The following is a 51,019-nucleotide window of genomic DNA, read 5'->3' on the forward strand; positions in this document are numbered from 1 at the left end:
AGCCTCCTGCCACGGAAGGCTAGTGGCTGACACACTCCCCCACACTGAGGTGTCATGAACTGAGGGTGGCATGGGGCAGAGGATGAGGAAGCGGGGACAGAGTTAAGAGTGGCCCATGGAAAAGAAGACTTCTGCCGAAGGAATGAGTCTCTCCAATGAGGAAGTACCAGTCCAGTTGGAGAGACAGAGTCGGGGCTCCACTCAGAGTTGACCACCTTCTCTGCCACAATAGGGAGGGTCTGCCCAGGGCTGAGAGGTGGGGAGGGAAGCCTGGGGATGTTAGCTTAGTGCGGGCCACCACCAAGGAAGATGAGCCACCTCATCACAGCTTCAATGGAGAGAGCGCTGAGCTAGGACCCCAGACCCCTGTCAGTGCTAGCCCCAGCGCTGCCTCAGAGGGCTGGAGTTTGTGCAGGTCACCTACTATGCCTCAGTTTTCCTACTGGTAAAATGGGAACAACCCTACCCACAACTCAGGGCTATTGTGAGAGCCACTGAGATAAGACAGGAAAGACACAGGCAAGTCGGAAGAGAGGCAGCCAACGGGCATGGAGAGGTGGACTGGGCTGTGGCCTTGGGCAAGTGCCTGCCCTTCTCTGTACACTGGGAGGATCAGGCCGGCTGATCTCAGAGGAGCCGTGAGCCCCGGCCTCCCTCGTCACCATCTTTGTTTATGAAGAACGACACCGTTATCTTCCCCTGCTCCAGGGACGCTTCCTGAGGAGGTGCCACAGCAGCCCCAGTCACTCCCCACGACAGCTTAGGGCCAGTGCCAAGGGCCTCGCTCCGACACTTACCTGAGGACGCGCGGGGAAGCAGGCAGAGGGAGGACGCAGCCCTACCCGCCCCTGCAGGTGGACTTGCTTCTCTGTCCTCAACCTCTGGCTTCTGGTGGGTTTTCCTGCCCGATTTGCTGTGACCCCCTGGCAGCCCTTGGCTTTCATCTCATCTCCTTGCCAATAGCACGTAAGTGTGAGTGACTCCTCACTGCAGTCCAGGCAGCTGGGGGCTATGAGGGGCTTCAGAAGTCCTCATCCCCCGCCTGTAGGCCTGGCCATACTGGACCCATGAGATCAGCCACCTGTCAGCTGGAACCTTGAGGTCCTATAGCCCTCCTCCCTCAAGCCCTGGTCCCCTAACTCGGAGGTGAGGCGTTGGGCTGGAGGAGGCGGGCAGCCAGGTAAGAGTGTGGGGAGACCTGGATGCCCAATGGGCGGCTCTGCCCTGGATGCTCCTGTTTCTGCCTCTCTTGGGATGGGTTGAGTTGGGGAAGGGGCCTCTGAGAAGGATGAGGCCTCCGAGTCCTCTGTCTGCCTCCGCTCCCCCGATGCCCGTCCTCCCCCTCCTCCTTGTCCTCCGAGTCCTCTGTCTGCCTCCCCTCTCCCGATGCCCGTCCTCCCCCTCCTCCTTGTCCTCCGAGTCCTCTGTCTGCCTCCGCTCCCCTGATGCCCGTCCTCCCCCTCCTCCTTGTCCTCCGAGTCCTGCCTCACTTGCCTCAGGTGCTCTCTGCACTGCCTTGCAGACCTCATCTCTCCTTATGTCTGTGGATCTCTGCCACCTTGTCCCTCTGTTTTTTATCTCTGGCTTCTTCTTTCTCTGTGTCTATGCCTGTGTCCCTAACTCTCTCTGGGTCCTCATGCCACTCTCTGCCTCCCTCTCACTCTGTGCCTCTCTGTCCTGTCTCTCTCTGACCAGTTCTCGGACTCTCCTCCCCCTCCAGAGTTCTCCCCTTGACAACCCACTTCGCAGCAATCTCATGGAAGAGAGAAAAGAGAAGGCACTGTGTGGTTTCATCGTCGCAGTAAAACCTGGTGGGCTTGACATGCAGCTGCAAGGTCTGCCCACCCTCAAAGCTGCCACCCTCCTTCCTCCAGGGCAGTCTGTGTACATTCAGCAGAGGTGCCAGCCCTGGTGCAGCTCCCCTGCCTGACACTTCTAGAGCAAAAGCCCACCATCCTCAGGGCATGTCCTGAAGGGACAGGCAAGTACAGGGACACAGCAGGAGCCCCGGGGCCAAAGCAGGTGTCCAGATGGAATTAGATGTCTGCTATGGAATATATGTTGGGGATTAGGTGAAGCCCTAACCCCCGACATGATGGTATTTGAAGGTGGGGCCTCAAGGAGGTAATTAGGTTTAGATGAGGTCATCAGGGTGGGGCCCCCATAATGGGATTAGTGCCCTTATGAGAAGAGGAAGAAAAGCCAGAGTGCTCTCTCTGCCTTGCCATGTGAGGCTACAAAACTGTCATTGATGCCACGATAGACGCAGACATTGGTACGATTGCCCTGTAAATGGCTGTGGGAGGTCCAGTCTAAGATATTACAATTGCCTAACTGGAGGCTACAGGCCTGTTGCCCGTGGCAGAATATGCAGCACCAAAAGTGCACCTTAATGTAACAAGAAGGCAGCCACCTGCAAGCCAGAAGGAGAGCCCTCAGCAGAAACTGAACTGGCCAGTGCCACAATCATGAACTTCTCAGTCTCCAGAACTGTGAGTAATAAACTCCTATTGTTTAAGCCGCCCAGCCTACCAGATTTTGTTATGGCAGCCCAAGATGACTAAGATGGTATAGTATAGCAACCTTGGCCCCTCTGCAGGGAAGGCAGCAGCCTGGTGAGGCTCCAGGACCAAAGTCAGCTCTGCTCTGCACTCTGCAGCCCTTTACACCATCACCTTTCGTGGTCTTTGGCTTCTGCCACAGAGACTCCCACAGTGATGTGAAGGAGGTACATGCCCCAGAGGGCTGGACCTGCTCCAGAGCCTAGCAGCCTACTGACTTGACTACAGTAGGCTCAGAGGTCCAGGAGTAGGCCCTGGCTAGCACAGGACCCCGACACACGGTGCTTCCTGGTGTGGGTGGGAGCAAAACGAGCACTGGGACAATCCAGGTCTGCCCTCCCCCAATTCTTCCCATCACTGTCTCCCATCCTAGGAGTATCTGTGTGCCTTGTCTGTCCCCACCAAAGGTTCCTGTCTCTCTGCCCCCAAGTCCCTCAATCACTACCCACATCCCATGCCCACCCAAGGGGATCCGCAAGTGGTGAGCCACCTGGACCAGCATGAGGAGGTGCAAACTCCAAGCCCTCCCCTTCCAAGCTTTGGCCTCTGTCATGATAACAGTTGCTTGTTTTTTGAACATCTAAAGCGTGTAGGAACTTACAGTTTACAAAGGGCTTCTCTTGCTCATTTTGTTGAATCTTCACAGCAGGCGCATTACTGTGCACATTTCACAGTGGACAAAAGCAAAACTCAGAGGGCTAAGTGACTCCATGCTGCTTACATAGCACAGGATTGACCCCCACTTCCAGGGTTGACACCCAGCTAATTACCATCTGAGTGCCCCTTTCCTCCCAACACAAAGCCCCTACACGACCAAACAACCCTATTCACTCTCAGGCACACCTGTGCCTCCCTGCCCCGGGGCTTTTGTTTGGCCATTCCCCTGCCTGAAATGCCTTTACCTATCCCTTCCACGTTTTTACTCACCTTTCAAAGCCCAGCTCATGCCCATCTCCACTTGGAAGTCTTCCACTGCCTTTATGGAACAAGCCTTCTTAGAGCCTGTGTTGGGCTTGTAGTCAGCACCATGAAGTTGATAATTCTGGCAGAGCCGACTTGTCCCTGCACATCTACTCTCCCCTTCCTCTTTAGCAATGAAATTCCTGAATTTTAGCTAGGCGCAAAGCTGCTTATACAAAAGCCTGAATTTTCCAGATGCCATTTGTTAGATGTAGTCAAGTTCTGATCAATGGGATGTAAACAGAGTGTCAATGATGACTCCAAGAATGTATTGATAAATGGTGAGGTGCCATTCTTCTGCCGTCCTTTTCTACTTCCTTCCAGCTTCCTTCCAATGTAAACATGATGGCTGGAGCTCAAGCAGCCATTTTGGGCTATAAGGTGGATGCCATGTGTGAGAATGGCAGAGCAATACAACTAAGGAACTTGAGACCCTGATGGTCATGGAGCTTCCCATACCTGGGCTGTTTACTTCCACACTTTGCTTATCTGAAGGGATAAACAACTTCTCTCTTGTTTACACCATTATTATTTTGGGTCTTCTGTCACTTTAGCCAAACACTATCCTAACTGGTACAAAAACAGCAACCAACCAATGAGTCTTTATTGAGCACTTACTTTGTGCCAAGCACCACCATAGGCAAGGTCTTGAAAGCTGTTTTTCGTTTAATTCTCACAGCAACCTTAAAACCAGGTGTTAAGACTAATTAAATTGGTGAGCTTCATCTCCCAAATGAATTTTGTTTGTTCATTTGTTGGCTCCTGTTACATACCAGACATTTGGCAAGGCACTGAGGGTACAGCAGCAAATAAGAGAATTTCCTTTTCTTCAAAACTTTGACAATCCAGTAGGAGAAACAGACAAGTAAGTGGAAATAAAATGCAATGTGATGTTGATAATAAAACTATGTTATCATTTTAAGATGCTATCAATTGTAGTATGCAGTTTTTAATTTTATGTACCATCATGAAAAAATATACTGCCATTAAACTGAATCATCATACCTTAACAATAGTCTCACATGACACGTGAACCAGACACACCAACCTCCCCTTATTTTGAAATTGTTTATTAGCTATTCCAAGGGATTTCACAATTTCTCTGGCCCTTGGTTGCCTTGCTTGATATGTGACAGGCCGTCTATTCAGTCATATTTCAGTAACAAAACATGGCACAACTTCATCTAGTTACCTCTTCCTTTCCTGTCCCATAAAGCACCTGACTGTGACTCTGGAAGAAGCACAGACTATGGTGGTGTCTCTGTTGGTGAACTTTTGCCTCATTCATACTGAGTTTATGCCCTGCAGCTTTGTTTCATGTCCTTCTTCACATTCAACAAATTTTCATTTCTTTGTTGAGCCATAGCATTCTTGAAGGCACTTTAGAGGCAGTTAAACTCAACACATAAAATATCTAGGAATGCACAAAACTACGCATTCTTTTAGAACTCATAGCTGTAAAGAGCAAAAGACCAAATTTATGCTTATTCAGGCAATGACAACTATGTGGGAACGCCACAGGATAAACAATGATTATAAGATGTTTTGGAGCTGGATGCAGTGGCTCATGCCTGTAAGCCCATCACTTTGGGAGGCTAAGGTGGGCCAACTGCCTGAGACCAGCCTGGGCAACATGGAGAAACCTCGTCTCTACAAAAAATACAAAAATTAGCAAGGTCATGTACATCCATGACCATAGCTGGTACATGCCTATGGTTCCAGCTGCCAGGGAGGCTGAGGTGGGAGGATCGCTTAGGCCCAGGACGTCAAAGCTATAATGAGCCCTGAGTGTGCCACTGCACTCCAGCCCGGGCAACAGAGTGAGACCCTGTCCTGAAAAAAAAAAAATGATGTTTTTGATTGTAAGCACTGTGCAATCTCAAATGTTTGGAGAAGTGATTTTTTTTCTTTAAATATCTTCCAGAGGCCAGGAGAGGGAGGAATAGGGAATGACTACTTGAGAAGAACAGAGTTTCCGTCGGAGATAATGAAAATATTCTGGAGCTATACAGTGGTGATGGCTCCATAACACTGTGAATGTACTAACTGCTGCCAAATTGTGCCCTGCAAAGTGATTAAGATGGTAAATTTTATGTTATGTGCATTTTACCACCATTTTTAAAAATATAGGTCTTGGATTTGATGAAAATGGTGGCTCCGTTTATTTTTAAATTACTAGGTTTTAAGTGAAAGAAGCCAATCTGAAAGGCTACTTACTGAATGATTCCAACTATATGACATTCTGGAAAAGGCAAAACTATGGAAACAGTAAAAAGATCAGTGGTTATCAGGGCTTAGCGGGATGAGAGGGATGAATAGGTGAAGCATAGAGGATCTTTAGGGCAGTGAACCTATTCCAAATGATACCATAATGGTGGAAACATGTCAGTATACATTAGTCCAAACCTATAGAATATACAGCACCCAGAATGTACCCTAGTGTAACATACAGACTTCGTGTGGTGATATGTCATTGTAGGTTCATCAGTTATAACAAATGCACCACTCTGGGGGTGGGAGTGGGATGTCGGTGGTCGGGGAGGTTGTGCATGTGTGAGGGCAGGGATATATGGGAAAGCTCTGCACCTTCCTCACGATTTTGCTGTGAACCTAAAACTGCTCCCAAAAAGAGTCTTTAAAAAATAACTAAGTTGCAAGCACTGTCTTTTTTTTTCCTTTTTAGATGGAGTTTCACTCTTGTTTCCCAGGCTGGAGTCCAATGGCATGATCTTGGCTCACTGCAACCTCTGCCTCCCAGGCTCAAGCGATTCTCCTGCATCAGCCTCCCAAGTAGCTGAGATTACAGGCATGCACCACCATGCCCAGCTAATTTTGTATTTTTAGTAGAGACGAGGTTTATCCATGTTGGTCAGTCTGGTCTCGGACTCCTGACCTCAGGTGATCCACCCGCCTCAGCTTTGCAAAGTGCTGGGATTACAGGCATGAGCTATCACACCCAGCCATAAGCACTGTTCTAAGTGTATCACATAAATAGTCATATGTAATGCCAACAACAACCATAAAACATAGCGAATAATAATCACTAACATCCATGGACCACCAATTTCTCAGTGACTTAGGACTTTATAGGCACGAGGTCACTTACCTCTCATAACAGCCAGTCAAGTTCAGTCTGTTCTCATAATGCTTGTTTTGAAAATGAGAACCTGTATAACTCGATCAAGACAGTTGCAGGTGGGGAGAAAAAAGAAAAAGGAGAACCTGTTCCAACATGATTGGTATATCAGGGAACAATATGAGCATAATGTAGATTTTGCATTTGCTCTTGTGTGATTCTCTCAGTGGGAATCACTGTCAGGGGTTGGCAAACTACAGCCCTCTGGCCAGTGGCCTGTTTTTGTAAATAAAGATTTATTGGAACACAGCAACACTCATTCATTGAACAACAGGAGCAGAGTTGAGTCTTTGCAACAGATACCTCCGCAAAGTTGAAAGTATTTATTATCTGTTGTCGGCAAAGCCTGAGTCCTGTCATCTTGCTCTCTTCCCTGGACAGCATGAGCGCCACCACTTGCTCCACCTTCTCCCCCAACTACCGGTCCCTGGGCTCTGTCCAGGTGCCCAGCTATGGCGCCCAGCTGGTCAGCAGTGTGGCCAGCGTCTATGCAGGCGCCGCGGACTCTGGTTCCCAGATCTCCGTGTCCTGCTCCACCAGCTTCCAGGGTGGCATGGGGTCCAGGGGTCTGGCGGCAGGGATGGTTGGGGATCTGGCAGGAATGGGGGGCATCCAGAACAAGAAGGAGACCATGCAAAGCCTGAACGACGACCTGGCCTCCTACCTAAACAGAGTAAGGAGACTGGAGACCGAGAACCGGAGGCTGGAGAGCAAAATCCAGGAGCACCTGGAGAAGAAGGGACCCCAGGTCAGAGACTGGAGCCATTACTTCAAGACCATCGAGGACCTAAGGGTTCAGATCTTGGCAAATACTGTGGACAATGCCCACATTGTTCTGCAAATCCACAATGCCTGTCTTGCTGCTGATGACTTTAGAGTCAAGTATGAGACAGAGCTGGCCAAGCGCCAGTCTGTGGATCCATGGGCTCCTCAAGGTCATTGATGACACCAATGTCACTTGGCTGCAGCTGGAGACAGAGATTGAGGCTCTCAAGGAGGAGCTGCTCTTCATGAAGAAGAACCTCGAGGAGGAAGTAAAAGGCCTACAAGCCCAGATTGCCAGCTCTGAGTTGACCGTGGAGGTAGATGCCCCCAGATCTCAGGACCTCATCAAGATCATGGCACACATCTGGGCCCAATATGACGAGCTGGCTCAGGAGAACCGAGAGGAGCTAGACAAGTACTGATCTCAGCAGATTGAGGAGAGCACCACAGTGGTCACCACACACGAGGTTGGAGCTCCTGAGATGACGCTCACAGAGCTGAGACGTACAGTTCAATCCTTGGAGATGGACCTGGACTCCATGAGAAATCTGAAGGCCAACTTGGAGAACAGCCTGAGGGAGGTGGGCACCCGCTATGCCCTGCAGATGGAGCAGCTCAACGGGATCCTGCTGCACCTGGAGTCAGAGCTGTCTGACTCCAGACAGAGGGACAGCGCCAGGCCCAGATTACAAGGCCCTGCTGAACATCAAGGTCAAGCTGGAGACTGAGATTGCCACCTACTGCCGCCTGCTGGAAGACAGAGAGGACTTCAATCTTGGTGATGCCCTGGACAGCAGCAACTCCATGCAAACCATCCAGAAGACCCCCACCTGCCGGATAGTGGATGGCTAAGTGGTGTCTGAGACCAGCAACCCCAAAGTTCTGAGACATTAAGCCAGCAGAAGCAGGGAACCCTTTGGGGAGCAGGAGGCCAATAAAAAGTTCAGAGGTCAAAACAAAAGTATCTATTATCTGGATTTTAAAGAAAAAGTTTGTGAAGCCCTATGTTAAAAGAAGCCAGAAAATGCACCCAGCTGAACCATGTATCACAGACAAAACATGCATGTACTTTAAACAGTTAATGAGTTGTCCTTTCATTTCTTGACGGTATCATACGTATACGTTTTTTTAATTTTAGCATTTAAGAAACAGCTTTATTGAGGGGTAATTCATGTATCATATATTTCATCCATTTTAAATATGCAATGATTTTTAGTAAATTTACAGGGTTGTTCGTCACCATAACAATGGTCATAATCCAATTTTAGATAGAACATTTCCATCACCTCCCAATAACCCCTTGTGGCCATTTGCAGTCAATCCTGTTACACTGCCAGCCCCTACCAACCACTGTAAATTTGTCTGTTTTGGACATGTCGTGTCAATGGAATCACATAACATTTCATCTTTTGCATCTGACTTTTTTCACTTAGCATGTTTTTGAAGTTTGTTCACATGGAAGTATCTATCAGTAGTTTGTTCCTTTTTAATTGCTGGCTAGTATTACATTGTTTATTCATTCACTGGTTGATGGACATTTGGGTTATTTCCAGTTTGGAGTAATTATGAATAATGTTGTTTATAATTTAATGTAATTGTCTTAGTTAGCTTGGGCTGCTATAACAAACTACCATAATCTGGGTGGCTTAAACAACAGACATTTATTTCTCACAGTTCTGGAGGCTGGGAAGTCCAAAATCAAGGTGCTAGAAATTTCAGTTCCCGGTGAGGGCTCTAGTCCTGGCTTGTAGAAGGTTACCTTCTTGCTGTGTCTTCAAATGGTAGACCTCTGGTCTCTCTTCCAGTTCTTATAAGGACACAAATCCCAACACATCCCCACCACTGTGACCTCATCTAAACCTAATTACCTTTCAAAGGCCCTATCACCAAATACCATTACATTGGGAATTAGGGCTTCAACAAACAAATTTGTGGGGGAGAGGCAGACACAAACATTCATTCAATCACAGTAATTATTGATATTATTGGATTTATATCTATCATTTTGCTCTTTATTTTTTACATGTCTTATGCCTGTTTTTTGTTTCTATATTGCTCCTTTATTGATTTCTTTTATGTTAAACATACATTCTTCTAGCAAACCTTTTTAATTTCTTGTTCATTTTTACATTATAATTGTTGAGCTATTTTCTTAATGGTTATCCTAGGGATTACAATATGCATCTTAATGTATCACAAGGTAGGAAGGTGAAACATTTGATTTGACAGTTTGTTAGCTTGAATTATTATTTTTTAATATTTAGGCATTTGGCATGTGGTCTCCATTTGTACCCCATCTTTTGCACACATTGGGGGAAGGCCTGCCTTTCACATATTTGTATGCATGTATTTTTTCACATAGTTATATTTATAATATGAATTATATATTCTGAATACTGCAGCTATATATTCTGCTTTTTAAAGTTAACATTCTGTCACAGGTATTTTTATTTGCCATACATTTTTGTAAACTTCTTTTTTTTTTTTTTTTTTTTTTTTTTGACACAAAATGGTAAAGAGCATCAACACAATGAAGAATCTTGTAAACTTCTTTTTTAAAGGCTGTATTGTATTTCACTAAATGGACGAGGCAAACTTCGGTTAATAATTTTCCTACTTTAGGACATTTAGGTCATTTTAAAGTTTTGCCTTTAAAAAAAATAAAATACTGCAATGAAGGCTGGGCGCAGTGGCTGATGCCTGTAATCCCAGCACTTTGGCAGGCCAAGGTGGGCAGATCGCTTGAGCTCAGGAGTTTGAGACTAGCCTGGCCAACATGGCGAAACCCTGTCTCTACTAAAAATACAAAAAATTAGTCAGGTGTGTTGACATGTGCCTGTGGTCCCAGCTACATGGGAGGTCAAGTGGGCTGAGGTGGGAGGATCGTTTGAACCTGGGAGATGGAGGTTGGAGTGAGCCAGGATGGCACCTCTGCACTACTGTCTGGGTGTCAGAGGGAGGCCCCATCTCAAAAAAAAAAAAAATCACTTGCAACGAGGATTTTTGTACACATAATTCTTTTCACATTTTTGAATTTTGGGCATAAATTCCCAGTTGTAAAATTGCTGTTGAATATAAAAAATATTTTTATAGTTCTTGATATCTTTTGCCATATTATTTTCCTTGAGAATTGTAACAATTTACTCAGATCAGCAATGTATGGGGCTATTTTATCACACCTTCATGAGTTCTGGGTGTCAAATTAAACTTTCCACTTAACTTCACATTTCTTTGGTGATTAGCAAGCCTGCACAGTTTTCTGTAAATCTATTTCTAGTTATGACTTGTTTTATGTAAATTGCTTCATTTATGCTCCTTGCTTATTTGTATACTTATAAGACTTTTTGTTGGTAACTAGCAGTTTGTATGGACTCTTTATGTAATTTATCCTCCTCAAAACATCTTAGGAAGGAGATAAGAGTATAAATAAAAGCAGCTAATTTTTTAATTTATATACCTTAAACACTGCAAATATTTTTCCCACTTGCCCCTTTTCAGTCTTTTTTTGATACAGAAAATGTACATTTCTCTGTAGTCAAACCTGCTAATCTCTTCTTTGTGATTTCATCAATCATTTCTAAGTTTAATAAAAGAAATTTTTCCTCCAGAGATTTGGTGACTGTTCAAGTCTCTCTTTTAGTTTGCCTTGGTTTTTAAAGAGTATGTATTAATAACTCTTTAATCCATGTAAAATTTATCTGTAAAAATTCCCTCTGGTGGAAGAAAGGAGAGGATCTCAAAGCAAAGTTTCCCAAACTCAGTAGTTTCTCTTGCCTGGTTTCCTTGCCTGCATCGGACTGGGCCCTGAGCCTGAAATCCCAGAATTTTGAGAGGCCAAGGTGGGAGGGTCAATTGAGGGCAAGAGTCCGAGACCTGCTCGTCCTCTGTCTACAAGGAGGAGATAATGCAGAATCAGAGCTTGCCTCAACCCTCTGGCACTAGACCCACATCCAAGGAGGGTGGGCCAGAGTGGTGAGAAGAACATGACTTGGAACCTGAGTTTGGACCCTGGCTGTGTGTGAACTCTCAGACTCCAGTTGTCCCTCTGCAGAATGGGGCAAAGGATGCCTGACTGACAGAGCTGCTGTGAAGATAATACCAGATGATGTATGGAATGTTCTAGAACAGTACCTGACCCATCATGGATCTCTTGGGGACCTGCCTGTGCACTGGCTTGGCTCCTGGGTCCCACCTCAAGATTAGAGGTGTTCCTGGGCCTCCTTCTCCTCTCCAAGGAGCACGGGCAGGCCTGTCAGAGCAGTCTAGAGTATCAGCACCTCTAGATGAGGAAACTGAGGCTGGGAAAGGCTAAGTGGCAAAGCAGCAGATGCTCTTACCAGTGCTGACATGCTGCCTCCTCCAGCATTGCTTTCCTCACGGCACCTCAGCCTCCTCATATGTCAAATTGAGCTAATGGCCCTTATTGGTCTCAACTGCTGAAGGGTTACTTCAGCAAATGAAAGATTCTGAAAAAGCCACGGAAAAATCTAGAGACAAGGTAGAGTCCCCATGGGCTGTTCAGTGCACTCCTCCCACAGCTCTGGACACAGACGAAGCCTCTGTGTTAGCTCTGAGAGGCTCCCTGCCTCCCCACCCCCAGCTCCCCAGGAAAACCTCACAGAGACTCTGTGAAGGCCCCTTGTGCCCGTGGCTCACCAGGCAGGAAGCCCGGGGTTTGGCTGAGGCCCCAGGAAGCAGAGTCTGGGAGGTGAGCTGTACCTCAGGCCTGGCTGTGTTCAGGTTGCAGCAGCTTCTGAAGTCTCAGAGGGGGAGGGGGAGGGGGAGAGGAACCTCAGAGTCACTGGGCCATCCCATTTCACAGATGTGGAAGTTAAGGCACAGAGTGGAGAGCCCATTCATGGTGGTGTCAGCACTTGGGCTCAGGATCCTGGCTCCCAGTCCGGCATACTTTCCACTTGTCCTCCACTGCTGCAGTGGCCTCTTAAGAAGACTTCCTCTGATCCTTCTAGAAAATTCTCTGCAACCTAATGACATTTGAGCAAAACTGCCTGATGTTGGAGGATCAGGGCACTTCTGAGAAGCAGGACAAAGCATTAAGAGCAAGGTGTCCCAAGAACAGAAAACCAAACACCGCATGTTCTCATTCATAGGTGGGTGTTGAACAAAGAGAACACGTGGACTTGGGAGAGGAGCATCACACGCTAGGGGCAGTTGGCTAGGGATGGGTAGGGGAGGGACAGCGGAGGGTGGGGAGGGTGGGAGGGATAACTTAGGGGGAAATGCTGAATATAGTATACACCTAAAGTAAGATTAAAAAAAAAAAAGAAAAAGGTGTCCCCAAAGGAGGCATGAGGGAGTCAGGAGTGAATTTCCTGGGAATAGGACTTTTCAGGGAAGGGAAAGAAGTGTTTTGAGCAGCAGCTTGGCTTTTTTGGAGCAGCTGGAAAAATGTGGGGGCAGTGGCTAGAGGCAGGCAAAGGTGGTAGGGAAATCTGACATCACCAACCCACCCTGGCAATTTGGCATTTAAAATTTAAGTTGCCTTCTCTCTTAGCACTTTTTTTTTTTTTTAACAGAAGCCATCCTGCTCCTGCTGAGGTGTGAGGGGCTAACAGCGGTTCTCAACCCTGGCCGCACATTAGAATCAACTGGGGTGCTCATCCAAACCCCAAGCCAATTACATGGGAGTCTCTGGTGTAGGACCTGGGCATCAGTGGTTCTTAAGGCTCCCCGGGTGATTCTAACGAGCAGCCAAGACCAAGTACTACCAGCCCCTGGATCATTTGCTGGCTGACTTATGAATCCAAAATGGAGCAGATGTGTAATTCCGTTCACCACTCACACTTGTCCAGGCCTTCTTCACAGGAGGCCAGAGGGAGAGATGGTGCCCTTCTCGCTCTTCCGCCAGGTTCATCTTACTCCCCTCAAGGCCCTGCCTAAGGCCCCCTCCATTCCAAGCCAGGATTATTCTCATCCTCCAAATCCCTGCAGAGGTCAGATTGGGCCACCAGTGTCACTAGGGCTCCCTGGCCAGCCTGTGGATCTCCCCGGTGGCTGTTTCACGATGTCGGTTGGTGTTTCTGTGTTTGGTCTTGCACATGTCATCCACCTGACTCAATGTGAGCTCTCTAAGGACTAGACCCCCATATCTTCCCCGCCCTGGCCTGGCCAGGAGCCTTCAACTAAGACTTGTTATCTGGGAGCTGAATACATTCATTGCATCCACTTGAGTCACAAGTATACATTTAATTCTGACAATGGCTCTGGGAGATTAGGACTGTGTTTCTTTTTTAATCTCCATTTTATGCTGAGGAAAAAGAAACTCAACCAAATAAATGATTTGTATAAGGTCACAGAATGAGGAAGTGACAAAGTTCTGGGTCCACTGAGTTTCCTTCCCCACCACACAGCGTTCTACTGCCATAGGGGAGTCCGCAGAGCAGGCAGGGCTGGACTCACAGCGAGCCCCAGAGGCCTCTCTCTCCCAGGGAAGGTCTGGTCTGAGCATCTGGGGAGGCCATCTGTGAAGGGCTGCTTGGTCTCCAGTTCCTCGGGCCTTAGGAGAGGGTGTAACATCATGTTAAAACGGAAGTTTCCACTGAGATGTTCAGATGCTAGGTATCGGCTTTCAGAGTCACTGGAGCAAAATGCAAATTTTATAAGGAAATATTTAAAAACTAAGTTTTTACAACTCTTACAGCCCTACTTATGGCTGAGGATCAGGTTGTTGGAGATGAAGGGGGAAAACTGGGGAAAAGAAATTGCTTATTGAATGCCATGTTCCTCTTCTTGCGGGGAAGACAGTGGAAGGCACCTGCCTCTCACAGCAAGTCTGTGAGGGCAGCTTCATCAGAACCTCTCTGAGAGAGGAGCAGGGGATCCCTGTACTATGGGGCTCCTGTGGACTGGTGCCTGGCTTCCACCTGAGAAATCTTTGTTTTTTATTTTTTGGTTCTTTTTTGGAGACAGTGTCTTGCTCTGTCGCCTGGGCTGGAGTACAGTGGTGTGATCCCGGCTCACTGCAACCTCTGCCTCCCAGGTTCAAGCAATTCTCTTGTCTCAGCCTCTTGAGTAGCTGGGACTATAGGTATGCACCATAATGGCTCTGCCAATTTTTGTATTTTTAGTAGAGACAGTGTTTCACCGTATTGGTCAAGCTGGTCTTGAACCCCTGACCTCAAGTGATCCACCCACCTTGGCCTCCCAAAGTGCTGGAATTACAGGCATGAGCCACCACACCTGGCCTCCACCTGAGAAATCTAAAGGGCTGATGATGGCATGGCCAATCAGCTGCTCAGGGATGAAGTGAAGAGGAGGCGGCTGTGCTGAGTTTAGCCAAAAGCTCTTGAGTCTTCTGAGAGAGAGCATGCATGGAGGTGTCCCATGGACCGATGAGAGCCCCAGGGCAAAGAGGGTCTGTTGTGGATTGAATTGTGTCCCTGAAAAGGAGACGTTCAAGTCCGAATTCCCGGTATCTGCAAATGGGAACTTATTTTGGAAACAGGGTCTTTGCAGAGATGATTAAGTTCAGATGAGGTCATACTGGATGAGGGTGGCCCCGTATCTAATGACTAGTGTCCTTATATGGAGAGGGATACTTGGCGACATGGAGACAAAGGGACACAAAGAGATAGGAGAGAAGGTCATGTGATGACAGAGGCAGAGACCCGAGTGATATGGGGACAAGCCAGAGAAGGCCAAGGATTGCCAGCAGCCAACAGAAGCTAGAAAGAGGAAGGAAGGCTCCCTGCCTAGCACGGCCCTGCTGACAGCCTCCATCTGCCCTTTTCCTCCACAGTCCTGCCCAGTTCCTCTTGGATTAGAGAGTCCTGAGCTCAGCTTTGAATGGACCACTGCAGCCAGAGAGTGAAATGTGCCGATTTGCTGCTCCTGGAGCCGGTGGGGTCAGCCCTGTCTAACATACAGGAGCTCAGCCCAGGGGAAAGGGTAACTCCCCAAAGGAAAACTGAGGTGCTGTTCCCAGAAGCAGAAGAGTTGCCACATAAACAAGCAAAATAACCCATGTCTCCACACCCTTCAGTACCAGGCCCATCAATCACCATCTAAGCTTACATATATAATGCAGATAGGGCATGAGAGAGATGGCAAAGGTTTAGATAAAATACTGTGATAATTTAGAAACGTGGGATTTTTTTTCCCATAGAAAAAGTCAGGGACTGCCTCATAGAGGAAATAACTTATGAACTGGACTTACAAGGAGGAATGGAATTTTGTGTGTGTATCCATGAGAAGAGGCCACTCCACGCTGGGAAAACTCCATGACCAAAGGTGTGGAGGGGCGAACGATAAACGGGGAAAAGTCGGTGGTTCCATGTAGCCAGAACACAGGCCTGGCGAGAGACGCAGTGGTCTATGTGGTAGAAGGAGGTGGGGAGTAGAAAACTACTGAAGGTCAGATTAATTTAACTTAAAAAGAAAAAAATAAATGGAATGCAACCAGGTACGAGGCTCCTGGAATGGTGTATGCAAAAAACAAAGATAATCTGAATATTTCATTGGCACCTCCAACCCGGCTTGTCCACGATGGAAGCCGGCCTCGTTTTCCCCATCCCTACCTGTCTGCCTGTGTCCTCTGTCCTAGTGAGCGGCATGGGGGTCCCCAAGAGTCACCCAGGACTCTTCCCTCTCCCACATCCTCCACTGCAAGCTCATCTACAAATCCTGCCGATTATTCCTTCCAGATGTTTCTTGAATGTACTTGTCTTGTTCCTCCACAGCACTTACTCTTCAGCCACCATCATCTGTCACTTGGATGGCTCCAACAGCCTCCTAACTGGCCTCTCGCCTCCAGCCCGGCCCCCCTTCCGTCCTCCACACAGCAAGTAGGGTCCTTATCCTCACATCTTCCTGCTCCCGGATTTGGAACACACCACTCATCCTGAGCTGCTTTCAATTCACCAAACGTCGTGTGACCCATCTCCCCTCTGGGCCTTTCCATGTACTGTTCCCTCTGTTGCCCCTCTTTTCCCCACCACCCCGGTATAGGAGCTAGAGGGCTGTTCTGGGTAGAAAAGTGTTTTAGGAGACTGGGGAACAAGAGAAAGAAGTTGGGATAAAGCAGGGAACTCCCTGTGGTGGACACTTATCCCTCATCTGCCCAGCCCTTGCCTTCTTCTGGGCGCAGTCACCACCCGTTTGTGGAGCTGCTCTACCCTCAGCTGTGTGGTACAATGGGAGCCTCCATCTTTTTTTTTTTTTTTAACGGACATGGGTTCTCACTGTGTTGCGCAGGCTGGTCTTGGACTCCTGGGGAGACTCCAGCTTTCATGGTCCTTCCTTCCCATCCCAATGATGGGTTGTGAGGTTGGCAACCTGACCTGAGCAGACTAGTCACAATCTTCCCGGAAATTGTTCTAAATACAGCTAAGGAGAGAAGGCCTCTTTCCTTTTCAGTTGTAAGGCTGAAAGGACAGACTGTGGACCTCCATGCTGCTAGACGTCCTGCCCTGTGGAAAAAGGTGGTATACAGAGAGCAATGAAAATGACAGGCCAAAAGACAGGACCCTGACCCAGCTAGAATCACTTCAAAGTTCCAGGGTGACTTGTCACTTCACCATCCCCTAGAGCTGTGCTTCTCAGGCTATCTGGAGGAAAAGCCAGATTTTTTTGCTTCATTTACTATAAAGTAATAATACTTCTTGGAATACACTAAAAAATGTTTAAAAAACAAAAAACACAGTTTTATTTATTTACATTTTTTTTTGTTTTGAGACAGGGCCTCACTCTGTCACCCAGGCTGGAGTGCAGTGGCACCATCATGGCTCATTGCAGCCTCGACCTCCTGGGCTCAAGCGATCCTCCCACCTCAGCCTCTCTAGTAGCTGGGACTACGTGTACCACCATGCCCAGCTAATTTTTTTTTTTTTTTTTTTTGTAGAAATGGGGTTTCACCATGTTGCCCAGGTTAGTGTCAAGCTCCTCAGCTCAAGCAATCTGCCCGCCTTGGCCTCCTAAAGTGCTGTTATTACAGGTATGAGCCACCATGCCCGGCCCAAACACAGTTTTAAAATTCCATTTTTTTCCTACTGCCATAGTCAATAGGCCTAATATTAGTTTGTCAGTTTGTTATGAAAGTTTATAAACACTTCATCTTGATTTCTGTACTCGCTTCCTCATTGACTGTATCAAGTAGCCAGTCTGTGGACCAGACTTTGACTAGCCCTATCATAGAGGTTGTCCTAGAGCTCCACCCTTGCTGGCACCAGCTCTGCATTCCAGCCTGCAGGAAGAAGAAGTTTAGGGCAAGCAAGTTCCTTTTAAAGACACAACATAGGCCGGAGCTAGAGTCTGTCTAAATAAATAAATAAGCAACACAGAAGTTGCCATATCACTTTCATTCCATTCCATTGGTAAAAATGTAGTCACACTTAGCTGAAGGAAGGCTAGAAAATTAGTTGGGTGGACTTGTGCTGTTACTAAAATGACAAAGGAGAGATGGCTCAGGGCAGACTATAGCTTCTGCCACACACCCTTGCTAGCTGGTTCTTGGGTCTGGCTTTGAACTTAGGGGTGCTGGGGGCTTGACTAGGTGAGACCTATCGAACAAATCTACCACCCTACGGCAAACCATCCCAAAATTTAGTGGATTGAAGCAACAATTTTACTGCAAAATTTTGTAGGTCAGCAATTTGGCTGGGCTCAGCTGGTAGGGCTCCTCCTGGTCTTGCCTGGGGTCATTCATGTAGCTACAGTTATCTGGTGGTTTGACTAGGGCTGCATGGTCAAAGATGTCCTCATATGTCTGGCAGTTGACCGGCTTACGGCCTCAGTTCTCCGTGTGATCTCTCCAACAGGCTAGCTCAGGCTCATTCACATCATAATCTTTACATTCTAACCACAGCCAAGGAGAGGGCAAACCCCATGCACAAGTACTTTCAAGCCTCCATCTGCATCACCTTTGCTGATGTTCCCCCAGTCAAAATAAGTCCCATTGCCAAGTTTGTATTCAAAGAGAGGACGAATAACTTCACTGCTACATGAGAAGAGCAGCAAAGTCATATTGCAAAGGGGTACATTATATCGGAGGAATTATTGAGGCCATCTTCACAAAGCATCTTCCACAGTGACCTCAGGCTGAAGCACCTTTATATAGGACAAGGCATGTCTGTCTGCCCTTATTCTGGTCAGGATCTAGTGGCCCCAACAGAAAGACTTCGCAAGTGTCTCAGGGAACTTTTGAAGGTACACGTGGCCCTCCCATATAACTGACGGGCTGCCAATAACCAAAGCTTCCCCTGGGAGCAGCAGCCTGTCTCTCTGGTGGGCTTCAAGACCTCCCTCGTGGCGTCTCCTTCCTTGCTGTGTGTCTCCTCACTCTCCTCTCTGCTCATGGTTTCTTCTATTTACATCTAGCACCTGCTCCCTTGCAAGTTCTGCTTGCACTGGACACTCACTGAAAGCACCTTTCACCTTCTGGCTCTGGTCCAAACTGGCTCAGGCTCTCCATGTTTCCCAGTTCCTGTTCTGGAAAGGATGACCCTGATCAACCCAGCTCCTACGCTCAGTCTACAGCACATCTCAGGAGGCTGGCCAGGCTGTGGGTGAGCTGCCCTGAGCTTAGAGGCCCAAATCCTGTCCAGTCTCCCGGGAGGTGTGTGTGTGGAAAGGGGACTGCAGCAGGTTGAATGATGACCCTTCCAAATGATATATCTACATACTAATCCTCAAAACCTGTGAATGTGGCCTTTTTTGGGAAACCAAAAATATTTGTAATGGCAAATGTCCTTATGAGAGACACACAGAGGAGAAGACAGACACAGAAGGCAGCCATGTGAAGGCAGAGACAGAGGCTGGAATGATGGAGCCGCAAGCTGAAGAATGCCTGGAGCCACAGAAGGCCAGAAGAGCCATGGAAGGATTCTCCCCCACAGCCTTCAGAGGAGCACTGCCCAGCCAATGCTGCCATTTCAGACTTCTGGCTTCCAGAACTGTGAAAGGACACATTTATGTTTGTTTTAACTTTTTTTATTGGTGAAAAATACATAACATAATATTAGCCATTTGTAAGTGCAAAATTCAGTAACATTAATTACATTAACAAGGCTATGTACCCATCACAATTATCTTTTTCTTTATTATTTTTATTTTGATTGCATTATTATTATTATTTTGAGACAGAGTCTTGCTCTGTCACTCAAGCTGGAGTGCAGTGGTGCCATCTCGGCTCACTGCAACCTCTGTCTCCTGGGTTCAAGATTCTCATATTTCAGCCTCCAGAGTAGCTGGGATTACAGGCACATGCCACCACGCCCAGCTAATTTTTGTATTTTTAGTAGAGACAGGGTTTTGCTATGTTGACCAAGATGGTCTCGAACTCCTGGCCTCAAATGATTTACCCACCTCAACCTCCCAGATAGCTGGGAATAAAGATGTGAGCCACCCGGCCCTGCCACCATTATCTTTCTTATCATCCCCAATATAAATTCTAGCTGTTAAATAATACTCTCCCTTCTCCCATCTCCCTGTCTGCTGGTAAACTTTATTCTGTTCTGTGTCTCTATGAATTTGACTATTCTAGCTACCTCATGTAATCATACAATATTTGTTCTTCTGTGTCTGGTTTATTTCACTAAGCATGTTTTCAAGATCCATCCATGTTGTAACATACGTTAGAATTCCATTCCTTTTTATGGGTCAATAATATTCCACTGTATGTATATACCACATTTGGGTTATCCATTTATCTAGTGATGGGCACTTGGATTGTTTCTACCTTTTGGCTACTGTGAATAGTGCTGCTATAAACATTGGTGTACAGATGCCTGTTTCAGTCCCAACTTTCAGTTCCTTTGCCTATATACCTAGGAGTGGAATTGCTGGATCTTTTTTATTTGAGATGGAGTCTCACTCTGTCACCAGGCTGGAGTGCAGAGGTGCAATCTCGGTTCACTGCAACCTCCACCTCCCGAGTCCAAGCAATTCTCCTGCCTCAGCCTCCCAAGTAGCTGGGACTACAGGTGCGCGCCATCATGCCTAGCTAATTTTTGTATTTTTAGTAGAGACAGGGTTTCACCATGTTGGCCAGGATGGTCTCAATTTCTTGACCTTGTGGTCCTCCTGCCTCGGGCTCCCAAAGTGTTGGGATTACAGGCGTGAGCCACTGCACCTGGCCAAACTGCTGGATCTCATGGTAATTGTATGTTTAACGTTTTGAAGAAACGCCAAACTGTTTTCCAAGCAGCAACACCGCTTTACATTCCCACCAGCAATCTGCAAGGGATCCAGTTTCTGCACATTCTTGCCTGTTGTTTCTCAGTGTTTTTGTTTTGCATTTTTTTTTTAATGGCCATCCTAGGAGGTGGGAGGTGGTATCTCATTGTGTTTTTGATTTTCATTTCCCTGCTGACTGTTGATATTGAGCCTATTTTCATGTGCTTCTTGGCCATTTGTCTATCTTCCTTGGAGAAATGTCTATTCAAGTACTTTTGCCCATTTTTGAATTAGGTTGTTTGTTTTCTTTGTTGTTAACTTCTGTTGCTTTAAGCCAACAATTTTGTGGTAATTTGTGACACCAGCCCTAGAAAACGAATACGTTGCTCAAAATCCAGCCTCCTCGGCATCAGGACTGCATGGTCAGGCAAATTCTTTGCAAAGGCTGAGTATCCATACAGGTGACATCAGCACCGACCTTATTCACCTGCCAGTGGACGAATTCTTCAGCTCTTCCCTTCCAAGGCCTGAGACCTGCAAGCCAAGAGAGTTCGAATCCCAGACTCCTCTTCAGTGTGTACATGCACAACTCTTTCAAGAGGTTTGGAAGTAAAAAGACGGAGCAGGATGGAGCAGCAGTTGAAGAGAGGATTATAAGATCCCCTCTCTCTTATAAGGAAGTGTTGCCTTGTTTGGTTGTTTGTCTTGAAAGGACGTGAAGAAGACCCGAGTATTTGTATAGGCTGAGAGAAGAACCCAGGGGATGGGGAGAGGAGACATGAAACAGCACATCTCGAAGCCAAGCACATCATCTTTCTGTCTCACTAATCAGAGTCACGGGAGCTTAGCCCTGAAAGGGACCTTAGAGTTTAGCTCCTTCATTTTGCAGATGGAGAGAGAGCAGGCACAGAGGAGGACCTGCCAGGGTATTCCTGCAACCAGCTGCTTGCTCCCGACATCCCATCTGCCTAGAACTTCATACTGTGCTCTCTGGAAAAACAACTCTTTTTTTTAACTGCCTTTTTTCATGTCTCCACAAGTTGTAAAGTAGCTCTTCTATTTCTTCTCTGTTCCTATGCCCTTACCCTTCTTCCCAGGACACAATGGCATATGAACCCCTTATTCCTGCCAAATGCAGCCAACGAAGTGGGAAGGGCCATTGGGTTGAGCGGACCAGGAGACGATGCCCTGACGACAGGGAGGCTGCCAGGCTCGGCAAGCCTCCACTTCCCTTCTGCCTGTTCTTCTGTCTCCTGGGTGGGGAAATCCGGGGACCTTTATTCCCCAGCATTCCTTTCCAGCATGGCTCTACATTAGATTCTGGCAGCAAGATGCACTTGCACAAGCATCAGAAGGCTGAAGGTGAGAGAAAGCCCCTCTCATGAGTTGGCATGGGCAGACACGCAGTCGACGGCGGCTTCCAGACAAGCTCCTACACGCTGTCTGCTCTGGTGCTGCAGGCAGTTGAGATGATATCCATGCCTTCTCTGCAATCCTGGCACTTCCTGATTCTGTGGGGTCTGACAGTGGCTTCCCTGATCTTCCCTAATCCAGCCCTTCCGTCCATTATGAATGCCTCTAAATCTGTTGTATTAAAACCCTGTGTATTTGGAATATCTAGAGCAGCTTACAGTATTGTGACCAAACCCTGACTGACACACTGGCATAGATAAAGCTGCTCCGTAAAATGATGTATGGGGAAACATCCTGTCCAATCTTGCTGGCAGCGCTGAGGTTAGGCCGTCACTTTCCAGATTTCATAGATTAGAAACCTGAGGCTAAAGAGGTCAAGTTGCCTGACTCCCAAGCCATTCTCTTTCTACTAGATCATTCCACTCTGCTTCTCTTAATAGACAGGGAGAAGCAGGCATAAGAGGGAAAGAGAAAAGCAGCAGGGGAGGACATGACAGAGATGGACAAAGGAAGAGGTGGGGAGAGACTCATTTGAAGCAGAAAGGGAGAGAGGAGAGAGAAACTCCAAGGGTTCTGGAAAGTTGGAGAAACTTCTCATAATCTCTACTCAGACGGTGCTTTACAAGGTTACCCTTGCTCTTGGGCAATAGCAATTAGCCAGGTAACCACTGTTCACAGCTCTTCACCTGCTCTTTATTCTCAGACTTCCGAGACTCTAGTGTGAGCAGAAGACTCAACAACCCACGGAGTGAAGAATTCTTTGGCTGCCCCAGCAATGCAGGCAGTGTTCCCCTGGAGAGTGGATGAACTCAAGCAGAGGCCAGCCCTGGGCTCATGGGAATGGGAATCAGGTTTGCCTTTGCACCCCAGGGTAGGTGGTGAAGGCTGTCTTAGATAATCTTTGGCCTCTCCCTTCCAGACTCTTCACAAAGCATCCCCATCCCACTTTGGTATCCTATTCGCTCGGCTACTCCCGCGCTTGCCTTCCTGGGACAGTGACAGTTGCAGTTCCTGCTGGCTTGGAGTGCCCCTCCTTGCTCTGTGTCCTGTGAGAAAGCAGGTAGGTTAATGAGGCAGGGCAGGAGGGAGAACCTGGAACCCTCCTACGTGACACCCTGGTCACGGTCCTTCTATGTGGACAGGTAAGGCCAGCCCGGAGCTGGGGGGATTAAAGGCAGTACATGAGATCTGGTCCATATCCTACAATATCCTGGATTCCCACAGGCTGGACAGGGGCTTCAGAGTTCCTATAAGCCAATCCCTTTATTTTATTAACAAGGAAATCAAGGCTCACAGAGGTGACGGCAGGAGTCCAAGGTTATACCGTCTGCACACTGGCCCAGGGGTTGGCGCCTGGCCCAGTGCCCTTCCCTCCCCTTCTCACTGCCTGGCAGCCCTGCACCTCCACGATCCCTGGCACCCAGTGAGCCAGCACCTTGCATATGATTACAATTACCGTGAGCTTGGCCTGAGCCCAGCTGTACTGTGAGCACAACCAGGCCTGGTCACTGGCCAAGTTTCCATCTCAGTAGAAAAATGAAAAAGTTCAAAGGATGCATGTTAATCCCAAACACACGAGCAGGAAGGAGTGGGGGGATGAGGGGAGGCCCAGCCAGGATCTCTCAGGGCAACATCAGTCCAGGAAGAGCTCCTGAGACCCACCCCAGGGGCAGAAGGCCTCTGACTGGCCAAATGTAGGTGGCTTTGTGGTTGTAAATGCTGCTGCCTCCAGGGCGCAAGATGGAACTCAGCTGGTGTGACTTGGCTGGTGGTCCCGGCCCTCTGCGGTTGGTTCCTGCCTTGTGTATTGTTCATGACCTTTGTGTTTCTGTTCTTTACTTGAGAATCTCATCACCTGCCACAGGTAAGGAAACTGGCACAGAGACTAAGGGACTCGCCCGAGGTCAGATAGCCAGCGAGAAGTGGGAATGGGCTGAAACATAGGCCTCTGGGCAGCCAGGCTGGCAGACAGCCCTTCTCCGTCAGAGCTCCCCAGAGCAGCCTGGGCCTTCCTAGGATGCTCCTGCTCTCTCCTGCCTGCCACTCGGCTCAGCATCTGAGGAGCTACCTGGCTCCGTCTGCCCCACACCTTGCTGGATGGCTTTGGTGAGGCTCTGAATTCCACCCTGGCTGCTGACTTGTGCCCTTCTAATGCTGACGTTTCACATCTTTGAGGGTTCCAGGCTGACGTTTTTCCAGATCTTTCTCACTTAAGACTAAGGTTCCTTTGTTGTTTTTTTTTCCTCCCAGACTTGAAACGTTTCTGAGTAATACAACTCTCCCAGATTGCTCAGCTCCCAGGAACTCCTATCTGCAAGCTGTGCTTTGTTCTAGTTTCAAGAAGGGCAAGAGTGTATTGAAATTTTTGATCAATTATATATGGGCAGTTACCCTAATATGTATTTACCCCAGGTTACATAGATATGAGGAGAGCACTGCTCCTCTGCCTTGGGGACGAAGGAGTTATCATTTTGCTGGAACTCTAAAAATACCATGTGATGGACAGCAGCCATCAATTAAATATCTGCTGTCAAGTGGGAAGGAGCTGTGGCCCCATAGGGAACAATGGGCTTTTTGACTGCTAGTGTTCCCGAGGGGATCCACTTCCTCAGAAAATGAGGTCTGTCTGAGATAAATGTGCTTATTTACACCAGCTTCTAGACTGGCTGAGGTCGGCCCAGGGCCTGCAGCCAGGTATCTGAGCAATGGGGAGAGCTCCAGAGTGCAGCTTCTTGCCGAGTTGGGGATTTATAGGCTTCCTGACAGGCAGAGCAGCCTTAGTTTTGAGGCTAGCAGCAGGGAGCCAGGAGGATGGCCAAGGTCTTCTCAGAGGCTTTGCAAGAAGCTGGGTCCTTGGGGGAAATGCCTTTGAAACCCAGGGGTGTCATCTTCCATCTCCTCTTGAGTCAGAGCCACAGCAGCAGGGCATTCTGGGGGGAAGTTGGGTGGAGTTGGGGAAGGGCATGAAGGCAGAGGGTTGGGGAGCAGAATGTGGAAACAAAGCATTATTTCCAAAAGGTCAACTTTCTCTTTTTTCTGCTTTTCAAAGGCCCAAATGATCACTCTGTGTTTAAGACAATCTGATCTTTTTTAAAAATAAATAAAGGAAAAGATGTTTTTCCAGGTCTAATAATAAAAGTAATAAAGCTGGAAAGATTTGGAGAAAACATCCATCTCTCAGCTCTGCCTCCACTAGGTACACACTTAAGCCCAAGGGGAGACGTTTGTCTATGACTACTAACCAGCTGAGGGACTCTGCCAGTGCCGTGGGTCTCAGGGCACTCCCACCCCCAGTCTATCCACAGCCCCATCGCTGGTTAAAGTCCACTTCTTCCTTTTCATCCTCATGGGAACTGGAAAGTGCCCAAGAGACTAGAAGAGCCAGTGATTTGGGTCCTCCTGGAATGTTAGGGAAAGCAGGTCGGGGGTCTCTGTCTCTCACCCTAGGGCACCCAGTCTTTAAAACCTGTGCTGTCCCAAGAAAGGGCAAGTCTCAGAGCCAGGGCTGCCTGCAGGTCTTCCGTCCCCAGCAGGAGTGGACAGAACAGCGTGCCCCTGGGGGTGTGTCTTCCTTTTTTTTTTTTTTGAGATGGATCCTCACTCTGTCACCCAGGCTGGAGTGCAGTGGCACAATCTTGGCTCACTGCAACCTCCGCTTTCCTGGTTCAAGCGATTCTTCTGCCTCAACCTCCCAAGTAGCTGGGATTACAGGCACGCACCACTGCGCCCTGCAAATTTTTGTCATTTTTAGTAGAGATGGGGGTTTCACCATCTTGGCCAGGCTAGTCTTGAACTCTCAACCTTGTGATCCACCCTCCTCGGCCTCCCAAAGTGCTGGGATTACAGGCGTGAGCCATGGCGCTGGGCCGCAGGTATGTCTTCCTACGCAGATCCAGTCGGTTTTCTTGCTCTGATCAAGTAAAACAGAATGGATGTCCCTTGAGTTAGCGCTGGTCAGGGGAAGTTTTGGGATGGAGAAAGAGTCTCATTCTCTCCACCACCTGTCAGAACTACAAATCTCTAATTCCCCAAGGTGAGGTGGGAGTCAGGGAGGGAACAGGCAGGTGTCCGGCAGGAGTGGCTGGTCTCCAAGGGCCCCTCCAGCTCTGACCGGCTTTGTGCTCTCAGCCAGGCCCTGGTAGGATCCCCGTTCCCCTGCTGCAAGCCTCTCCTTGCTCCCATGGCCGCTCACAGCCCTGACTGCTCAAGATGACATTTTCTAAACACTGGAGACAGAGATAAGAAGCAGACGGGGAGGGAGAAAGCCTGGGAACTGGAGCTGGGCCCAGGGAAGAAAGTGGGCTCCTTGCTGAGAGCAGGCGGAGGCATCCAGACCCTGCGGCCAATGAACACACAGGCAGGGACCTCTTGCCCTTGCTTTGACACAGCGCTGAGTCAGGGTCCAACACCGCCACCCAAGCCTGACTCTTTGGTCCAGCCAGTTGTTCACTGGTCAGAACACATGCTCCCTGACAGCCCCCTTGCAGGCACCACCCCACCCCCGAGGACTCCCCCATGTATACTCAGAAAGGGAGAATGGGACGGAGTTCCATGAAGCAGGGTTACTGCTATGTCCTGCTCCCTAGATGAGGTCTGGCACGTGGCTTTGCGGCACTCAATAAATAGCTATAGAAAAAAATAACTTGCTGTATTAGTCTTCCTGGAATGAGCTTGCATTTTAGCTGGGACCAGTTTCCTGAAGAAGAGATTTCAGGGGCAGAAAAAACAACTAGGTATCCCTCAAAGCAAACACAGGGAGGCTTGGTTAGGTACAGATGGCTTGCATGGGGGAATTTGGGTGAGCTGCTCTCTTAAACCTGCCTGAGTGTTTTCAGGGAAACCAGATAACAGTAACAACAACAATAAAACTAGTGCTACCTTTACGCGGAGAAGGAGGGGCTCTCCTTACAGGGCCTCATGCCAGTGGTCTCAGGTCACTTCTAGGCTCCCTTAGATCCTCGAAAAAGAACCAGACCAGCCTGGCCTGCTTCCCTGCATCCCAGGGCCCCCAGAAAAGTGGCAGCTGTTTGTGGGTGCTGGGTCAGACCCTCATCCAACTCCGACTCCCTTGAACTCCCACCTCCAAAGGGAATCTAATAGCTCCCACCAGGATCTCGAGCTCCAAGGAGACCTTCATACCTCGCACATTCTGGGACAATCTTTGGTTCCCTTCTCAGCCTGGAAAAGCAGTGAAATACAGCATCCAGCCACTGCCTGGCTCAGCCATACTATCTTGGGACAGAAACCTTGAAAGGAATCCCAGCTCCAGCCAAGGAAAACATGAGTCAGGTCTGGCTAAGCCAGGTGGCTTCTCTCTCTCCACCTTCCATCCCCACGCCCCCAACTCCACAGCCAATAAGCTGTTTGGGTAACCCCAAGACCCCACTCCCACACAGCCTACGGCCACCAAAGGCATGGCGGCAGGATTCTAGAACCTTGGCCAGGCTGGTGGTTGCTGCCTTTGAAAGTGTGAGAGGTGTGAGGCTCCAGCTCCAGCCTTCCTCAAAGGAGACAGGAACATTCCCTGTGGCTGTCCTGCCTTCCACCTACCCTGGCCTTCTCTGGACAGGGTTCCCTTTTGGGGCGGCACTGTGATTGTGGAGCGGCACAAGATTCTTATCCTACTTGTAGTGGAAGACATTTCCTGACTCCTCTTGCCAGCCTATCCAGGGCCTCTGTTCTCCTGTAGGTCTCACCTCAGGCTGAAATGTTGATATTTCCTCATGTTGGGGATGCTGCTCCTGCTGGACTTTGTGGAAATATCTTTCCTGCCTTTGTGTGGCTTCTGTTTTATTTATTTATTTATTTAGAAACAGAGTCTTGCCCTGTTGCCCAGGCTGGAGTACAGTGCTGTGATCTTAGCTCACTGCAGCCTTTGCCTCCCAGGTTCAAGTAATTCTGCCTCAACCTCCCGAGTAGCTGGGACCACAGGTGCCCACCATCATGCCCAGGTTTTTTTAGTGGAGACAGGGTTTCACCATGTTGGCCAGGCTGGTCTTGAACTCCTGACCTCAAGTGATCCACTCACCTTGGCCTCCCAAAATGCTGGGATTACAGTGATTACAGGTGTGAGCCACCGCACTCAGCTGGGGCTTCTGTTTTAAAAGCTTCTTCACTCTCTTCTCCAGAGCAAGAGCCCCAGCATCTCCCACACAGGGACCTCAGAGTCCCTTGTTTTGTATACTCTAGAACAGTGTTGTCCAACAGAAACATACAGCCAGCCATAAACGAGTCATCTATGCAATCTACTGTTTTCTAATCACCATATTTTGTAAGAATTTTTTTTTAAAAAGTGAGATTCATTTTACTACTATGTTTTATTTAACCCAATATATTTATATTAACCCAAATGAATATTATCAAATCAATCATTTAATTCACATAAAAAATTATTAATGAGAAATTTCACATTGTTTTTCCATACTAAGTGTATTGGTTCCTACAGCTGCTGTAATGATCACAAACTGGGTGGCTTAAAACAAGACACACATATTGTCCCGCAGTTCTGGAGACCAAAAGTCAGGAATCGTGGTGTCAACTGAGCCATGCTCCCTCTGAAGGCTCCAGGGAAAGTGAAAGCAAAGTAAAAACTCTGGAGCCCAGGCTGGGCATGGTGGCTCACACCTGTAATCCCAACACTTTGGGAAGCCAAGGCAGGGGAATTGCTTGAGCTCAGGAATTCAAGACCAGACTGGGCAACATAGCGAAACCCCTTCTCTATGAAAAATACAAAAATTAGCTGGATGTGGTGGTATGCACCTGTGGTCCCAGTTACTCAGGAGGCTGAGGTGGGAGGATCCCCTGAGCCCAGAAGGTTGAGACTGCAGTGAGCTGAGATTGTACCACCGCATTCCAGCCTGGTGACAGAGTGAGATAAGAAAGAGGAAAAGAAAAGAAAGGAAGGAAGGAAAAGAAGGGAAAGAAAGGGCAGAGAGAGAGAGAGGAGAGAGAAAGAGAGAAAGAGAAGAATGAAAGAAAACGAAGAAAGAAAGAAAGGAAAGAAAAACTTGGGACCCCAATTCACTCTGCCAGAAGAAAAAAATACTAAGCTGAAAGCTGAGTCATACAAGAAACTGTCTTCTTTTTTTCTTTTTTCTCCTGAGCAAATAGCTACAGATAAAAAGTAAAACATCTCTACAGTAGTTACTCTATGTTCCCTTTATCTTATGGTGAGCTCGAGAGGAATACATAATAGACCATTCCCCTCCCTACTTTTCTCTTGCAACATATGGATTCAGTTATGTGACCTCTTTCCCCTCAAGCCTGCTTTTCTCCTTTAAATATTAACATCCTCAGTATCATCCTTGGAGAAAGGCACAGACCTGTCTCCTGCGTGTGTGTCCTTAACCTTGGCAAAACAAACCTCTACACTGATTGAGACCTGATTCAGAGAGTTTTTGGCTCACAGAAAGGAGTTCGTGCCTCCCCCCTGTTTGGGTTAATCCCTGGCTTTCACGGGCTTGTAGCTGCTTTATCCCCATCTCTGCCTTCATCACCACATGGCTTTCTTCCTCCTGCATGTGTCTGTGTCTTTATATGCCCTTCGAGAACAGTCATTGCATCTATAACCAGCCAAATCCAGTAAAATCTTATCTAATTACATCGGCCAAGACCCTACTTCCAAATAAAGTCATATGCTGATGTTCCAGGTGGACATGAGTTTTAGAGGGACACTATTCAAACTGGTACACTGTTGGATGTAGTGCCCACTCACCCACCTGATATTTGGCTCCCAAGATCCTGTTGCTGTCAGCTGTTTTTTGGTTGTCTTTGTTCTTTATTTTCATTCTGGCAGGTCTTGGGGTAGGGTCAAAAGTAAAACGAACTTGGGAGATTAATTTTAATGTCATTTATTTGACCCAATAGATCAATTATTTCAATGTGCAATCCATATAGAAAATTATTAATGAAATAGTCTTCATTCTTTTTTTTCACACCAAGTCTTCAGAATTTTTTATGTATTTGAACCTTACAACATATTCCAATTCAGTTTGGCCACATTTCAAGTGCTCAACAGTCACATAGGGCCAGTGGCCACCATATTGGACAGCACAGCTCAGGAAGTTAGAAGAAAGGGGTGAGGCCTCTGGTGACGCCAAGGACACCCCTGAGGAGGCCAGTGGATCCTAAGGAATGATATTCACCTGATGGCCTCACCCCCTCCTGGTTCTCTCCTGATTGTATTTCACCTGTGAGAGGTGGTCTCATGGTCATGAAGGAGGAATTAATGCAACATCAGCTCACACTGTGTCAAACCGGTGGATGATATGGTTTGGTATGGTTTGGCTGTGTCCCCACCCAAATCTCATCTTTAATTGTAACTCCCACAATTCCCATGTGTCATGGGAGAAACCTGATGGGAGGTGATTGAATATGGGAGCGGTTCTTTCCTGCACTGTTCTCATGATAGTGAATGAATCTCACAAGATCTGATGGTTTTAAAAAGGAGAGTTTCCCTGCACAAGCTCTCTCATTGCCTGCCACCATCCACGTAAGATGTAGCCTGTTCCTCCTTGCCTTCCACCATGATTGTGAGGCTTCCCCAGTCACGTGGAACTGTAAGTCCATTAAACCCCTTTCCTTTGTAAATTGCCCCATCTCGGGTATGTCTTTATCAGCAGCATGAAAACAGACTAATACAGTGGGTTTGTTCATTCACAAGAAAAACGGTGAGCAGCTGGCTGCTCTCTCGTCCCTTTTCTGTAGGCACAATGCTTAAGGAGCCAGGCCTGGGCTTCCGGGCTCAGAACCAGGGCCTGTCCTTACTGATTGCAAATGATTGAAAATCTCAGGCTACAACAGTAGGAGGCATGCACCTCCCCAACAGAGACATGCCATTGCCAGTGGGAACGGCGGACTCTCTGTCCCCAGGCATGGGTGTGGCCATGTGCCTAGGACTGGCTCTTTTCTACTCCTCTGCTGCAGATCTGACCTCTTCTGACTGGCATCTTTTCCTTTAGCTATGCGGGTCTTACTGGCTTGGGGCCCGTTCTCTCTCTTTTTAGCATGGCTTGGCCTCTGTCTGCTTTGATTTCTGTGTGTCAATTTTATGGTCAAACTCCCAAAGAACAACCTCATTAATCTAGGGAATGGGCTCCCTCAGTTTGCTCCCTTGAAATACCTCCAATTCTTTATTCTCCTGGACCCTGTTCTACAGCCTCCGTGTTTTTCTAGAAAAATCAGAAATAACCAGAACCCAGACCTGGAAGCTAGACCCCAGACATAGTTCATCCACCTCTCGGGCTCTGAAGCCTGCTCAGGATGTGCACGCTGGGGAGTGGAGCACCATCTCCATGGGCCTGCCTGTCCTCAGGTCCCATGACAGACAGTGGTCCTGAGCCAGGACAGCAGGATAACAAAGTCTCACATGTGCACTCTGAAGCAAAAACATCACTGGATGGAAATTGAAGTAGAGAGAAAAAGAGAATGAGCACAGGGGATGAGGAATCTCTGATGTTAATTCAGGGGTACCACCAGTCCCCTAAAGCTACAAATGACATGAATCAATCCCTCTCTCTGTCTCTGTCTCTGCCTCTCTCTCTTTCACACACACACACACACACACACACACACACACACACACACACACTCATCTTGAGAGCCTTCCAATTTTTTTTCTGCAACGCACAGACCTAACAAAAAAAATGACTCAGCCTTACATAAGAAACGGGAATTTGAGGGGGACCAGGAGTGTGATGACTCATTGCCTTGAAATTTCCAGTGGCATACACATGTTTTCTTAGATGATTTTTAAAACATTTATCTTTAATGATTATCCAAAATAAATGGTTTGGGAGGCAAAATGGAGTGAAGATCCCACGTCAGGGCAAGAAAGAATAGTCATGATGGACTGGAGGGGACAGGAGGCTGAGGACAGGACCCTTTCAGGTCAGCTCTCAGAATGTTCTGGTGAGAATCCAGAACTCTCCTCCCAGGACCTCAGGGCATTTCAGGAACCGTAGTCATGCAATCACTTCATATTGCAAGAGTCAGCCCCTGAGGTATCCAGGGAGTACCTTGACTTGAAAGAGCTGTGATCAACTTCAATGGCATCTCCTACTATCACACTGCAGAAGTCTGTGAGGCCATGGTCCTCAGCCCTGTGCACAGATAAAACCCCAATCCTAGCCATGCCCTAGACCAATCAATCAGGATCTATGGAGATGGGGCCCAGGCATCAATATATCTATTTTTTGGTTCCTCAGATGATTCCGGTGTACAGCCAATGATGAGCAGCTGCTGGGCTGGAGGGGCCGGGGCCATTTGATACCAGGTGAATAATGCAAGATGTTAACGTCACCCTGATCCTTGAGGGCTATTAGCCAATCCCTTGAATTTCAGATACAACCATTTGTCATTCCCCAGGGAGCTTGAGATTTTCTCTCTCCCTTTTCTGTTATGTTTCAGAAAACAATTCCCTACAGGGAAGCCTGGTGTCTGCACAGAGCTGACAAGAGGGCAGCTTAGGGAAGGTAGGCCGGGTTTCGGGAGTAGCAGGCCCCTCCAAGGAGAGGGCCCTTGGATTCACCTACAGGCAGCCCAGAGTCCTCTGACACCAACCCAACTCTCCCACACCATGCCCAGCCTAAAGGCCCAAGGCCTCCAGCTGGATTGTACCAGCCATCCACTGGCTGGTCCAGCCTATGCCATCCATGGCTCCACTGGCAACAGGATAAAGTCAAGGGCTTCATGCTGGCACTTAAGGTTACACCCAATCTTCCTTCAACCTTCCTCTCCCTCTTCCTGTGCACATGGACCCTGCCCCACCAGGCTGCCCCTCCCTGCCCCAAATGTCCAGCGGGTTCCTACTTCCAGACTCCAGTCATACCCAACATTCCCTGGCTCACCAATACACAAGGTCTTCAGGCATCCCTGTGGAATGCAAATCTCCCTTGGCAGGAAGACCCTCTTGTCAGCTCACAGCCTAGGGAGGATCTACTGGAGTTTGGGTGGAGGTGCAGAGAACAGGCCCTGGGACTCAGGGGGAGGTGAGAGAAGGAGGCGGAAAGCATCCTGGACACAATTCATCCCCATGGCCTCAGCCTCACCTCAGACTCCTAGAGCCTGGGCCTGGCTTCTGTGCGTGGCCATTTGACACCTGGCACTACCTGTGCCATTACCTGCCAACCCCCCCACACACATTCTGCCCTCCTCACCTTTGTGTGAGAACTTAGCCTCCCCTCCAAGAGCTACCAAAAGGGGGCTGGTAACTCTGAGCCAAGTCTGTCCACGCTGTCACATACTGACTTTATGTCTAAGGCAGGAGGTTTCATCTCCCTGAGCCCCCATTTCTTCCACTATAAAGCGGAATCATAAAAGCACTAACACGGAGATTCGCTGTTGGGATTCGGTGAGGCAGTGCAGGTGAAGAGCACAGTCCTTTCAAGGAGGCTGTCTCATAAATATCGCCACCATCATGGTGCATAATTGTGTATAATCCTTGCAAGCTCACTGGACTCCACACTGGACTGTAAGTGCCAGGAGGGCAGGGACCTTGCCTCCCTGTATGCTGGGTGCTCAGCGTGTGCCTGGCACCCAGTTGGGAATCCATGAATATTACTGGCACAAATGAATGAGGCAGAAGCTCTTATGATTGTTTTGTTATTGTTCTCATTATCATTGTCATGGTTCTCATTACTGGTTTTTTGGTTTTTTTTTCGAGACAGGGTTTCACTCTTGTTGCCCAGACTGGAGTGCAGTGGCGCAATCTCAGCTCACTGCAACTTCCACCTTCCAGGTTCAAGCAATTCTCCTGCCTCAGCCTGCCAAGTAGCTGGGATTACAGTTACGTACCACCAAGCCTGGCTAATTTTATATTTTTAGTAGAGACGGGGTTTCTCCATGTTGGTCAGGCTGGTCTTGACCTCCTGACCTCAGGTGATCTGCCTGCCTCAGTCTCCCAAAGTGCTGGGATTACAGGCTTGAGCAACCATGCCAGGCCTTATTATTATTTTTATTGTTATTCTTATGAGGGCCTTTGAATAATGCCACCGGACTTGAAGGTATTGTGCCCTTTCCCTGCCCCTCTCCAAAAGCCACATTGTCTCTCTGCATAGCCCCTGTTGGCTGTGAGCGCCTTCTCTCCTCCTCTGATTTCTTTGCAACCCTCCTCTTTGGGGCTGCTGCTGTCCCCTGCCTCTCACTCTGCAGCTGTGAACCAGAGACAACTGCACATCCCTGCGACTCCCTGAAGCTAAGCGAGCAGCTTCACAAGGAACCCTGTGTACACAAGTTCAGCCCTGTGGGTGAGGAGCCCTGCTAGGTGACTCAAAAGCCTGTCCTCGAGCATCCGCCACCAGGCAGCCTTTTCACCCATGGCTGAGGGATTGCTGCAGTGGGAAGCTGGGGAAAGTTCTGTGCCCCCACTCAGGCCAGTCTCCCCTGGAAATGCATGGAGTGGGTGCCCAGGTCAGCCACACACCCCTAGTTCTTGACCTTTTCATTTCCGACCTCATGTCTCACCTACTCCCCTCCCTTTTCTCTCTGTGTCTCTAAAGCGGGTGCCTTGTTAGGGAGCAGTCAATATCTCCCTGCTGCAGCTCCAGGGTTAGTGGGAAGTTAGCGGTTCCTGAACCTCTGCTTCCAGCAGCTACAGCTTGAATACTATCACCATTCTCTCTCTGCAGGGTCCTGACCTTGGGGAAAGGCTGGGATGAGGGGTGAGGATGGGAGGAGGAGGGTAGGGAAGGAGGGAGATTGCAGCACTTGTGACCCTGCTGTGTCCTGTTTGGCACCTGCGAAAACCTCTCAGGCAATGCAGGCACTAAAATGGCACAGAGTTGGGACCACCTGCTTCACACACCTTCGTTCTAAAGAAAATTGGAGCCGGGTGAGGTGGCTCATCTTGTAATCCCAGCACTTTGGGAGGCTGAGGTGGGTGTATCACTTGAGGTCAGGAGTTCTAGACAAGCCTGGCCAACATGGTGAAACTGTGTCTCTACTAAAAATACAAAAAATTGTATTGTGTGGTGGCGGATGCCTGTAATCCCAGCTACTCGGGAGACCGAGGCAGGAGAATTGGTTGAACCCAGGAGGCGGAGTTTGCAGTGAGCTGAGATTGCGTCACTGCACTCCAGCCTGGGCAATAGAGCCAGAAATAAAAAATAAATAAATTGAATTTATTTATATGTCTCAAAAATAAATAAATAGAATTGGAAAGGTAGGCCTGCACTCCAGGCTGCCTCCACTCTACCTGTCACTGCCAGGTGACCTATGAGGTGGGAACCTAAGAACATAGCCCCTGTCCCCCAGTTCAGGAACCAGGCTTCAAAAAGGGTCGTAAGGCAAAGTCTGGGAGAAGATTACGAATCTTCCTTGCTGATTTTCTCTCAAAAGAGTCACAGTAGGTCCCAAATATTCCTAACTTCTTTATTTGTATAGTGGTAAAAATGTAACCTGTCACTCAAGACTTTAAGCCTTCCTTGACCTAATTAGTCTTTTCTCCTGTATTACTCTGTAGTGCAGAACTACCACCGATTAGCCCAATCAAAGGATGAGGGTGGCCTCATTAATCCAACACTCCAGTTAACTCTCATATCTATATCAACAATTTTCAAAGGATTATTATAAAGCAAGGACCAACTTTGATAATTGTGTTTTTTTCTTTTTTTTTTTGAGACGGAGTTTTGCTCTTGTTACCCAGGCTGAAGTGCAATGGCGCAATCTCGGCTCACCGCAACCTCCGCCTCCTGGGTTCAGGCAATTCTCCTGCCTCAGCCTCCTGAGTAGCTGGGATTACAGGCACGCGCCCCCATGCCCAGATGATTTTTTTGTATTTTTAGTAGAGACAGGGTTTCACCATGTTGACCAGGATGGTCTCGATCTCTTGACCTCGTGATCCACCTGCCTCGGCCTCCCAAAGTGCTGGGATTACAGGCGTGAGTGTTTTTTTCTTTTTAATCACAAGAGCCTTGTAGGTTCTTAGGTCAATGTTTCCTAAAGTCTATTCCATTAATCTCAAGCTTCGTGAGATGTTTATTGGTATTTTATATATATATTTAAAAATCTAATAAGTTTGGGAAATATTGGACTTGAAAAATGAATACATTCAACTTTGGGAGGCCGAGACAGGTAGATCACTTGAGGCCAGGAGTTCGAGACCAGCCTGGCCAACATGGCAAAATCCCATCTCTATTAAAAATACAAAAATTGACTGGGTGCAGTGGCTTATGCCTATAATCCCAGCACTTTGGGAGGCCAAGGCAGGTGGATCACATGAGGTCAGGAGTTCAAGACCAGCCTGGCAAAAGTAATGAAACCCTGTCTCTACTAAAAATAACAAAAATTAGCTGGGCATAGTGGTGCATGCCTGTAATCCCAGCTATTCAGGAGGCTAAGGTGAGAGAATTGCTTGAATCAGAGGCGGAGGTTGCAGTGAGCCAAGATCACACCATTGTACTCCAGCCTGGGTGACAGAGTAAGACTCTGTCTCAGAAAAAAAAAAAAAGAATATGTTTATGCATGATTCTGAGACTTCACTAAATGCATTAATGGTGGGTAAAGTGTTTTCCAAATTTCCTTGACCACTCAACACTTCTTTTTGGGAGGATGCCATGTGACTGGTGCTTGTGCCAGACTTTGGGGAATTCGGCGTTTGTCAGGCTCAACATAACAAGAGTTCTCATTGTCTTGTTACATGAGTTGTAGGATGTTACACAGAAACCCCTGAAAAGCAAGTAGCAGCTATCAGAAGGTTTGGTGACAAGCTCCTCCTGTTGTAGTGCCTTCAGCATGGACTCCACATTCAGCAGGCCCAGGAGCCGCTCCCTTTTGGATGAGCTCCAAGGCCTTAAGAGAGCTTCTCCGGTCTCCGTGAATCCCTCGGAACGATGGTCCTGAGCAAACCTATGACCATCTGCTCAAAATAACTCAGGGGAAGTCAAAGCTTTCTATGTGGAAGGTGACTGAAACCACGTACACAGACTACTGCCACATTCCTGACCTTAAGGAGCTTGGAAATGATTCTAAACACGAACATAAGCCTTGCTACATGAGTGACATATTGGGCCATGACAGGAACTTGAAGGGTAACCCTGCACCCCTCGAGAATGTGACATCACACCTCATCAAATCCTCTGTGTGAGCTACTGACCTCAACCACGGAACTTCAAACTACGTCAAAACCTAAGGGTTTGACAGACACTTTGAGAGCTTGGGCTGTGGCAGGGTATACACTCTGTCAGCCCCTCTTTGACAGGGCCATACCCTGCTAGCCTTTGAACTTGGACGCCTCGCCCGCCAACACCGCGCCGCCCTGTCGCATTGAGGGACCCTATGTGCCTTTGTGAAGCTCCGTTGTGTTGGACGATGTCTCTCCCAAGAGCTGTTCTTATAACAGAGACACACCACACTTTAATGAGCCTTCACTTTCCAGAGAGGGCTGCTGCCATCCTAACGGAGCAAGTAGACTTAGTAACTTTGGAACGAACTCACTCTGTGACTAATACACCCTGTCTACCCAGCGCATTCCCCATGAGATTTGTTCACATTCTCCCCTCCTTAAGCATTTTGAACCTAAGAAAAATGTCATCTTTGTAGGGGAATAAACCATGTGATGGGTGAAATCATACTTTGAGCATCTCCGAATTTTAACCATACACAATGCCTGAGAACTGGGAAATGAAAGGAGGAGTTGGATCTAAGAATGTGTTTAACAAAGCACAAACGCCACAGATAATCCAACAACAGCGTGCCTGGTCAGATAAACAAGGGCAGGCTACCTCGTCCGAATGTCATAGACTACACAATACATGGAAAGAGGGTCATGGCATAATATGAGGTAAAAAGAGGCCGTCATGCGGAAGACGGAGAATCGCTGGTTTACAAGATGGTGGCGGAGTCTCCCATAGAGGGCGTCTGTTTGGCCCAGTACCAGGAGGCCTCTTCGGTGTGAAATGTGAAGCCCTTAGGGAATGGCCTCAACGGGCTAAAAGGAAACACAAAATGCAAGGGCGGGGTGGGCACTGAATTAAAAGAAATAGCAAGAATTTGAGAGAGTGGGGGCTGGGAGCTGGAGGAGAGACAGGAGTTGCCCTGTGGGACATCCAGGCGTGGAGCTGGTGTCTGTGGAGGAGCGGCCTCGGAGGGTTCCTCACGGCAGTCTCGAAGGCCCGGGACTCTGTTATCACATGAGGGCATGCCTCTCTTGACTCTCATGCCTTTAGTAAGTGACCAGGGCAGGATCTCCCAGCAAGGGAGGGCTGAACTGGGGGTGGCCCTAGCCCCACCTCATGGACATCCTCGGAGCAGCCCGGAGGGCTAACACACCAGGGTGTCAGGCAGGCCAGCAGGAAACAGCACCACTCAGAGTGACCAGTGAGCAGAGTTACGGAGGGACCACTGACAAAGGTGTGGGCGGGCTGGGGGAAAACCATTAGGGGTTGTGCAGTCCTCAGAGGCAGTAAAGCTCGGCACCATTAACTCCACCTGGCTGGGGGCTGGTGGGGGGAAAGAGAAAGCGGTGGGGGCAAGGGGCCTGAGGGGCTGCCTGACAAAGCTATGACCTTCTGTCGTGGGACACGACCAGCACTCAGTGACCCCACAAGGAGGAAGGGGGAGGCGATGTTATGAGGCTGAATTGTTCCCCCAAAACCCATATGTGGAAGCCGTAACCCCCAGTACTTTACAATGTGACCATGTTTTAAAATGGAGCGTAGACGGAAGTGATTTAGTTAAAATGTGGGGCCCTCATCCAATCTGACCAGTGTCCTTAGAAGAAAAGGTCATCCAGACATACCAGCAGACACCGGGGTCACACACAGAGAGGAGAGACTGCGTGAGGGCACAGGGAGGAGGAACTGAAAGGAATCCATTTCTGGTGTTTAAGCCCTGAGCCTGTGGTACGCTGTTCTGGCAGCCCTAGTGAGTAGATACAGTGAATCCCCAAACCTCCTTCCTTCCTCCTTGCTGTCTCTGGCTGAGGCTCCCTACTCCAAACCCCACCAGGGCTAGAGGGCAGGGGTGTGACTGGGTACAGTTGAGATGAACCAGCCTCCCAGGTCCAGAGCAGGGTGGGAACAAAGGTGGAGAGTAGGCCCAGAGCAGCAGGCAGGGGGTGTCCGCACACCTGGGAGGGTTGTGGAGCCCAGGTAGTATCCTCGGATGGGAGGCCCAGGCTCCTGACAACACCAGGTTCACAAATAGGACACAGAACAGCGTAGTGAAGGCAGGCCAGCACCTGGACCGAGACTGGGAGAAAAGGGGAGTGATGACAATGGTTGGCAGGACTGCGGCTGATTTGTTTTCTCCAAGCTTTTATTTTATTTATTTGTTTTCCTATATGGTTATGTTGTTTCAGACTAAAAAGAGCCAATCCAGAGGCAGACTTTTCAGAAGAAACAGCTTAATCTAGCTTGGGGCAGGGAGGCTGTTGGGGCAGAAGGGTGGTGGACGAGGGCACCCCTGCCCTCTAGCCCTGGTGGGGTTTGGAGTAGGGAGCCTCAGCCAGAGACAGCAAGGAGGAAGGAAGGAGGTTTGGGGATTCACTGTATCTGCTCACTAGGGCTGCCAGAACAGCGTACCACAGGCTCGGGGCTTAAACACCAGAAATGGATTCCTTTCAGTTCCACCTTCTGAACTGCTTAAGCTCCATCAAAGGAGAGATGTCCGGGTTTTCTGTGCCCTTCCCCGCTGGGTTCTCTCACGATAAAGGATAGACCAAGGGCATGACCTTCTGGGTATGATGGGTGCTTTCCCCAGCCCCGGACTCCGTCTCAACATGGGGCCAGGCACCCAGGGTACAGCTCAGAGAGGAACAAAAGCTTGGGGAGCTTCCCTAAGTATCCCTCACCCCTCGCTTCTTCCCCAGAGTCCTGGGGAGACATCATTCATGACATCTGTTGCCGGGTGTTCTTGCCTTAGGTTCACAGGCTTGTGAGTTTCCTCTCTAGTGAGACAGGTGAGGCTGTGAGCCACCTGCCCGAGCCCTTCTCCCTCTCCCTTTCTGCGGCTGGAGACCTCGCTCCAGTGCCCCAAGACTGTCCACCAGCTCGTCCTCCCTGCCAGCCCCTCCCTGCTCAGCCCCTGGCCCTCCACACCTTGGTTTTGCAGCCTAAGAGGTGCTACTTGTTCTCCTCTGTTCTCATGCGACTGCAGGCAGGACCATATGGCGGGTTCTAAAAACACACCCATCCCCCTTTCACAGAGCTGCTATGGGGACACATGCTCAGCTGCCCCGGAACCTTCTTAACCTCTGGAAATCATTCAAATGGAAACATTAACGCAGGACCACCCTCCTCACAAAGCCCATATGAGGGCGGAATGAGAGTCAGGATGGGGGTCGGAGCACGAGGCACACAGGTGTGTCTGACAGATGGGGCCAGGGCAGATAAACCTCAAGGTAACCAGGTCACCAAGTCCTGGGAGAGAGCCCAGCCTTGTGAGACCTGCATAGTAGCTCACAACTATGCACCAGCTCAGAATGGGTTCCTGTGCCACCTTCTTTAACACTCCTGGCCACTCCGTGAGAGATGCTGTGATCTCCCCATTGTACAGACAAGAAACCGAGATGCAGAGTGGTCACATAAAGCCCACCAACATGCAGATAGTAATGGTGCAACAGGATTTGAACCTAGGCAGATTCCAGAGGCTGCTGTCTGAGTTGCTGATCTGAGTTTCCTTTTAACTAAAGGTAGCAGGGAAATACCTTACGACCTACAGAAAAACAAGATCTATTTTCATAAGCAAGAAGAAGCCCTCCTGAGGACGACAGGGCTGGTCATGTCAAGTCCAAAAGTGCTCCCTGCCTTCTCCTGGCTGAGGTCCACCTCTGTCTGTAAGCTGATGAGGCTGGCCCCGAAGACAGCAAATACTTCTTACCCCACTGGGGCTCAGCTGGACTCAGAGCTACCACCGCCCTGACCTCCCCAGGGCATCCGCGACTCCCAGATTCAGCCTAGAACTTACAGAGCTCTCTAGAAGGAATTAATTGTGGACAGCAGTGGGGACAGTCCATTTTTAGTCTTTCTAATCCTCTCTGGGAGCTGTTTGACTTGACCTCTTTGACCTCCAGGGTTTCAACAGAAGCCTACTTGTCTAGGATGCATTAATCAAATAAGGGATGCAAGCTTCGAGTCCTCTTGGGCAGAAATGGACTTTTTCTGACACTGCTGCACTCTTCCCCCTCAGCATCTCAGAAATGGACACAGGACAAGCATCTCAGTGGTCTCAGCTGTCTGGCTTGGAGGTGGCAGGGAGAGAAAGGTATAGCCATTTAATCTTCCTCTTTCTGACACCAGAAAGTATCCCACATTAATCAGCCCCACATTAATGAGCTCCTCCCTCAGGCAAAGCTGAGCTGGGAGAGTCCCAGATAGGGCAGTGTCCCCATTATTCATTATTAGGAAGCCAGAGATATCCAGCAGGGATCAGTGGAGTTTTCAGTCCTCATCTCATATTCAGGGACCACAAGACATTCCAAGGCAAAACTAGATAGTGGATACTTAATAATTCATCCATGTTGTCCAACACGAGCTTGCATGTAACGTATCTCATAATTCCAAGTAACTCATAAAATAAGCAGTGAGAGACATTTATCGGACAGGCACTTCCTCAGATCATTTCATCTGCCTGAGAGAACAAACTTGCCACAATGAGCCTTATCCAGCAAAACAGGCTGTGTGTTGGAAGGGCAAAATGGCTGTTACATGAGCCCACCCATCTTGCCATCCAAGGGATGAGTGTGCACCCTGAGTGGTGGCGGGGACGACTTGCTAAGTGAAAAGCTATAAGAGAATGACACCTCAGAGATCAAGCCACCCAGCTATGGGCTCCTCTGACATGGGAGAGATAACTTATTTTCCTACCCCTTTTTCAGTGAGGCAAGAAGCAGTAGGGATGTTTTTAACTGCCACTAACAGAAAACCCAACTCAAAGGGGCTTAAGCAATAAGAAATGTATTATCTCATGTAACAAGAAACCGCAAGGCAGGCTAGTTCCAGAAAAGGTTAATTTAGCAGCTCAATGACATCATCAAGGACCCAGGTTCTTTCCACTCTTGCTCTCCTCAGTGCTGCTGTCAGCTTCAGGCCGGCGGCTGGATGCCTATAGTGGTTCCATGCACAATATCCAGAGCGTCTTAGGAGAATAAGATGAGAAACCTTCCCAAAGCACCCCTTATGGACTTCCTCTTGAATCTCACTGGCCAGAATTGGGTCACAAGCCCATGCCTAAGCCAATCGCAGGTAAGAGAAGTGGAATGGCTCTCACTGGTTTGAACCAATCGGGATCCACCTTCAGGGGCTAGAGATGGTCCCAGCTGGGCTAAAGCCCAAGGCTGGATGGGAGAAGGTGGAAGTCCAAATAAAATCAGTCTCTTGTTAGTGAGGAAGAAGGCAAACTCCAACTGAGAAGACCAACCCCAAGAGTTAGCAGACAGCAGGCACCCAATACATAGTTATTTTCTTTAAGTGACTTGCCAAAGGGCACAGAGCTATAAGTGGCAGAGCCAGAACTCAAATCCAGAAAGAGAAGAATGCTAAAGATAAACTGGGCTTAGTTCACAGCTGCTCCCAGGTCAGTCCCCATGGTGAAGAAGCCTCTTCCTACAGGGGTTCGGCTATTTTGTCATCATGAAAGTGAAGGGCACAGCAATGCTTTCTTTCTGAGGTAGGGGACCCCCTCCTCCACCATGGCCCCAGGAGTCCCTCCTCTGCCAACATCCAGCCAGCCCAGCTCTCACCTCACAGCTGCATTTTTCTGCTCTTCTCTAAAAAATAACTCCAAGAAGGTTGACAGTTTTTCATCTGTCTGCATTTGATTTATAGCTGCAATTACAAGCTTTCCTTCACAACGTCTGCATGCCAACAGATGTCTTTTGCAAGTCAGCAGTGCTGCCATCACAGCTGCTCAGTCAAACTCCAAGCATGTGTGCTACTGAAGACCTTTCCCTCCACATTCTGAGGGATGCCAGGCCCTGCCCCTATTCCCTCCCACACTAGCTGGGTCTGAGCTGCCTGGGATATATCAGAGTTGGGTGAGAGGTTAATGATCTCTTTCAATAGAGACCCCAAAAGACAGGAGAGACTACTTTCTCCACCCCAGACCCACCTGGGATGGCTTAGAGAGTGAGGTCTGCAAACACAGGGTATGGGGTAGGCTACCTGCCCAGAGCTTCCTCCCAGATGAGATCTTTACCATATGTTTCAGTGGGGATCCCATCCTTAAAAACAGACAAACTTCTGGCCCATGTTTGATTCGTTCTCCAACTTCATTTCTGCCCTTTCATGCTACCCCTTTCTAAAATGGCCACTCTGGAGTCAGTATCTCTGGGTTTAAGTCTTGGCTCTGCTCTTGAACCAGTTCCTTACCTATCTGTGTCCCAAATTCCTTTTGTAAAATGGAAATACTGAGAGTGTCTTAGTTCAGGTCGCTATAACAGAGTACCAGCAACAGAGTGGTTTATACAACAAGCATTTATTTCTCACAGTTCTGGAGGCTGGAAGTTCGAGATCAGCATGCCTCATGCATGGGCAAGCTCTGGCGAGAGCCTCTTCCAGGTTGCAGACTGCCAACTTCTCTGTGTCCTCACACAGTAGAAAAAGAACCAGCTAGATCTCTGGCCTCCTTTTATAAAGGCACTAATCCCATTCATGAGGGCTCCACCTTCATGAACCAATCACCTCCCAAAGGCCCCACCTCCTAATACCATCACATTGCCAGTTAGGGTTTCAACATACAAATTTTCAGAAACAGAAACATTCAGTTCATAATAGATAGTATCTACTCCATAGAGCTATTCTGAGTGTTAAATAAGATTAGATTTAAGTTCTTAGCTTAGTGTCTGGCATACAAAGTTTACTCTCCTTATGTTGGTTTATATTACTACTATCTGAGTTCCTTTTTAAATCTGGAGTAACTGTTCATTACCACTCACAGAGCCTCTCACAGAGCAACCCGGGTACTCTGCAGGTTGTCTCCATAGTGATCCTCACAACCACCAGGAAGATAACATACCCATCCCCTGGGATGAGCAAATGCGGCTCTGGGAGCTAGGAACCTGTCCAGGGCCTCACTACTAGGTAGCAGGAAAGTGGAAATTGCAACCCAGATCTGAGTCCAGAGCCCACACTTTTTCACTATGCCAACTGCTTGCAAATTCATTTTATCTGAGTCATTTTTTTTTTTTAGGAATTTGTGGGAATCAGGAATACTCTGAGGTGTGGGAAGGGGGAATCACCAATTAGGACAAAATGCCAGGATTCCAGAGGTCAGCAGGCATCCTGGGCCTTCTCTAAGGAAAGAAGGTGGGGTCTGCAGAACCCTCCTGACCTCCCGCATTTGTGACGTATGTTGTCAGCTACCTGATTCTCCATTGAGATTGGGGGAACCTGGTAAAGGAGAACAGGCTGCAAAGTCACTGCATGGAAGCAAGCCAGGCCCATCAGGGGAGAGAGTGCTGCTGTGGCCTTCCTCAGGAAAAAAAAGTCTCTCTGTGCCTTCTCCCTGTCTTCCTGGGGAAACTCGGATGTCCGCTGGGTCACTGTACTAGTGGGTGGGGTTACCGTGCCTGGTTAAAAACCCCAGTGCACATGGCCATGGCCCTTTCTGGCTATGCCAGGGCAGTGCTGAGCCTGGAGCCGGCTCCCAAGCCCTCATCTGTTTGAGTGCAAGGAGGCAAAGCCCAGGGGCTGCTCTCCCTTACAGCAGGTGCTTCTCTGTTGATGTTCCTCCCCACACCTGTTTCCAAGTAGCCTGAGACATCTCTTTCTTGTGCCTTCTTCTTCCCCTCCTGCAAGCCCACTCCCATTCAGATAACGTGAACCTGAGTCTGTTCCCTGGCAGGCCACCTGGGCCACGGAAGCCACATGTCGAGGCAACTGCTGCTTCTTGGTGCTGGCCTTGGCTTTCTCCTGTGGCCACACCGAGACTCAGGTGTGGCCATAGGAGAAAGAGGTTCTTTGGTGCAAGGCTACAGGACCTGAGAAGCTGAGGATAAAGGTGGCCCCAAAGCACTGCTTCGTAGGTTGGGCAGGGCGGGGAGGGTCAAAGCTCTAGCTGGCAAAAAGCTATCCTCTTGTTTTGCTTTACCTGTTTTGTGAAGAATTGAGAGGTTAGGAAAGATTTGAGTACTTCTGGGTCCTCTGATGGAATATTCATCTAAGGCCATCTCCATCTCACCATGACACCTGGAATGGACAGTGGCAGCTACAGAAAAAAGAAAGAAATTTTAAAAGAATAGAAAGAAAGAAACAGGAGGGTGGGTGGTGTCCTTGAGCCTTTGGAGAGAAAAAGGTTGAGTCTTTGGCCCTCGAGAGTTTGCAGTTGAAAGTCCCATGCAGCTGAAAGACCCACTTCCCTGGCATGTGGCCACTGACCCCAAAAGCATTTAATTTTGTAAGCGTGACAAGTCCAAGAATGACAAGAAGCTGGAGGTTGGAGGACAGATGATGGGGAGGAGAGGAAGCTATGTGCCCTATGGAGCTAACAAAGCACCTAGACTCAGATCCAATCCTTCCATGTTCTATAGATAAGTCTAGCGATCCCAGGGGAGCAGGGAAGGGCTAGAAGCAGCTCCTGACAAGCGATGTGTTGCATAGCAGACCAGAGCCTGGTTTCAGGGCTTTGCTCTTTAGGGTAAGGACGTGATAGCCAAGGCCAAAGTCCAGCTGGCCCGGGGGCAGGGGAATGTGGGCCAGATCCTCAGGAGGGAGGTTGCAGCTGGGGTTGCACATTTGAAAGCACAGAGTGAACATGCAGTAATGGGTGACTCTGTATAGGGATGGGGTAAGGAGGGATGGGCTCTGAGCAGAGAGAGGAGGGGAGGGCTGGCCTCTGGGAACATCATGTTCTCAGGAAACGGCAGTTCCTGTTGTAAACCCTGGCTCCTTGCTTGTGACAAACGTCCTGATTCTGAACTGTACAACAGCCCTCAGTGCGGGCACCTTCCTGGGAGGAGCAGGACCTTGCCTTAGTGAAGACCTACTGTGTGCTGTCACTGTGCCTCATGACATTTACCAACTCTTTCAGAAGCAGGTACTGCTGTTCCCACTGTGCAGATGTGCGACGCTGATTCCCACCCTGTAGCTCCTCAGAGTCAGGGCTACACCTTGGAGGGGTCAGCCTTTTTTTTTTTTTTTTTTGAGACAGAGTTTTGCTCTTGTCACCCAGGCTGGAGTGCAATGGTATGATTTCGACTCACTGCAACCTCCGCTTCCCATGTTCAAGCGACTCTCCTGCCTCAGTCTCCCTGGGATTACAGGCGTGCCATCACATCCAGCTAATTTTTGTATTTTTAGTAGAGATGGGGTTTTACTGTGTTGGCCAGACTGGTCTTGAACTCCTGACCTCAGGTGATCCACCCACCTCGGCCTCCCAAAGTGCCGGGATTACATGCGTGAGCCACCACGCCCAGCCCAGCTTGCTTTTTGAGGCAGCCTAATCCCCAAGCCGGGGTTTTAGGAACCTACATTCTTGTCCCAGTTGAGTCACTAACTATCTGGGTGTGCTAGGGAGGGGCCTGTCACCTCTTTGGGCCTCAGATTCCTTGCCTGTAAAGGTTGGCTCTCAGAGCTCCCTTGCAATTTTAAGGTTCTAGAATTCCACTTTTGGGACCAGCTGGTGCCCCATGAACAGCTTATGGGTTCCAACGTTAGTTTATATTGAGGCATCCTACAAGTTCTCGTGGTGAAAACGGGCAGTCTTCCTCCCCCAGCAAGTCAGAGCCTACCTTGGCAGAGGCATTGGACTTCTTGATGGGCTGAATCTCCTTCTGCCTCTGAATTATGTTCAACTCAACAAACACTAACTGGGCCGATCTGCAAACCTGGCTCTGTGCTGAATGTCGTTGAACTCAAGGAACTTCCCTCCAGGAATTCTGAGTCTAGTAGAGTAGACAGACAATAAAACGTTACTGAGAGAAGGGCAGGGCTGGCCTGTAATCACAGCACTTTGAGACGCTGAGGTGGGAGGATTGAGGCCAGGAGTTGGAGAGAGAAGGGCAAGAGACAAGGTCCATGAAGGGAACAGTTCACTCGGTCAGGGAGGTCAGGCATAGTTTGACAGAGGAGTGGCTCCTAGGTTGGATTTTGAAGAATGAATAAGAGTTCAAGAGATTGACAAGGCACAAAAACTTCTCTAGGCAGAGGAAATAGAATGTACAAAGGCATGAATGACATGTCAGTATGAAACAGCATGGTACAGAGGAAAACTGCAAGGCTATGAACTGAAATGAAGACGAGAGGAACAGCAGGGAGGATGCAGAGCTGCACGCAGGGGCAAAGCACGCAGGCTTCCCTGACCACACGCCTCCCTCCTAGTGCTGTCCTGATGGGATCGTCAGTGGTCCCCCAGCCCACCCAACCCGACTTAAAAAAGCTTCCAGGCTCCAAACAGCAACTCTCCTTCTGTCTTGGAGGCCCAGAGTTCTGTTTCCCATGATAAGAGGCAGGAAATTGAGGACCTGGCAGAGATGAAGAGACCCACCCCAGGATCTGCCAGTCCAGCACCTTGGCTCATCTGTCCTGTGGCTCATCTTCACCCGTCTTCCCTTTAGACTCATGGCTCTCAACAGGTGGCACCTTTGGCAAAGTCTTGAGAGGATTTTGGTGGTCATGATCGGGTGCTACTGGCATCTAATGGGTAGAAGCCGGGAATTCTGCTTCCTGAAATGCACAGGATAGCCCCCAAAACAAAGAAGCCTGCAGCCCAAAATGTCACCAGTGCCCAGGTCAAGAAGCCCTGCTGTGGACAGGGGTGTCGAGGTGGTCCCGCCCACAGAGGCCAGGAGGAAGCCAGATGCCTGAGCGGAAAGGCTCTGCAAAGATGAGGATAATTCTGATAATAGCAATAGTTAGAGTCTGTGTGCTCATGTCACCAGTGAGGCTTAGAGAGAGACCATGAACTACACGAGGTCCCTCGCAGGCAGGAACAGGGCCAACCTGGAGGCCCCCCCTTTCTAGGCCAAGCTCCCTGTGAGCCTCCTTGACAGAGTCCCCACAGACTCCTGAGTCCTCACTGAAGGTCAGAGCCTGCCCGAGTTAGTGGAGGTCATTCTCTCCCTCTTCCAGCATCCCAACTCCAGGCAGCCCATGGGCTAGGGAATTTTCTTCTTCTTTGGAACTTACCACATGTTCTGAGTCTCTGACACTGTGGCCCAGCGAGGAATCTGCCAGGAGCAGCTCCCGAGCCCACCTTCATTCGGCCTCTCTCAGGGCGTGTGGCAACTTGTTCTATCTCCGGGACATTGTTTGAGCCCACTGTGGCTCCAATTTTATTTGTTTATAGACCAGAGGAGGCCTGCATTTGCTGTCATTTTGACCCTCACCCCCAGCACTCCCAACTCACTCCTCTGCTGTCTGGAGAGTCCCCCTCCCTTCTTCCCTTCTGCTCATTCCTTGCACACCCCCTGCCGTGCCTGGGCAGGTCTTGCCCCTCCCTCTGTACCCTGAAGCCCTACTCAGCTGAGCTGCCTGCCTCAGACCCCCGGGGTCCCTTGGCCTGGCTGGCCTGCCCCAACTCCTAAGCCCAGGACTCCAGAGCACTGATGCCAGAGCCCCAACAGCACCCAGCCCCAGTTTTGGCACCATCTCATGAGTGCAGGACTTGCTGGCTGTAACAGAAACCCTCCAGCAGATTAGTCCGGATCCGGCTGGAGGAGAGGCCTGTGAGCCGGGCTGTCTGGGTTGGAATCCAGCGGCTCCCCTTCCCGCCCTGGGACCTGGGGCAAATTCCTTCACCTCTCTGTGCCCAGTTCCCCATATGTAAAATGTGGGTGGCAGCAGCAGGGTGGTGGTGGGGATTGCAGCTGAAAAGTCCTTCGAGCAGTGCCAAGCACAAGATAAGAGTGTGTTGCTATTATTATTATTATTATATGCCTTTGTGCTCATTTTGAAGTCTGAGCACTAGAGTCCTGATCTTTGGCCACCTAGAGGTCTGTGCAGGGGTGAAGACCACCCCCTCTCCTGGCTGGATCCCAGGCGAGCATCCCCGAACTTCTCTACCCAAGGTGCATCCAGTACTGACCGGCGAGAGAAGGAAGGGGACAGTTTTGCGACAGAAGCCATTCTATTCCTCTTCTTAACACATGCACCACTCTGAGGAAGATCCAAGCAGCTCTTTGCTCCTGGACACATAGCTCTGGGGGCGGGGGTGATGTTGGTCCTGATGTTGGTCCACAGAGAGACCACGGAGCTCACTGCCCCGTCTGCCATCTCTGTTCCTGCTCTAAGCTCCTGCTGGCTCCCCAGCCCTACCTTCCCTTCTTCAGCAATACCCACCTGCTCTGGTGCCTCAGAAGCATCCACAGCTTCCCACAGGGCTTGTCAGCCTGACTTGGAAGCAGAGGGGTGGGGGTATCAGAGTCCAAGGCTGGGGGAGACGAGCCTTCTGGTCCAGGCTGTGACCATCTTCACTCTTGCCTTTGGCTGTCCCTGTGTATCTGAAATGCACATAGCTCACCGCAATTTCCATCTCCTGCCACAAGTCCTTCCCCGAGTCAATATGCCAGACTTCTACGCCCTCATCCCAGAACTGTGATTTATCCCCTACCCACCCTAAAACCAACTGTTGGGCCCTCTCCCATGGCTCAACCCCAGGAGGCACTGTGCCCTATTCTCTTCCAGCTCCTGGGCTTCCTATCCATCCCCATCCTGCCCACCTCAGCCATCCACTACATTCTTTTATTCCTCACCTCTGCCCTGTGACTCCTGCTTCCTCCCCCAGAAGCTGGCCCCACGGAAGACAACCCATCACCAGGCCGGTATTGGACAGCCACCTGTAGGGAAAGTGGGGAGTCCAGTCTTTAACCATCCTCAGGGCCTTGACATCAAGCCATCCAATCTGTAGGCCCTGGCTTTGGAAAGATCTATTATGAATGTTGTTTCTGTTGTTTAGCACTCTCTTTTCAAAGGGCTCATTTATTCCTTGCAATAACCCAGCAGTTACATAGGCCAAGTCTAAGGTTCTCTTGTGAGCAGCCCCAGTTGGGAGGAATGTGAAATCCTCCTAATATCTGCTTCCAGACCATCTGGGGTTCCTGTTGCCAATTTCAGTTACTTGCTATGAAGGATGAGAAACAGGATGAAGAGAAGTTCCATCCTCCCTCTAAGACCAGGAATGTCCTGAAGGCATTGCCTGAAGATATCTCAAAGGGAAGGACCCCATCTGCTCCACACCAGGACATCCCCAAACAAGGCCCTGTCTTTCCTTCTCTCCAGATCCTCCTTGGTATTCAATCCAGAGGACTATATGAAGACCCCCATTGGGTGCTTTCTCTGGGTGAGTGACCAGCGGAGCAACCTAGGACTCATTTCCCCCTGTGTCTCTCTCATAAAAATGCTTTTATTTCATCCTGGGGATGGCCTGATAGTGGAGCCCTGGGGCTCGTCTGCTGGAGGAAAGGGTCAGTGAGGGCCAGACAGCACAGCTGCAAGTCTGGCTAGACCCTGCCTCTCTGAACTGGAACTCTTCTAGAGTGAATATGGGTGTGATGGGTCTGCGGCTGCAGATGTTGAGGAGTCTCCACCAAGGCTCCTTTCCTGATTAGGTTAATACTTGAAAACAACCACTAGAACTTTCATTTCTGCTTGGCCTCAGCCCACTCTTTTCCTTCTGCCCTCCCCAGCATGAGTCCTGGAGCTTGGAAGAGACCAGGGTTGGGAGAAGATGTAAGTATGGAACTACTCTGGCCTCCAGACCTGGTTTCCTTTCAAATCTACTGTCTCAGGATGCTCCCTCTGGTCCATCTTTTTTATCTAATAGGTCTGAAGCTGAGCTGTTTCTCAAAGTTAACCTCAGACTTCACCTCCTCCAGGAAGACTTCCCTGAATCTAGCAATGATGCTGTCTCCCTTCTTGGAATTCCTGAAGCCAATAGAGTCTATACCAGGAGCCTGCTGCGTGCCATGTCCTCTGGTTGAGCAAGCAAGTTGTTAGAGCTGTTCACAAATACTCCAGCCCTCCCTCCTCTGGACTCTTGGAAGAGGTTACTCTCTGCCCACTCGAAGTTAGGCGGTGCCATGTGACTTGCCACATGAGCAGAAAGGATGATTGTTGCTTCCAGGTGGAAACTTTTAAAGTCAGCATACTCTTTTCCACAACAATTGTCCAAGTCCCAGTTA

At 48.9% G+C, this 51,019-nt stretch overlaps 2 long non-coding RNA genes and 1 pseudogene across 2 annotated transcripts; 2 read left to right on the forward strand and 1 right to left on the reverse strand.

The window, feature by feature from the left end:
* Positions 1-964: 964 nt before the first annotated feature.
* LOC105731845 (uncharacterized) lies at positions 965-37,531 on the forward strand. Its single transcript, XR_001110838.2, has 3 exons — positions 965-1,180; positions 32,172-32,239; positions 36,613-37,531. It is a non-coding gene; the product is annotated as an uncharacterized LOC105731845 (long non-coding RNA).
* On the forward strand, positions 2,557-8,316 carry LOC105714591 (keratin, type I cytoskeletal 18-like; annotated as a pseudogene).
* A 5,836-nt stretch (positions 37,532-43,367) lies between the features above and the next one.
* LOC105731843 (uncharacterized) lies at positions 43,368-50,966 on the reverse strand. Its single transcript, XR_001110836.2, has 3 exons — positions 49,592-50,966; positions 47,386-49,339; positions 43,368-45,108 (listed from the first exon to the last, which is right to left on the reverse strand). It is a non-coding gene; the product is annotated as an uncharacterized LOC105731843 (long non-coding RNA).
* Between the last annotated feature and the right edge of the window lie 53 nt (positions 50,967-51,019).

This window comes from Aotus nancymaae, unplaced genomic scaffold (genome assembly GCF_030222135.1).
Source record: "Aotus nancymaae isolate 86718 unplaced genomic scaffold, 86718_ANA_hifiasm-v0.15.2.pri h1tg000057l, whole genome shotgun sequence".
NCBI classification, from domain to species: domain Eukaryota; kingdom Metazoa; phylum Chordata; class Mammalia; order Primates; family Aotidae; genus Aotus; species Aotus nancymaae.